This window comes from Osmerus mordax, chromosome 18 (genome assembly GCF_038355195.1).
Source record: "Osmerus mordax isolate fOsmMor3 chromosome 18, fOsmMor3.pri, whole genome shotgun sequence".
Lineage (NCBI taxonomy): Eukaryota > Metazoa > Chordata > Actinopteri > Osmeriformes > Osmeridae > Osmerus > Osmerus mordax.
This window is the reverse complement of record NC_090067.1, coordinates 6,693,551-6,763,156: the sequence shown is the minus strand read 5'-3', so window position 1 is coordinate 6,763,156 and position 69,606 is coordinate 6,693,551. Positions and strand designations below refer to the sequence as shown.

The window sequence follows — 69,606 nt, the reverse complement described above, 5'->3', positions numbered from 1 at the left end:
ACGGTAGCATTCTTATTCTCTCCCTGTAGCAGCTTGTCTGGCTGTCCCGGGTTTAATTTATTACCCCTTGAAGATGAGACAATGAAAAAGCAGTTCTCAGCGCCCTGTTTGCTCTGAGAGGCCCGTCGCTACAAAGCGGGCCGGAGAGCATCTCTTTGTTTGGGAGATCCACGGCGATGCGGGTCGCTTTAAAGATCACACTTTTTTTCGATGGTGGTGGGTGGTATGGGAGTGGAGGAGGGGTGGGTGGACTTGGAGGGGGGGAGGGGGAGGGGTTCCAGCCCAACCATGGGGGAAGATGGGGGTGTAGATTTCATCAGCGGGGGGGGAAGTGTGAGTAGCGAGAGATGGGGTGGAGCCACAGGCAGCGAGGGGGGGGGGAGAGAAGAGTCAAACACAGGACACGGTGAACTTGTGGTCCACGCCGCAGAGAATTGATTCTGTATCTTCTGTTTCCATTAACATGTCTGCGTCGTTCCTTTGTGGACGTGAGGCTCTTTGAACATTCTTTTGAAATATCCTGGCGGTTTGATTAGTAGCTGTCACACAGCTACCCTTCTCATCCCTATCCGGTGCTGTGTAAGTGGGTAAGAGTCACACAACCACGAATAGAACCTGGTCAATGTGAAGGAATGAAGGAAAGAAAAGCTTGGTTTAGAAGGAGGCTGTTTTCACACTCGCGTTTCCCCCCGCATTTGATCTAGCCTCGGAAAGGGAGAAAGAAAAAAGGGTGAGAAATGAGCGGCAGCCCCAAAGCTCCCTCACAAAGGAGATCCTGAATGCTGCACGGTGCGTTGAGACCTACAGTAATGTGTGGGACTGAGAGGAGAGCTCCCGCCTGCTCTCAGAGATAAGTAGGCAAGATCTCCAGCCTCAATTACAGAGAGGAAGAGGCATTCACTCTGCTTAATGTGTTGCGCGCAGTCATGCAAAACAGCCTGCACTCCAGAACACCGAACACACACTCTGTACCCAGATACAGCGTGCACACAGTAACCTTATGTGCTCGCTGCCGAATCTCCCACAAGTGGATCAGTCATATACCATCATCTGTCCCGTACGCAGGGTGTGTGAAAGAGGCCGGTTCCCACAGACAGCCTGAGCTTCTCTGTCTCTCCCGTGATCAGTCACGGCATGGCACACACACTGAGGCACTGTGTGTATGCGTGTGTGTGTACCCCAACTCTGGCCCATAGCTAGCATGCAATGCTGGGCCTTTTGTGTACCACCCAGTTATATATAGCCCCCAGCCACATCACGGCTCATCAATTAGATGCCTGTGTGTGCTCAGCAAGCATGTGGCTAGCGTGGTAGTGTGCTATGAAGGTAGAGGTTCTGATAGAGGTGGCTTTATCTCCTCTGCGGACAGAGCATAGAGGCTTCTTTCTTAGGGGCCTGTACTTCTGCTAGGAGCCTGGAGGGCCCACCATATCCACGAGCACGCACAAGCCATGAACAGATCCCTCTAATTGAGGGAGTTTTTCTTGGAGGCAGGCCAGCAGACTGGAGAGCTGTTTTAGTTTTGAGAGGCTTCAACAAAAGGTTATTTCTGCTCATGGCTCTTCTCTGGTGGAGGGGAAGGGGCCGCCGTGTTTCTGTGCGGCGATGCAGGGATGCGGGCCTTTGAAAAGGGCACCGCTGGCGAGGGTTGTGGAGTCCCGTGCTGCTCTGAGGTCAGATGATACAATGGCTACATGGATGCAGCAGCGCTGAATATAAACAAGAATGAAAGATACAGGGGAACGATGGATATCTCGATGACAGCGATTTCTGTGATTACACGTCAGGGATTTTGCTCTCCCTGCTCAGCCTTCATTGAAGCACTGGCAATGACGTATGTTATTCTATGCAGGGCTTTACAAGCAGGTTGGAGCTAATTGAGTTGGTTTCTGTTTTGAGTGCCAGGACAACTTAAAATGAAATTCTGAAGGAAAAACGAATACTTCACATTCACAAATGGATGCTTGGTGGGTTCAAGGTGTTTCTAGAGAGTTGAAGTGTATGGATCTGAAAGAATATAATAGCCACATTTTAAATGGCATATTTGAAAAGTTGTATGTTCCATTTAGTCTTTTTCCTCATCTTTGTGCTTCTCTTTACATCACTCTCTCTCTTTATCTCCCTCTCTCTATCTCCCTCTCTCTCTTTATTTCCCTCTCTCTCTTTATCTCCGTCTCTCTGGCCCCATCTCTGGCTAGAGTACTGTCAACCTCAGACAAAGACATGACCCAGTGCCCTAAACCAACTCTGCAGTGAGAAAGCACTAACGACACATTTACTGGGTCGATTGCTTAACCTGCAGAAGTCATGGGCGGAAGTTGAAAGCACGACCCTTTCACATCCAGGGTTCTGGGAGCAGAGTGATATCAACCAGCAGAGAGAGATGCAAGCACCAGAGCGTTTTAAGAGAGAGAGAGGAAAAGAACAATCAGTTGAAAGTGGAGGAGTACTGTAGGGATTGGGGGGTAAAAGAAACAGCCAGACCGAAGGCCTTTTTTTACACAGAGATCCCGCAATATAGCTGTTCAGAAGACCCCTCTTCGTGGTGGCTTTGTTTGTTTACACTGAACCAAACAAATGTGTCGTAATGCCGCCCCGTGTGGGGTTTTAGATAGCATGCCGGCGTTCTGGAATCCAAGGCGTGACGTCAGCATCGGCCTCTGGTGTGTGTAGTCCCACCATGCCGGCTCTCTCTTTACACCAACGTTGATTCAGCTCCTCTGCTGCCAGCTTAATGCCAATACAACAATGACCCCCCCCCCCACACACACACACACTCACACAATCCATGTTCGTACCTTTTATACAGAACTAGAAGGCGGCATAAAAGCGCAACTTTCCTTCCTTGAACAGGCTGTGCAAAAGGGGCTAGAGACTCCAGTTCTGGGATGTGAGTGGGTAGAGAGAGGACTAGGGGGGGTGGAGTGTTGAACAGAGACAAAGAGAGAGAGATAAAGACAGAGAGAGGAGACAAAAGAATACGGGAGAGTGAGAGGAGAGCAGATTCAGTGGGGGAAGAAGCGTTTTTTCCTTCCCTTCGCCTCCCCTACTCTGGTCTGGTCCGGGCACCGGGGTAGGGTCATAGTTGGCCCACAGGAAGGCCCTCCTGCATGCCTGTCCTCTGGGTGACCCCTCCTCCAGGCTCCTCAGAGGGGTGCAGGACTTATTGGGTAATCAGCTCCTGTCAGCACCTTGGTTATGCTGCATGAACTCAATCCAATGACTTGAATGGGACTTCTAATGGCACCTGATGAAAAGTAAGTTTGCTGTAAAAAAATAAATAAAAATTCATCCAGCTGAGATATTTGGGGGGCGTTTCCCAGTTCCAACTTCCTGGTACATATTTTGTTTAGGTTCAGCGTGTCGGAATAGTGGTTACCTTGCACAGCAGACTGTCTCCATCCGCTCTCTTTCTCTCTCTTTCTCACCATTCTCCTTCTCCTTCTATTTCTGTGTGTACACTCATTGTCCCGCCTGCGTGCCTGCAGTGTGTCAGAGGCTCTCCCCATTCCCTTCAGGACGGTGAGAGTCCTAGTGAGAGAAAACAGCCCAGGACGAGCACCAATGAAATGTATTGATTTTCTGGCACCAGCCTGCCTAGATTAAGAAATGCCAATAGCAGGATTCCACCCTGACTCTGGTTCATGTTAAGTTCACTTGTCATTTTCTATAATTCAGATAAAATCAAGATGGTTAACCATGATGTAGTTACACTGCCTAGGCTGCCCTGGGGCTTTGTGATTGAATTAGGCGTCTGTGTTCTGCCGTTATGTACTGTACTAACCAGGCTGAAGGATGCATAACACTTAATGGGAGAAAACGTAGTACTTTTCTCAAAGGGTAATTATTAAAAATCTACACCATCCCTGTTCACAAATTAAGCCATTAGAACTCTCTGAATGCTCTATAATAGCGGTTGTAATTTTTATTTGGGTGCTTGAACGATGTGATCGTTTATAGCCAACAGCAGAGGAGCTGCAGTGCGATATAATAAAAATAAATTGTACCGTTTTCTGTCAGAAAGTCTCTCTCTCTCCTTTGTGTGCTTGTGTGAGAGTGTTAATGTACACATTTACATGTGTGTGTGTGTGTGTGTACATGAGGGGCCAGGAGAGCACGTTTGAGATGGCCATCAATAGTAAGAGTGCGGAGGGAGAGATTATGGGACTTTGTGTTCTAATCTCTGTAAAATCACAGGCCTCTGGGGCGAGGTGGGGAGATAGCCGAGCGGCTCTGTGATCAGACAGGCTGCAGCTCACCATGTGAAACCGCCTGAACACCGGTAATCCCTCCTCGAGCCACGGAGAAGCCGGCCTAGCTGATGGGTAGCTCCCATCAGCCACGCAGCAACAGGGAGGGAGGGGCAGCCCGTCTTTTAAGGACAGGTCAGGACTGGTGTGTGTGAGTGAGGGCGGGCGGGCGAGTTTTGGGAGCGGCTGCTGTGGAAGGAATGTTGATCTTCGGATTTTTTTGTTGACACTTCCTGCTGACAGGAGAGTGATGATGTGGCTTTGCCCTCTGTCGTCTAGCTCCAGAACCAAAAGGTTTACTGTGTTATTCACAAAATAATAGACCTGTTAACTGCTTTGAACGACAGGCAAGGAAACAATATGGCAACACGATGGGTTTTATGTTCTGGGAGCTAAACACTTTGGTGAAAAACTAAACATGATTTCTACGCCCCCACCTTTCTCAACGCCTCATCCATCCTAAGACACACACACTAACTTACAAATGAGCCCAGACTACACGGCACACTTGGTACTGTAGGTGGGAGAAGAGTAAACAATAGGAGCAATCACATTAAAACACTTAGACTGGAGAGTAAGTACGGCATCTGCATCGACCCAGATTTCCAACAGGGGAGTCGTTGCTGTAGGTACTTAGGCTGTTAGCTGTAAATGAGCATCCATTATTGCCTGCTAGTTTGTAATGGTTCCCTCCTCCATAGCCCTGGCCAGCGCTACTGCACGTCTGGAACGAGTCAAGATCGCCCACATAGTCGATGTTCATTAGCTTTGGTCCTAAGACAAATGTTCACTGTAAATATCCTGATCATAACATGGGAAGGTCCATTGTCCTCGTGAACTCTTTGTTCACAATCACGTATCTATCTCTCCTCAGTCCAAGGAGTCCATTGTATAGCGGGACCAATAATGTAATTTGTGATGCAAGCATTATTAGTGGAATTCTATAGCTTTTGTCGGATTCGTTAATCCCATGTCAGTGAATGGTTCAGGAAGAAAGACTCAATTAGTAGTATAAGAAATGTTTATTGAGAATACACATGTTGGTCATGGCGTATATGGTTCCACTCGCACAGGGGGGGGGGGGGGGGGGGGGGGGGGGGGGGGGGCGCGCAACAGGAGAAACACGCAGCACATCCTGTGTCGCGCTGGGCAATGTCGCTGTGTGGGTGAGTACACCTGGTTTTAAGTAAACCGCCCTGCTGTAAGTAGGAGTGTCAAGCTATGTCATGTGACTACGGTGTTGAGCGACATCAGAAGGGTCTCTGACTTTTCTGTATGAACCTGCTTCGCCCAATTACCTCACCTTCCTTTATAAAACTAGTGTATACTAATCATTCACAGAATGAATCAAACTCCATATATTGAATTCTGTCCTGCATTGTGTAAAGGGTTGATGTTGTTTGGAATAGGGCTGTGGATATGTGAATATCCGTTCACTATGCCAAGGAAGGCCATCTAATATTGACCTGCTTTGAAAATATGTTATTGTGTAATACACTAATTGCAGATTCACACGTTAATATATAGATGTAGATAGACACAAACACCTTTACAAAGTTACCGTTAACGATCTCTGTTAACACGCTGCAAAAAAAAAAACTGTCAAGGAATGCTCCACACAGGGTGAAAAGGTCAACTAGAATTGCTAAATATAATTCTGAAAAAGGTGTTCAATTGTTCCCTTGGTGACTAAACTTAGCTCGAGAACATTCAAAGCTACTTGGAGCGCACACACACAAGCATTGGGGATACTTTTTTCAAAGGATGAATTTGGTTTGTGTTTTCTGCATGCAGGGTTTTTCTTGGTGTACTCAGCCAGTCACTCCCAACTTTGTTCACCTGGAACTCATTTAATACTGCCTAGTGAGTGAAGGGTTGTCTTCAGAGTATGTCAGAGAGTGGAGAAGAATGTGAATACATAAAGAAAAAATCCTCTACTTTTATGCAATGGGAACGCATTGCTGATAAAGACAAGCAATTGTACAACAACTTGGGTTTGGTTAGCTTTACTTTCTGTGTTTCCAAATCACACATTAGGTCAATTGTTTGAAAACATTCATTAAACAATAAATAATCAAATTCCCCTAAACATTCGCTCAGGCAATGAAGGGTGGGAAACAACGAGTCAGTCTATATTGAGTGGTGGCTTTGCTTTATATTAACTGTTGTTGATTGAGGTACAGGATTTGGTACAGGATTCTGGAAATGCATGAGCAAATTATGATTCCTATTGAAGACTGGGAGAATCTGGGTTCACTGCAAGTCCTTCTGAAAAATAATCCTAGCTTTTGTCATGCAAGCTCAATTAAATTACATGTGGACTGAGTGCATGTGCAGATAAGAAATTGTTGTTTAAACTATATAAAAACCATGGAGGAATTAACAAGTTCTATAAAACAGACTCTTCTTATTTATTTGTTACTGAAAGTAAAATAAAAAAATGATGTTAAAGATGCTTGAGGCTGCAGACTATACATTTGGAGTTGTATACACCTCCAAGCATTGACCATGCAAAACTAAATATAAAGATGGCCGAAAGCTGTCTGACCAGTGTGACGCTCTTTAAAAAAATTTAAAAAGTCAAGCTTTGTCCGGCCTTATTAAATGATCAGCTGTATACTCTTAGCATCACGGGCCGGTGCCTTTGGCCAGTGGCTGCCAAGAGCTGCGGGGCATCGATGCCAGAAAGCGGCTTATCTTGATGGACAGGTTCATTATCACCTTCTAATTACAGGTGTATTTCCAGGTGTATTCATTACCTGCATGGACTGGCTAATGGGGGGTGCGGGATGAGGAGGGGGGGGGGCTACTGTTACAGTGGGTGAGCAGCGGGGGTCAGGTGGTGTACGTGGGGGGGCTCGGGTACCTTTTCAGCTCGGTTTTCGGTCCTGCTGCAGTATTCATGAGCTCCGTGGGGATAGTTCTCCCCTCAGTGATCGAGCGCATCTCTCTCTCTCTCTCTCTCTCTCTCTGAAACATCATGTTCATACAAGGACCGTCATATCGTTCTATTGCAACAAGAGAGGAGTCCGAGAATTTGGACAGGTTGCAGAATAGCAGTTTGTCAGATTTGTTTAACGTGACGTGCACCTACCAGTATGACTGCTGTTACTGATAGTTTGGTATTGTAACTGGAGGCTCTGTATCAGTTTCCAGGAATTGACCCTCTTAACATGGCCTGCTGCTGACTTGACGTGTTTGTATCTTACAAGCAATAAACATGCTAAGTAGAACATATAATCAGTGCTAAAGTCCCCATGGAGTGCAGATCTTACATGCAAAGCATATATGAGCATTAACAAACAAAAAACAAAGGTGTTATTAATTTTCATTTAGTAATTTAGCAGAAGCGTTATTTTGAAGATGTCAAGATCAATTCACTATTGACATTTTCTACTTCTTGTTGAAGGACAGCTGTTAACAGCTGTTAATTAGTCTAGTTCAGAACGAGGCTTCCACATAAATAACTTATCTTCCTCCTCAATGTCAAATCAGCTTCTAAGTTGGGCTTAGTACAGTAACAATATTTACCTTAACGGAAGTATAGCTCAGCAATAACATGGCAAATTGTTCCTCCTGTCGTCCTGGTAACCAGGAAGTGATCTATTTTTTTTGAACATCAGCTGAAAGAACAGCCTGCGGTTGTGGCCTGGACAAGAGTTTGGAGCCCATGCAGGGCTGTAATAGGCTGTTTACTCAGTCGTGGTGAGGGGCAGACTCCTACTGCTCCTATCCTGTGACAGAGAGATGGAAAGAGAGAGTGAATGGTGGGAGGGAGTGAGTGTGTGTGTGCATGTGTATCTCTCTGTGTGTGTGTGTCTGTGTGTGTGAGAGAGAGAAAAAGAAAGAGAGGAATGTATGCAAATAGTGTATTTCAGGTAAAGTGTAAATATATTTGGGAATAATTGTTGTGACTGAATTATAGGCTACTGTCTGACTGGTGTGTGAAACCTGTGTTGCCCTTCTGCAGCAAGTTATTCAGTTGCTTGATACTGAAACGTAACGCATGCATTGTACCTGAAAGGGTAATAACATGGTAAGATGAGGATAATTAGTACGATAGTAACACATCTTAAAAAGGCTTAGGGCTATTTACGCGTGCTAATATCTATTAGCGTTCTGATAGAGAACTTGTCACAATTTAGAATACATTTCTTTTGTTGATTTCATGTAATAATCAACATTTTAATTAATTGACATATGTTCCAGTTCGTGATCAAATTATAAGGAAGCATTGAACATACCATAATATTCTACACTTTAAAGTCATGGAGTGCTGAGTTTAATGCGCACATTTTGACATCGAAAATGTGTATTCCTACGATGGAGAGGCATGCTCAAAATATGGGGAAAAAACGTTCGTTGTAACTGAATTCTTCTTTTGTTTAACTTTTTGAAATCTTTTTCATAATTGCAAGCGTACACTGCCGTAAGAAACACGGATCTAAAACTTCAATAAACTGCTGTCAACTGTAGGTAAAACGGGCAAGATCCCGCTTTGTGGGATAGGCTACATTAAAGATATTTCGAAATTGAGGAAAACTATGTTTTGCTGTAGGAAATGTGTTTCTTACTAAAGAAAAGGACGTTCTCAGAAGCGTTTCTCTTTTCTGCCGCTCCCGCTGCAGAAGTGCTGGTGGTTTTGAGGCTGTGTGAGAATCCTGGGACTTGGTGATGTCAGACTGGTTGGGTCATTTGAAGGTTAGCAGCCTCGGAAGGGTTCATAGAAAGTTCACTCGCATATATTAGGCAATTCAATCTTTCATTCTCTGTGACAAAACTAGTAGGAAATGAGCTGCGTGGAGGCAGGATAACCAATTCGTCATCGAAAGGGAGATGTGGTTTTAAACGCGATCTATGATATTTATAAAAGAATATTTCAATACCGCGGGCTCGAGCGAAGACTCTTGTTTGTAAACCCACGGTACGGCATGGACAACATTTCGCGATAAACGCGTTGGGATATTACTGAGGTGACTGACTAACACACCTATCATCGCAATAACTTGACAACGCAGTAAAATGGCAAATTACCATTTGGATCAATTTCAAGCTTTTAACAGGGGTGTCTGTCATTATTCATGATTCTACACAAGGAAGAATTGCCTACCAAGATATACGTGCCAAAAAGGGACAGACTTTGATGGAGTTCTGTGGACTTATGTTTGCAGTTCTTATTCATGCTAAAGGACAAAAAATATAATAGTATACAGTTGCGAAGCTCCATCATGTTTGACTGTATGGATGTTCTTGCCGTGAGTCCAGGACAAATGCTGGATTTCTACACTTCGGGTCCCTCTTCGTGTATGCTGCAGGAAAAGGCATTGAAAGCATGCTTCAGCGGACTGACTCAAAGAGATTGGCAGCATCGCCGGAGCGCTCAGTGTAGGTTCAGCCTTTACTTGTTCAATTGTTTTGAAAATGTAGCCTATAAGCTAAAGCGTTAATACCAGTGGTACAAAACTCCATTCGGAGTAGATATCGATAAATAACAGGTTACTATCCATGCCACAGGTGTTTCCCACACTTGTCTTAAACATTATCTCAACTATTATTCATCTAAATGTTTAGGCTGAATAAGTGTTTCTTAAAGTAGACTAGGATATTGCTTAATTTGCGATGTATAAAAATATTGCAATTTCTGACAAGCACACACAAGTTGAAGACTGGGGGCCCTTCCATCCTTTTTATTGCTCATTAAATCATGATCATGTGCTAGAAACGGTGTGACGGCAAGTTGCATGTCATGTCTGTCACACAGTGTAGTAGGCTAGTTAGTGTCACTCGTTTAGGTAAGCACCTGGCCTGCCAAGCATAATTATAATGTACACTGTACAGAGTCCAATTAAAAAAACTTGAAGGCTTGATCGGACCAACTGAAGCAGCTCACTTACAAGCAAACTAGATCATACTTTAAGAGTCCTTAACAGAGCCATATTTTATCCACCGGGTCATAAATTCTGGCCATGGAAGCAGCCTTAACTTGTTGATGTAGCCTATGTTCTTTATGTGATTCCATGTCCCACACCGGACTAAGGAATGCAAAGAGTAAACACAGGCAGGCGCTTTGACACCTTCACCCCAGCACGAGAGGTGACAGGGGGCGGCCAGTCACCTAGACCCCGGAGAAGTCCGCTAGGACGCTGATTTGGATAAATGTCCAGTCGACATTTCAACCGTTAGCTGGCTACAAATGTTCGACGTCAAATCAATCTCCGCATTTTGAACTAGCCTCATTAGACTGTCTCCTTTTTATGGGGAAGACTAATGGCTTCAATTCATATCCCCTCACAAGTTGCTAAACTGCAACTCATACCGTTTCATTTGGTTAATATGGAAATAGTTGGCTTATCTGTGTTCGTCTGAGCCTTCGATTATTGTGAAAGCGCGATCTCCAAGCACGTGAAGTGTTTGTTTAGCCCTATCCCCTCCTGTTCCGTGATTTATTTTGAAAATATAACGACGGAGTAAAGATAAGCTTAAGCGCTGTCTCACTGGCACTTCCCGGGACATGTTTGCTCGAGGGGCACACATTAGTCTTGAGGGTTTCTTATCAGTGAAGGTAAAGTGGAAAAGGTTGCTACTAGAAGTTCCTCAATCCATTTGCTCTTTACACAAGCAATTTGTTTGATCAAACTGTTTTTCTGGATCATTGTGTCAAAGCTTAGATTTTGTTAGGCCATTTATGTTTTTGTGATCATAAATGTAATGACAGAACTTGGTTTTAACCAATTAATAAAAAATAAATAATCAAATCGGTAACCCCACAGCAGGGGTGACAATGATTGGTATGATAAACGATATAATTATAGATGCTAAATATAATAACAATATAAAAATAGATCTAGTGATGAAAAGAATCACAAGGTTTGTTTTAGTTAAAGTTCATTATAGTTTCAAGTAGGATACAACAACAATGTCAAAACAATTGTTCATTGATTTGCTTTGGTTTCAGAAAAAATATGTAATAATCTTACAAATGGTGTCATTTCAGGCGTTAACATATTTATACAAGTACACTTTTGAGGTGACACAGTAATCCAAAGACTCGTGAGAATGGTGGTCTGAGTTCCTGCATATCTTTGCTGGGATCATATTAGAAAACACAGTTTCCCTGTTAACTCATTACAGCATGTGTGTTGCTTAAGCAACCATGAAATAATTAAATCATCTTCGGCATTAAAATAAATGATCACTGTAATTAAAAATGACACCTTTGATTTGCAATTCAGTGCAATTAGAAAATCACTGCCACAAGTCGAACGCAAATTAGGCTGATAAAAAGACTGAATTCATAAACCAGGCAGTGGATCAGAACAAGATAACGTTGATTGGAGTTTATCTCTGGATGCTGGTTCACACACATACACATTAGCCTTTTGTGCCATTGTGCTGGAAACCTTTCGCCCTCTCATGTTTGAAAAAAGCACAGTATGAATTAGACTTTGATTTGAAAAGCTTCCTGAGCAAGTTCATTGAAATGTTGCCTTATTAAATTATTTATTCAGGATAATGGAAAGCCCCTGGGAATTAATTAGCTACATTGTCAGTGAAAGCCTCTCCAACACACTTCTCCTTTTTAGTTGAGATGTTAATTTGGAATGATCAGGTCTACCATTGTACAAAATCGTAAGGTGTGTTTTTACTGAGAGAATAACCCTCTGTCCATTGTAACCTAATGATATAATTTGCTCTTGTCACCACCTCAAACATCATCCATGCAGGTTTGACAAAGCTGGGATGAAATCCTTTCTATGATGGGATGTTTTGTCACAAATATAATTGTTGTTATTGTTGTTTTTTCAAAGAGACATGGCACGTAAGACTCCTGTGTTTGTGTGTGTGTTTACTCAAGTGCGTAAAAAAGTGCAGTGTGTGGTCAGTATTGTGCCAGAGATAATTCCCTTTGATTATAATATGTATGCACACACTTGCTTAAAAAATGTGAGCTTAATATTGGCAGTTACACTGGCTGCCCATGAGACTGCAAGTCTTCTCACAGTCATTTCAGGTCCACTCTTTGTTACAAACAGATTGACAAGATTACAGCATAATATAGTGTTCAGTGTATGTTTGTGATATAGGCTAATTGGAGTGTCTCTGTCTTCAAGGCGTATGCGCCTCTGATAAGGACATGAAAGGCCATTGGCACAGCTTGCACACAAAGTTAATTTTGCGTGCCTGAAAAACGACAGCTTAGTGGGATAGGGGGGGGGGGGGGTGGTGGTGGTGGGTGGGGGTGTTAAAAGCTGTGTACAACTTTGAAACAAGAGGAAGCTGTCTGATGACAGGCCATGCTTCATCTGCATGATGTGGAGTTGTCTGGACTCCCACTCTTGTGTCAGGAATGTGCGGAGCGTTGGACCGGCTTCCCACAGCACCGGTGCAGTGCCACAGTACGACCACAACAGTCGTGTGAGTGGCGTTGTCTGGACATTCTCCTCGTGGCTTGAGTTGCGGCAAAACGGTGGTAAACCGTATGTCGAGGACTGAAAAAATCCTCCTTTTTTCATGATTCAGTTGATGGTGATGTTGTGTCTGATTTCTAGTGCTGATGAATAAGAAATATTTGAATGAATTTTCCAACCTTCAAACAATCCTTCTGCTGAAGTGTGTTATTGGTCCTCTGCAAGACACTCTCGTTTAGGCAGACTTTCCTTACACTGTTGGCTGACTCACCCAGTGTGGAGCTTAGGAAAGAGCAGACTTGACATGTTCTAACAACTTCAGAGCTTTCGTCAGGATCAAATTACCACTTAAAGTTCTGGCTTGGGAGCATAAAATCATAACACAGGCCGGCTTGTAAGGCAACAATTTCCAAGGATAAAAAAAAAAACCTAGCACATTTCCCTACTTCCCACAGGAACTCTCCATCCCCCTTCTTTCCCTCTCTTCTTCCCTCTTCCCTCTTCGCTCTCTCCTTCTTTTACGACTCATAGTTCCCCACTCTGTCTTTATTAGAGCTTTGAAGTAGGAGCGCACCTGTTGTGCTTGTGCTACATGGAGTTTGGAAGAGATGGGTGCCCTGCGACCCGCCCCCAGCGCAAGTTTGACCTCTCAGCAGAAGTTATATTGGGGTCACGGGGGTTGTAGAGTGGTCAAGGGAAGGGAGCAGTGCTGAGAGTGGTGCCATTCCTCTGAGGGACCCAGATTCATCCAGCTCTGGTACTCTGATTCAGGCTTTTGCCCCATGTCTTGATCAGTTGAAACATTTTACTTTGATGATATCTTTTGGTGATGTGGCCAGTTTTATGCACAACGTGTCCCCTGAAGCTGTTCAGAAGCCCCCCCCCCCCCCCCCCCCCACACACACACACACACTTCAACTCTCACCAACCCACCACCCTATAGATTTCACCAAGCCAGTTCCCTTCCTGAGAAGGGACTTTTTTAGGTGAAATCTTCGAAAACATTTTGTATGCTGGTTTGATGACTGTTTTTCATTGTCCTTTTTCTCTTTCTTTTTAAGTGTTTAAGGGGCTTATGTATATCCATCACAATCAAATGTGTAGAGTCTGCAAGTGCTGAGGAAAGCTGGTTCTAATTTGGTGTACTCTGGGTGAACTCTGACGTTTCCTCTGACTCGGGGCCTCGTGTATGTGAGCTATGTGCTCTCCGCTCCTGCAGAGAAGCCGGAGGAAGAGGGAGAAAAACACTTCCAGACTGGATAAACTGTCAGCTGAGTCCAGGAGGGGGACTGGATCCAATGATCCCAACGTTTCAGTGCAATAAACCCCTAATCCTCCAGTACTATGCCCACTGTTCCACACCCATATCACCACAGCCGCCCCTCAGACCAGACCAAATACACAAATAGCCTGGGGAATAGCAGAACATTTCTCTCTGCCCTCCTCTCTTTCTCTCCTCTTTCCTCCCTCTCTCCCTCTCACGCTCTTTCACTAACTCACACTTCACATGCACTCTATCCCTTCCTCTCCTGGTCTCTTACCTGCCTCCATGCTTGTCTTTGTCAGTTTTGGGGGTTTCTAAGCAGATTGTGGAATTCAGCGACAACTGCTCTTCTGTGATTAGTTGCTTAAAGCCGCTTTGACCTAATTCGGTGCCATTGCGATATCATTGTGTTCAATTGCGTGCGCTGTGTGGAACAGAGAACAGACCCTGCCTCAGGTCCCTTGCCATCTGTGTGTCCCGCAGACCATAAGGGATAAGGAGGACTGTGATCTTTTGCCATGTCACTGGCCATAAGTCAGAGTGGAAAAGGTGCGGTGGACAGGAGGTGCTTCCCCGCAGGACAGGGGCTGAACGGACCCCTACAGAGCCTGGCTGGGTTGCTTCTCCTTGCACAAGCATACACACACACACGTGCACACACACGCAGACATCACACACACACACGTCCGAGTTTTCATACCCCCTCAGTTATGCTGGACTTGACAAATCAGGAGTTTTGTTTTCACTCCCCACTTCCCCTCCCTGTAAATTCAGAAAACATGCTTCCAACAAGGTGTGTATGTTTTCCTGTTTGACCCCCCCTGGCAGGTTCAACTGGGGGCTAAGAGTTCAGGAGGAGAAACCATCAGACATTTTTCTCTGTCTCTTCTAACCCGCGTTGAGCCCTGCGCCTGTCTGTGGCTGGCCTTCATTCTTCTAGTGGTGCTGTGTGTGTGTATGTTAACATGCAGGGAAGTTGACTCCGTCACGTCCAGGTTTAATCGAAAAATGGAAAAAAGGTCCCCTGCGCCCAACAGGCTATACAGCACAGCCTCTCTCACTCACTCTCTCTCTCTCTCTCTCTCTCTCTCTCTCTCTCTCTCTCTCTCTCTCTCTCTCTCTCTCTCTGTCTCTCTCTCTCTCTGTCTGTCTCTCTCTCTCTCTCTCTCTCTCTCTCTCTCTCTCTCTCTCTCTCTGTGTCTCTCTCTGTCTGTCTCTCTCTCTCTCTGTCTCACTCTCTCTCTCTCTCTCTCTCTCTCTCTCTCTCTCTCTCTCTGTCTCTCTGTCTCTCTCACTCACACACACACTCAAAGTGGCGAGGGATGCATCGTCTGTGGCCCATCTGTCTGCAGGTGTCCACAGCGCCTCTTAGAAGCAGCCATGAGTTTCAAATAGGCAGCGGCCAAACGAACTGTACGCCTGCATGGTGAAATAGGCTGAAGGCAATACCCCTCTCGCCTCTGTGTAGCTATCCAGCCGTCACAAACGCTCCGAGGGTAGATCAGTTACATGAAGGTTTTTTTTTACCAGGCAGGTACAGGAGTATAGTGCTCCATGCCACCTGGGAAGTGTAATATACATTTGTGTTGTGGCTCAGTGGTTACGCCAGGAACCCTGTTACGTGAACACGGAACATCTTGTTTTACACACTACAGATGATTCCCATGCGTGGGTTTATAAAACTGGATGAAACCCCCTGTGGAGGGACAGTCTCTTCATATGATTCCAACGGGCTCCAAGCTCACTCTGCTCCCTGCTAGGCACATCAGAGGGAAACCATTTTTTTGGGGGCAATGATATGAACAGCTAACTGACCAGATATAAATGTCTGTTTCATTCAATTAAATCCGGTTCAAGTCAAGTCACTGGAAGTGTCTTTTCATTCTTTTTGCTTTAGAAATCATTAATTTTACCTTCAAATGACTGACTGGACAAGAATGCTTTTTATAATGGTTTGGTTTCATTTTAATGAACAAGCTATCCTGACCTTCGTCCAACAACAAAAACACTCAAACAAAGAGACATACACACTAACACTTCAATCTTCCCTCTCATCCATATGGCTCTCCACTGCATAACACAACATGTTTGTGGTCAAACCTTAATGTTTGGTTGAATCAACAGCCTTTGAGGTTCAATCTAGTAGCAGATGAGATGTAACCACCGGGGGAAGGGAAGGGGTTGCATGGAGTTGGCCTCTAATGATGTGTAACTAAGTTTGCTTTGATGAAGTACGGAAGAATGTAATCCAATGAGTCAACCTGCTGGAAGGACTGTGTGCAGATCGATGGAGGGGGGACAGGGATAGGACAGCACTCTAGGAAATTGAAAAGAGAACCCACAGTACCTTGTTTGACCCAGCCTTCCACTGTGGATTAAAGTGCACCCTAATAGGGCCACAGGTGGGCTTCCCAGAAATTCATTACAGTTTTTCTCGATTGGTTACACACATTTTCTGAATGCATACCTCATACTCTCAGAACTCTACACACAAATTTACACATAAATTTACATACTTACCTTTAACAGTCGTAGAATTGACTAAACAATAACGTTTTTAACCTAATTTTAAATGTCGAAACAGTATCAGACTCCTTAATTGAGACGGGTAATTTGTTCCAGAGAAGAGGTGCTCTATATGAGAACGCCCTACCTCCAGCTGTTTTTTTCTTAACTTTGGGAACCACCAGATAGCCGGCATCTTGAGATCTAAGTGTCCTTGCGGGGCAATAGGGTGCAAGGAGACCGGAGAGGTACAGTGGTGCCAATCCATGCAGAGATTTGTATGTTAGTAGTAGAACTTTGAAGTCAGCTCTGGCTTGGATAGGGAGCCAGTGTAGAGAGATAAGAGTAGATGTTATGTGATCAAACTTTCTTGATCTGGTCAATAGTCTAGCAGCAGCATTTTGCACCCGCTGTAAATTTTTTAGGTGGGTAATTGGGAGGCCAGAGAACAACACATTGCAATAGTCCAATCGGGACGTAACAAATGCATGTATTAGTTTTTCGGCATCATCCTTTGAGAGAAATTTTCGTATTTTGGCAATATTACGTAGATGGAAAAATGCAGTTCTGGTAATTTGCTTAATATGGTACTCAAACGAAAGGTCTGGGTCCATTGTGACTCCTAAATTTTTTACTAGCTGGCTTTGAGAGACTTTGACGCCATCTAGGTCTAAGGTCAGATTGGGAAAATTATTTCATGGTCATTGGTCCCATGGCCGCGCATGTACGCAAACCGGAAAAAATATATAGATTCTCAAAACCACAATTTGCCCATGGTCTATTGTCTCGGCAGCATGTCCTGACCTCTCCACTGTCCTCCGAACCTCGCTCACATCTCTCCTGCCTGCCTGTTTCCTCTGCAGCCATCGAGACCCAGAGCACCAGCTCTGAGGAGCTTGTCCCCAGCCCGCCATCTCCGCTGCCCCCACCACGAGTCTACAAGCCCTGCTTCGTGTGCCAGGACAAGTCCTCTGGGTACCACTATGGCGTCAGCGCCTGTGAGGGATGCAAGGTAAGCTTCCGGCTGGCCAACTGAACCAGCCTTTCTCTCAGCGCTTACATTTAGTCATTTAGCAGACACTCTTATCCAGAGCGACTTACAGTAAGTAAAGGGACATTCCCCCGAGGCAAGTTGGGTGAAGTGCCTTGCCCAAGGACAAACTGTGAGTGTCACAGTCAGGAATCGAACCAGCAACCTTCGGATTACTAGCCCAATTCCCTAACCGCTCAGCCACCTGACTCCCTTGGTGCTTGTTAGGAGGCCCCTTCAAAGACAGTCAGGTATCCATAATTACAGACACTGTATGATTAACAAGGAATCACTGAGATAATTCGAAATCATATCATCCACCGTATTATTTTATAGTGGCTAGTAAGATTTAAGGTGAAAACAAGAAAACAACAGATTCAAAAAGGAAGTATGTCCTAAGCATTTTAAATGTGTTGTTTCCCTGAATTCATGGCTTGATGGAGACGAAAGAAAACAAAGACAGAAATAACTTCTCTTATGAAGCACAGTATACAAATGTCCATCTCCTGTTGGACCGCTGTTTTGAGTAGTGGTCAAAACAGAGCACTTGAGGTGCTTGTGATGAACTCATTTATGTCGGTCACCCATTTAGAATCAATGCTTTCAAAGCTGATTCTGAGTAAACGGCAGCAGGCCATTAGGAAACTCGAAAATACAGTCTTTGTCAAAGACTGTATGCTGCGGGTACTATGGAAAGTGCACACAGAGACCAATGTTGTACTCTGCTCAGTATGGATGTAATAGTGTTCTGTAGTGCTCTCATTCACCTTTCCTTGTCTCTCTTTATCTCTGTGTCCCTCTCTCTCCATGTGTAATTGAAGAGAAGGAATTCCAGAAATCCTTTGGAGTTTTTAGTGAAGGTGGTGATCAGCTCACTCACAGGGGCTCGGGTCAAACTGAGTTCTCCCTGGACAACCAAGGTGGCCATGAATCCAATGATTTAAGCCTTGGCTTATGCCTGCCGTAACCCCTGACCTTTATCCCACAGCCAAACTCATAATAAGAACGACTTATAATATGAATACGTACACTGGAGGGGATTTTCAAGGCAAACCAACTGCAATTAAAACAGAAAACATTGAAACATCGCTTGTAAACACCTACTTTCACACACACATTCGCACACACACAGACACACTTTCCTAATGATCGTTCTCGTCCTATATCATAACGTCCGAACATTAAACCAACTCGTTTTACCCCCTCTTCCCTTCATGGCACATGCAGGGTCTACACAGACTTAAACGGCTCCCTGAGTGCTTGTAAGAACAGGGGGAACATGAGATGGTTTAATGGCACATATACCCCTTCTGTGGGAGGCACAGATGTAAAAATAGCCAAACTCATGGTAGAATAGCTTTTGATTTCTGTGACATCTTGACTAGGAAGGATTAGGCGACGGATTATAGCTTTGACTGTGTCGTGTTTCAGTCTCCATGGCAAAGGCATTGTAGTCCTGGGTGTAAGGGGCCGGGCCCTGCTATTGGACAGGCTCAACAGAGCATGCTCCCACAGCTGTAGGGTTTTACACACTCTCCTGAGTTTCACTGGAGAGCTCTGTGAATGATCGAATTACACTTGCAAACAAATAAAGCTTAAGTTAATGTGAATGTGTGTGTGTGTGTACGTGTGTGCGTGTGTGTATGTTTGAGCTTTTAGAGATGTTTTACCCTTGCTCCCAGGTCCCCTTCATTTCCATGATCTGACAGAAGAACACACTCTGTTTGATATGTGTGGAGGGCATGTGATTTGACTTGGTAAAACGGAGAGCAGACATATGGGTCTCCAGAAGCGCATGCATATGCAAAGACAGCCTGCTACCTCCTCGTTCTCAGTCAGGGAGGCTGCAAAGTCAAGATGGCTCTTTTTCAAGGGGCCCTCCAGTGTTCCTGTCCGCCAATGTCACACAGTGCGGGTGTCACCCTCCTTTATGTCCTAAAGTAAAAGTTAGTTTTACGCTACTGCCTCAGGGTAGTGGAAATATGCCTTGAATCTGGTTTCAATACCATACAATCCTGAAACAACTATCAAATGGGAAACACTGTGAAACTAACTTGATGATGCTGGGCAAGGAAAGATTGAGTGACAGTTAGTTAGAGAGGCAGGAGAGATAGGGAATCAACGCTTGAATGTTGCTTCTTTTCATACTTTTCAACAAGTGGAGGATTAGACCATTGTAGGTTTCAGAAGCTTAACTACAATGGAAGCCTATTATTACAGGTACATTTAAAAACTAGTAGGCCATAAATTATTTGAAATGAAATAGCTTGTCGCAGACGTGTAGCTGTTCTTTGGCTAAGGGAGTCAGGTGGCTGAGCGGTTAGAGAATCAGACTAGTAATCAGAAGGTCGCTGGTTCGATTCCCGGCCGTGTCAAATGACGTTGTGTCCTTGGGCAAGGCATTTCACCCTACTTGCCTCGGGGCAATGTCCCTGTACTTACTGTAAGTCGCTCTGGATAAGAGCGTCTGCTAAATGACTAAATGTAAATGTACCTATGGTCTGGTGGATGTACTTATCTATCTCTCTTCAGCTGTCAGAAGCAGAGTGGAGCTTTGTGGTGGGCTGGCTGGATGAAAGTCTAAGTGTTCAGGACACAGTATAGTCTTCAAGGCTGTCTCACCTTCATCACGCTCCTGTGTGTTCCAAGTGAGACTGCTTATGAGGGAACTTGGTTTGGCTGGTACAGTGTGCTCTTCAACATGTCTCCGTCGCTGCGGGCCGACTGTATCAGCCTGGGAACAGCTGGAGCTGAGGGGATTCACAGCAGTGTGAAGAAGGCACAACTGCCTGGTGTGAAACATGTGAAACGTGTGAAATGGTAAGGGGTTGTTTGAAAGGCCTGTCAAATCATGCATCATGTCTAGCCAACTAAGAGGTATGAATGGTTTTGAAAATGTTTCAAAAACCGACAAGGATGAAGTATTTTATTACCTTGTCCTTGCTGACAGTTTTTTGGCAAAAACGCATGGCCCTTCCCTCCCCTCTTTCTTTAGTACTGTGGCGTGGGTATAAAGGGATTTGTTTGACTGAACCAGGTTGACAAGCAGGTGGGAGGAAGGACACATCTTCTTTGAATCCATTTTAAGAAAATTAATATACGGATTTTGTGCTGCCTTCTACACACTTCCGCTATATCTACATCCATACGCCCCCCCCCCACACACACACACACACACACACATACACACACACACAGATGTGGCTCACCCAGAGCCGTTAAGCGTGCCCCAGTCTCCCAGGACCTTCTCTCCACACTCTCTCTGTTATTGTGTTTTTTCAAATACCTTACTTCCTGCTGTCTGATAGAGTTGTGGAATGAATGATTAAAAGCTTAGTTCTGATGACAGTTTGGAGCGGAAAGAGGAATAGGGAGAGAGAGAGAAAGAGGAAAAAGAGGGGAAAGCAAGAAGATAGGCCAGGAGAGAGGGAAATAGAGAACAGGGAGTGAGAGAGAAAGAGAGGAAAGAGAGAGAGAGAAAGAGAGAAAGAGAGAGAGAGAGAGAGAGAGAGAGAGAGAGAGAGAGAGAGAGAGAGAGAGAGAGAGAGAAGGGAGGTGTTTAGGATATGTTAGGGCCTCTCTGCGGCTCTGTTCTGCCTGTCATAATAACGTAGACCCCTCCCTCAGTGCAGGACGGAAGCTGCTAACACACAGTCCATAATGTGATTTGTCAACGTTCTACAACATGAAAGCGCCTGAGTTCTAATAGAGGGAGAAATCAAATGGAGAAGGTCAAGTACGCGCCCCACATAGACGGGTGTGATGGAAAGTGGATCTGATTATCCTAACTGGTCCTGCCTCCCTCTCCTTTGATGGCATTTTCTGCTCAACTGGTGAAATTGTTTTGTGTCCCTTCTCTTCATGGCCGTATTTGTATTCTTTTAGATGTTTTTCAGACTGTCTGAAGCGCGGTTGCCTGGGTATGCGAGTGTCTGAATCTCTGTGTGTGCAAACCGGTACATGGGTTAGAGAAATACTTGTATTAGTGTGCGTTTGGTTCTTTTTTCTGAGGTGGGAAAAGTGTGATTTGATCCACAGTGAGGTGTGAACTGTTTGCTTTTGTACTGAGAGGAGTTTGCCGTAGACTGGGTCCTGTTGTATGTGTGGAGAGAATGACTCTCAGACAGTCAAACAAGACTCTTTATCATGACACCCACTAGGCAAACAAATGTAAACAGTTGAGAGCGTGTTGAACTGGAACAAGTGAAATGGGTGTGAAAAATCTGTACCTTTTTAACACCAAAGAGGTCCTACACGGTGCAGTTAATTACTTTTACAGACGTTTACCACATAAGTGTGTTATCAAATCACAATTTTAACCTTATGAACTGTGAGTAATATTACAGGTATGTCCGATTAGTTATTTAAATAATTTCTGCTGTTGTCATCACAGTCACGCAAAGATAGTTTCAGCGTTACGCAGCGTAAACGATACTCGTGCAGGCATTTCATGTTCAGGAGCCGATCGCTGCCCAACACAGGGTCAGTGAACACGGGTGAAACCGCTGAGACCGACGCCAACAGCAGTGTTCTTCCCCGGTTAGTAGGCCGGTGTGAAAAGGGGTTCTAGAGGTGAAGACGTACACTCATATAAAGGATAATGTGTGCTTGGAGTGTGTCTGAATGTAGTACAGTAGTTGCAAACTGTCAGCTGTTATTGTCAGTGTTTGGCCTAGTTAATGTGTGAGGTGGGTCAGCCCATCGATCCGAGACTACCTTTCTGAGAGCGAGCTGTCAAAGCTGGCTGTTGAGAGACAACCCCCCCCCCCCCCTCGACCCCACCCTTTCCCCCAACCCCCCACCCGCAGGTCCCTGCGTGGCTGAGGTGAAAACTCGGAGCTCAACGGAGACAGACCGTCTGAAGAAGACTGGAGCTACAGTGGAGCGTTTGTGGGTCGGAGGGAGATCCGAAACCCATCGGGGGGGGGGGGCCCTCTTCATTCTCTCCACCATCCTGTCTTTCTTCTTTCTCTTTCAGTCTCTTTCCCTCGCTCTCGCTCGCTCTCTCTGTCTCTGATTCCATTCAGGACAGGCGAGGTGAGTCACCCGCTCCTTTGAAAAGCCCCTGACGGACTCTCGCTGTCCCTCGCCCTCTCCCTTTTCGTCCTTCCCACCGTATCCCTCATCCCTCCTTCTCTCTCGCTTCGCTTAGCCGGCCCATCTGTGGTCTTCAGGCTCTCCGATGTGCAGATAAGAACTGGTCGGGTTGCGGTGCTGTTTGTTTCCGGATTGGAGAGTCGAGAAAGAGAGAGAAAAATGTGGAGAAAGGAGGCGGGGGGTAGGGGGGGGCTGGCTGGATGGATGGCTCTTCTCATCCCTCTTGTTCACTGTTGTGCAGGGCCCATTTGACTGCAGCTCTCCAGGGCCTGTACCTCTTATGTGTGTGTGTTATCTGTTGGGGTTTCACGTTCACCACGGCAACAAAGCCGGTCTTTGTGTGGGATGGGCTCCTTTTTTGCTCTCTTATTTACTCTGTCTTTTCAATGGTACCCAGCCTCGGTCGTCACCTCTCCCATGTTCAACAGAGGAACACACAGCTCACACAAAAGGTGAACCGCAACCCTCTTCCCCTCCGCTCCCGTAACCCAACCTCCATCCTTCCCTCACTCTTTCCCTCTCGTACCGTTGCCCATGCCCCCCACCCTCTTTGATTGGTGTGTTTCACCTCTCCAGTGAACTGCAGGTGTAAGTAATAGCCTGGCTAAATTGCACCCCAGCCCAACCCCCTTCTCTTGCTCGTTTTTCTAGACCCCCCCCCACCTCCCCCCTCCCTCCCCCGGCTGGAGGGTCTCCAGTGTCCTCTCCACTTTCCACCACGGCGATAAGATGTCCGCGCGATTAAGAGCGAAAGCTAATCCGCTGCTCTGCCCCTCTGCCCGTACTGAATGCTCAGGCAACACAAAACGCCACAGTTGGCTGGGGGTGGGGGGCAGGGGATAGATGGAGGGGAGGGGGGCGGTGGAGCGTTGAGGGGGCGAGGACGAGGGGAGGGGAAGGTGGTTGGGTTGTGGCTGAATAATTGATGGGGAGCGGCACTTTCGTTTTTTAATCTGTAAACGAGAAGGCCTGAGATGCCCCGGTCGGCGCGGTGACACCCTATCCCTCCCCCATTAAGATAACAAGATGGTGGATAACGATCCCTGATAAGATGCAGTTTATCAGGCGTGGGGGGTGGGGATGGGTGGTGGTGGGGGGGGGGGGGGGTACGGGGAAGTGTCCGGGGGAAGTGACCCTGTCTGTCTCCCAGGTGGATCAGCCCATGTCCCAGGACACCAGGAGGCCTCGTAGGGCTGTGGGGGGTGGAGGCAGGTGGTGGAGGGTTGATGTCGATGGGGGGGGGGCAAGGGGGGACAAGGGGATTGAGATAGTAGGGTGTCAGGTGATCTTGCCCTGAACATTACATCTTGCCAGGGCCTTATGTGGCACACAGTTTCAGAGACAGATGAGATCTGTCCAGGTCGTGGCAGCGCTAGCCTTGGTAGGAGACAACCATGTGTGTCCCCACAGCCAACTGAGGATTCTATCCTCCATTTAACCCAACAGGCCCCAATCGCCAACGCTCAAGTACACACAGAGCTCCACTCAAGGGGGTCCTTTGATACTGTGTTCCAAGCTGGAAATTAGAAAACAAGCAGCTCACAAGCGGGAGAATATCACAGGAGGTCTGCAGTCTAGAGTATGGGGGAAGGAATAAAGAGAGGGAGAGAAGATGGTGAGAGCAGAGGAATGGAGATAGAGGAGGAGGAGGGGTGGCGAGAGAGAGAGAGAGAGAGAGAGAGAGCAGATGTGATAAAGGATCTGTGGCTCTATGTCATCACAGACAGTGATAGCTTTTCCTTAGAGGCCCCACATAGATGAAGGGTCTTAGAGTGGACTGCTGCTAAGAAATAGTTTCAGAAAGACTCAATCCTCTTTCGCTGTCTCTTTCTCACACTCTCTCCCTCTCTCTCTCTCTCTCTCTCTCTCTCTCATTTTATCACTCTCACTCTCTGTCTGTCTCTAATTCTCTCTCTTGTACTTTCCGTCTCTCTCTCCTTCTGTCTATCTGCTTCTTTATTGACAAGCAGTCTTTTGTGTCCCCACATACTTAATAAAAAATGGAACCTGGATGTATTTGATGCACATAATCACACGCTGCTTCTGGGCCAGCTGGTCTGAAATGAACAGGGTTAAACTACCACAGTGTCCTTGGATCCCTCATCCAACCTGAACACATCTCACGCACACACACACACACACACTCAACACACACACACACACTCAACACACACACAGCTCCAAGGGCGTCCGCCCTGTCCTCCAGATATTGGGCGTCTCTCCTGATTGGTCATCCAGGTTTGAGCAGGATAACGGCCTGCCTAGCCTTGGCTGCTGCAGCCATGCACCACGGCACCATGCACGGCAGCATGCAGAGATGCCCGGCAACGGCCGTCAATCACTGCTAAGAGGGGATGTATAAGAATTCGCTCAGCTTACATCAGCCAGGATAAAGGCCTCTATTAAGAATATGAGTGATGCCCAGCTGGGGGAGGTGACCTCGGAACGGTCACATGCTGTCAGGGCTGCGACGGGATTGGCTGGTGGATGTGTTGTCCGTGGCGCCGAGGGGGCGGTTCTGCGTTTGACGGATGCAAGAGGCAGGGCCCAGATGGGCTCCAGAGTCGGCCGTTTCAGCCCTGTGATCTAATCTGTTACCCATCATGCACTCTGCTCCTCTAATGAAAACGCAAGGTCCCATCAGTCACAGACGCATATGGGAAATGGAAATGTAAGCCCTCCCCCCCTTCACACACACACACACACACACAATAACCCTCTCCACAGATCTCCTCGGGCAGAGAGATGGACGTCTGTAAATATGTGCAAAGGGCCTGAATGATGGATGATCATAGCTCAGTACCCCAGAGCAAAATCTAATGAATCACAACTGAAACATCTTAAAAGAAGCTGCCTCTTTCTTTGCTAACCTAGCATCTTTCGTCCTTCTCAGTGTTGCTGAAACTTCACAGACAACCCCTGTTCAGTTTTTTTGTACTCCAAATCTGATCTGAAAAGCGTGCAGCATGCTGTGAATTCTGTATAATTCTTCTTCCGTACAGTCATAAATTATTGTACCGTGGAAAGTCACTTCATAATAGTAAATGAGATTACGGGCTGGTCTTGCCATCATTCTGAACATTCTATAAAAGATATTTACTCACTGTGTGTCTCTTGAGGGAAGTAGAATAAATGTGTAGTCATCATGTGTTTCACAATGGTTGAACCAACCACTACTCCTGAGTGATGAATGTTGAAATAATACAAAAGGTGCCTGTGGTAAAAGTTGGAAGTAGAAGAAAAAATATATATATAATACAAATTGAGAAAAGGAGTTATGGCTTTGGACGGCTTTGGTCCTCTAGTTCTGTGCGAGGGAGTTGTAAGAGGCTGAAAGTCACCTTGAGAGTACAGAGCCCTTATTCCCCACACTCACCAGAACCAAAGCACAGAAACTCATACTCCCATACTGCACCACTCTCTCTAGGTCCTGATCCACTTAGGTGTCCCTGTGTTCTGTGTTCCAGTCCATTCTCATGAGGACCCTGCATCGTAGCCTAACCCACCTTCCTTTGACGTTGTTCCTCCATGGAGAGCTGCTAGAACCCTCGCATACCCCCCCCCCCCCCCCCCCCGTCACCCAGGACACAAGGCAGAATACATCTAGCATAACACCTTCACATGCTGATAGAGGACGATTGAGTCTGACAAGCTTACTAGGACGGCATACACTAAATGAGCTTTTGAAGTGGTGTAGCTGCAGAAGATTCAGGCAAAGAGATCAGGACGTTGACGACCTAGGAAGAAAAAAAACGAAAATGATAACTCTTTCTCTCTCTTCCTGTTCAGCCTTTCCCCTTCCACCCCTCCCCGATGTCACTCTCCCTAACTCTCCCCTTTTCTCTCTCGTCCTCAAAGGGTTTTTTCCGCAGAAGCATCCAGAAGAACATGGTGTACACGTGTCACAGGGACAAGAACTGCATCATCAACAAGGTGACGAGGAACCGCTGTCAGTACTGCCGCCTGCAGAAGTGCTTCGCAGTGGGAATGTCCAAAGAGTGTGAGTCTCAATCCCTAATCCCACGCTAATCCCAGCCACACCGCTTCCTAGGCCCCCCGCTTTCCCAGTCACATGGGGCCTGTCTCCAGTGTGGCCAATCCACGCAGTTTGGGCTGTGGATTAAGTCATTTGCTTTTAATGATATGGCATGTACTTGGTGTGTCAACTGACTGTGTGTGTGTGTGTGTGTGTGTGTGTGTGTGTGTGTGTGTGTGTGTGGTTGTTTTTTATGCTCTACAGTCTCCATGTGGGATGACAGAATATTGCTCTTGCGACGCTGGCCCTCATCAGTTTCTCTGTGCTGGCCCTCAGAGACAAAGCCCATATAGACCCAACACAGTGTATATGATTATCCTCAGAGTAAACTCAGAACCGTTAATGAAGACCCTTTCTAGAGCTGACCTGGAGAGGAAAGGCTCCCAAGATGGGCCCTTAGGTTTCTTGAAATCTAATTAAAATGTGTCAAATGAGTTGAATACGTTTTAATTATATTTCTATTCTTTCTATTTTTTACACAAATGTACTGATTTTGTATATTAACATACTTCATGACAATGTAAGAACTTGTTTGTACTTATACTTTGCAAGTATACTTTAAGTATAATATTTGTTTTGCTTAGGGCAGCATTTTGAAAAATCTAATACAGTATCTTGCCATCATAGAACACAGTGGCCTCTTGTGTACAAACTGCAAGGGCTGTCCTCGAAACACAGCATTATGAGAATAGAATGTTCCATTTCTCTCCAGAGCAGGAGTCACTTGCTAATGTCAAAAATGCTCATGTTGCTCCATTCCATTGTTAGCCACAGGAACAGTTTGCATTTCACAGGTTATTGGCGCCTTTTGATTGCATCAGCAGTTATCGCCCAGGTCCACTTCACACTCCATTAGGCCCGAGGCCAGAAACCATTTATTTCCTTTTGTTGCTGTTCTTTTTCTTCTCCTCTCCCCCACTGGTAAAAGCAGAACATAGGAGGTGATGTCTTAATACCCCTCGACCCCCTCCCGACCCCCACTGGGCTGTGAGCTAGAGAGCCTCCCGTCACGGGTGGGGGGTCATTATGTTGTGTCCCTAACTTCTCCAACCTTCTGTAAGAAGAGGGAATGGAATGCTCTGGAGGGCTGCTGATGGGTTGTCATGTGCAGATATCTGCAGATAACTACTCCTGAAAACAAAGGAACGAACTGTGTGTTAGGTGTGTGTGTGTCTTAGGTGTGTGTGTGTTAGGTGTGTGTGTGTGTGTGTGTCCAGCTGCTCCATTATCTATTCCTATCATCTCTCTTATATGCGGCCATGAGGCCCTGAGCCTCATGAGATCTGATATGATCCAGAATGTATCTGCTGAAACTGTGAAGGAGGGTGGCTGTCTGTATGTGTCTGTGTGTGTGTGTGAGGAGGGGACTGTAAAGGCAAGACAAAGCTCCAGGCATCTGGCCTGACTCATCTGTGTGTCAGCTTCTGCTGTGCTCTGTGGACTGGCGCCAGCCCAGTGTGGGATGCCAGAGGGGGACAAGAGAGCTGTCATCACAGGCAGGACCCTGCTCTGCTGTACGCTGTTCTGCTCCGTCCCCTGCTCTCTGACATCACAGGCAGGACCCTGCTCTGCTGTACGCTGTTCTGCTCCATCCCCTGCTCTCTGACATCACAGGCAGGACCCTGCTCTGCTGTACGCTGTTCTGCTCCGTCCCCTGCTCTCTGACATCACAGGCAGGACCCTGCTCTGCTGTACGCTGTTCTGCTCCGTCCCCTGCTCTCTGACATCACAGGCAGGACCCTGCTCTGCTGTACGCTGTTCTGCTCCGTCCCCTGCTCTCTGACATCACAGGCAGGCCTCAGGAAGACCGAAGGACTGCTGATCTCTCGGCTCTCTGACTGGTGTCTGACACACACACACACGCACGCTCACATTCTCTCTCACTCTTTTTGTCACACACACACAATCTCACTTTCTCTCTCTTTCTAGCTCACACACACCCGCATGCATGCATTTACACACGCACACAAAAATATATGCATTTTCACCACACACACACACACACACACACACACACAAACAAACAAACAAACACACAAGCACGCATTTACACCACGCGCACCGCTGTCCTCTGACCAGAGCCAGTCGTCTGGTTGGGAGCCAGCTCCCCACGGCTAGTTGTATCAGTATCACTCTCCCGCCGCAAGGTCAACTTGTCAGAGTGCAGGTGTCCCGTCTGACAGCCATCCCGACAGGGCCATTAGGTTAAACCCTCTCCCCGGCCGGCACCAGAGAATTATGCGTCGTTTCACGAGACACACCTGGCAGTCACACAATGTGTTATGGACACTCGGCTTCTGCTGGAACGCACGCCATTCAGAAATATCGTGTTTATTTACTGGTGCATCTGTCGGAGAGCGCCGAGCACAGATGGCCGGCCCTCGCAGCCTCGGGGAAACGACGTCCGCCACCATCCACGCCGTCTGCTGCAGTGTTTCCCTTCCCGAGCATCCATCGTCATCCCCGCAATCGCCGGAGAATCAGCAGACCAGTAAAGTGTCTGGAGGATACTCCACAATGGCCAGGGAGAGAGAGGGGGAGGGAGAGTGCGTGGGGGGAGACGGGGGTTCTACATTTCTCAATAAAGAGTGTCCCTGAAATGCCTGCCGCTGAGAGCGGCGGCGACGGACTCGAGTGTCGTCTTTAAACGGCCACTCGGAGCAGAACTCGACGGCCCTCCACAGCAACACTTGACACCTCGAGGGTGTTTGTGTTCCGAATGGATTGATTCGCGTTTTTGTCGGTGAGAAAACCCCGTGCAAACACAAATCATTTTGTTCGAATTCAAATTGAGAAGAGAGGGTAAAGAAAAAGAAGCACAGCCTCTAATTAGGATGTTGGGAGCTGTTTTCCCGGGTAGAAAGTCATCAAGATAAGTTCCCCCCCCCTGTCCGTCTCTGGGAATTAAAACGCCATCTATTTTCATGGCCTCTTGTCCGATGCATCATTTAGATGTGTCTTCTGGCAGTGACACTCATTTTCTTGGAGTGCAGGGGTAATTGATCGCCCCGGGGGACGTGTGGCCATCACGTCCCTCTCTCTTCCTGAATCATGTCTCCCGGCTCACTAGCCTCCTGAGCCACCACCCAGCACCCAGCCTTCTATCCAGCTAGCCAGGCATAGTGTGTACCCCATCCTGACAGATGACCCCCCCCCTTCCCCAACACATGTACATCCCCCCCTTGCCATCTGTGTGAAGCTGTGTGTTTGTCTGTGTGCGTGTATGTTTATCTGTGTGTATGTGTGTTTGTCCTTTTGCGTGTGTTTTAGCTGTGTGTGTGTGTGTGTGTGTACAAGGCAAGGGGATCAGTCACAGTTTCCAGCTTAGCCCCCACACCGTGATCACCGGCCTTTAGTGCTGACGCCAGTGACCCACGTCCTCCAGCAGCTCATCCCTCCCAGCGAGCCCAGGAGAGGCTGGACGGAGGCCCGCTCTACCACCCAGAGGAAGTCTGCTTAGCCAGGCCTCCTCCCCCCAGCCTGGCAGCACTGGGCCATGCACTGTTCATTGGAAGGTGAACCCAGCCCTCCACATTCATCTGTGGCCCTGCAGGATCCCAAAATAAGGCTTATGCGTCCTTGTGTATTATTTCGCTATGGTTATCAACCTCTCTCAAACGAGGTCCACACAGGCCAAAACAGATGGCGTCCTCAAGAGATGTAAGTGGTTTGTACCCCCCCCCCCCCCCCCCAGAGGCCCGGAGCGGTCGTCCTTCAGTAGTTTACTGGCTCCGACGTGAATCACTCAGCGACCTTCTGCTGTGTCTCAGACGCTGCCGAGGCCGATCGGCGCGGCAGCCTGGGATTACGGAAGACGAGCACAAATAGAGCACAGCCATCAGCCCTGGCCTGTGTCTCATACCCTCGTACAGGACACACACACAGCTCCCTGTGGACTGTGCCCTCTTCCTCTGCTGTTTGTGTTGTGGTTCCTCTGTGCCGCACCGTAAGTGTGTGTGTCGGCGGTGCTTACACCTCCTCCTGTAAAGAGGTCAGAGTTGACATGCATTGTGCTGTTTGAGCCCCTCCCTGACAGTGCTCTCGAATCCCTCCCACCGCTTGGGTCCTGGCCGAGTCATTAGTTGAATCACTATCATCGGGGCTTCGTTTAAACGACCTTACGCACGGATCACAGCTTCTCATTCAGGGTCAGTTATTTACACAGGATCCACATATAGGCCTGACACATCTAGGTCAAGATACAATATGGATTGTTTAATCGCCAGAGTGGTGATGTCACTGCCCTTCCACAGTGACACTAATCCACGTGGAGGTACCCCACCCCCACACCCACCCTGTCAACCAAAACACACGCCTTCCTTGCCTTCCATAAAGACCCTATCCACCTAGCCATTAGGGTGATTGAGTTGACAGTTGCGGGGGATTAAATGCTTATAAAGGCTACTGACAGAACAGTGGACAGGATTCACTGTTCCGACTGTGGAGCCATATGCAGAGACAATAAACTCCTGGTGGCGCACCTAGGCTAAGTCCTCATGTGGATGTTGTGGTCTAGGAAGTCTGTGCACATTGTCAGTGGTATTGTATGTATATTGTGTTTATTTCTACAGTTTGACCTTCTCAGGCTTTTTATGGGAGGAGGTTATCCAAACGGGATTATCCCGGTTGTGCCTTCAAAGGCCTACTCCAGAGGCATCACACCCTTTTATAAAGTTCTTACATTTTTCCTATTCTGTATCTAGGCCAGTGCTTATAAAAGCGCTCATGAATATATTTCTCGATACGTAGTTTTATTTCATCTTCTTTTAAGGTTCTGCACGCCAGCTTTGTTCTGTGAATATGAAAGGGTTGTTCGTTGTAAACTAGGGCAGAGGAAGATGCGCTTGTTGTCTTGTGTACCCTGGCTGCGAGGAGCTCCCTTGGGGGGTCGTGGCACCGTCAGCGGCCCCCAGCGGATCTTACGGAGGTGACTGGGGCTGATCACAGGCCTTCAATGTAGCGATGGCACTCTGTCAGTTCGGGAGCCCAAAGGACCGGGTTACCCTCGGCCCGTCTCTGAACCCCCGGGGGGGGGGGGGGGGGGGAGTTCCTCTGAGGGGGGTTTCTGTGGAGTACCAGAGGACTTTTGGGTCTTTGGTTGTGCCCTGACCCATACCTCATTGCTTCGGGCTGTCCCACCATGGAATGTCTGCTGTGTGTGTTTGTCTGGGGCTGAATGTGTCCTTGGTTCTTTCATTCGCAGGTAGGAGATGAACATGTTTCGGAAGAGCAAAGTTAAAGTGTTCATTGGCCTTCAGATGGGTACGGGTCCCCCAACTTACTAACAAGGACTCTTGAAAATAATAAAAGTTTTATTTGTTGTCTCTAATTCAAGCCTGTAGTTGAGTTCTAATGTATCATTTGTCTGACGTGTTTGAACTGAGGATGTTTTCCCATGGCCTTCATGTGAATAGAATTGAATAGAGTATCTCATGATGTGAATCCTATTGAATAGACATTTAATAGACATACGCACTCAAGGTATCCTTGACAATGTACTTCAAGGGCAAGTCAGTGAAAGTTTGCAGACCACACAAGTGAAAAACAGTCTAAATTGTTCCAATGGCTGTCTGCAGACACTGATATTAGCCCTGACATGAGACCAGTCCATGTACCCATGTGAGATGGGTTTTTCCTTGAGAATTCTGAGACATTGTTGACATATAACACCCTCCTTTCTTCTTCTCTTCCTCCCCCAGCCGTTCGGAACGACAGGAACAAGAAGAAGAAGGAGAGCCCCAAGCCGGAGCTGGCAGAGAGCTACGAGATGACAGCCGAGCTGGAGACCATCATAGAGAAGATCCGCAAGGCTCACCAGGAGACCTTCCCTTCTCTCTGTCAGCTGGGCAAATACACCACGGTGAGACCTCGGCCATGGAACACACACTCTCACACACGCAAACACATGCATCTGTGCACGCACCTTGCAGGTACATACCCACACGTACCCACGTACATGCTAACACACGACACAACAGATTACCCTCCAGTAAACACCGTGGACACTGAGTGCTTTGTATGCAGGGATTCAGTTAATGAGCTTCAGACCTGATCGAATTATTGGCGTACGATCACGTGGAAGTCTCCTGATACCTGATCAGACCACTCAACCCAACTCAACGACCTCCTTTTGACCCCTCTGACCCCTCTGACGGCAGAATGTGTATTTGTTGGATTCCTGCCCGCTAGAGTAACTCTGACTGGAGACTGCACAGATAATCAATGTCATCTACTGTATTCCAAATCCCCCCTTAATACAGGTGGGGCACTCAATTATGAGACCGCATCGCAGCAAATCCTCAATATCGAACTCCACGTTTTCACTTCTTCACACCCCCATTCATGTGATCACCGATTTTGAGGGAAAACTGAAATCAGACATCCTAGCAAGCTGATCTGAACCATCCATATTTGAAACAGTGCCCCTACAGGCATTCAAGCAGCTTTTAGCACTGAGCTACTCCCCGAAACATCTACAGCGTGAACCTCGACAGGACCTCGGAATCAAACAGAGTCACGATGCACAGCATGTCCACCATGAGGATACAGACTCAGACAGTCTGCTAAAGATCACACTCTGGGCTGGCTCAGTTTGTTTACGCCTGCGTTTCACATGTTGCAACACATTAAGAAGAAGCGACATGAGAGGGCGACTGCGTGCGGGAGAGCAAAGACATCAAACATGAACCCCCGGGGAAGTGTCAGCGCCCGGGTGGGTGTGCCTTCACAGGAGCGCGGGCCATCACGCCAGCCCCAGAGACTCCTCCCATCCCGCCCGCCTCGGAAAAGTGGAATACTTGCAGGCTGATCCATCCAGCTTGCGTCATGATCTGCCTCCGCTGCGTCGGTATCAAAGGCGGTGGGAGTTGTTGACGGGAGCCGGGGCTTAGTTGATCACTGCAAACCCCTGTCGCTCTGAAGACTTTGTCCTCCTTCCCTTTTTCAGCAGGCGTCATCGTTGATTTGGAAATGACTGGCGTCAGGCAGGGTGCCCGTCAGGCAGGGTGCCCGTCAGGCAAGGTGCACGTCAGGCAGGGTGCCCGTCAGGCAGGGTGCCCGTCAGGCAAGGTGCACGTCAGGCAGGGTGCCCGTCAGGCAGGGTGCACGTCAGGCAGGGTGCCCGTCAGGCAGGGTGCCCGTCAGGCAGGGTGCCCGTCAGGCAAAGTGCACGTCAGGCAGGGTGCCCGTCAGGCAGGGTGCACGTCAGGCAGGGTTCCTGTCAGGCAGGGTGCCCGTCAGGCAGGGTGCCGTCAGGCAGGGTGCCCGTCAGGCAAGGTGCACGTCAGGCAAGGTGCACGTCAGGCAGGGTGCACGCATGTCTGTCTCTCCGACGTGGGATGGCCTCAGATCAGGTTGTCAACAGTGAGACAGCCTCAAACCAAGTTTTCTACAGGGACATGGCCTCAGACAAGGCCTGGCACCTCTGACTGATACCACTCTACATTCATATGGTCGAGCTGCCTTCCCTGGCTAACCTTGGTATCATTGGACAGGATGGGAAAGGACATGTAGCTGTAACAGTTTTCCTGCGCTGGGAGTGGTCCTTGACGATGTGATAGATCGACGAAAAAACACGAGCGAAAACCCTCTGGAGCAAATACCTGTGTCAGACATGTACTTGCCCACGGCAGGGTAGACTGACATGGAGATGGACTGCCATGCTGCATAACTTTGCGGGGCAGTGTTTTGGGAGGCTTTGACAGGTAAATAGTCAGGAAATGGAGTGTGATTGACAGCTTGATAGCAGGTGGAGATAGCAGACCTTGCGATTGACAGGTAGGCATGGCAGACTTGTGCAGAGCTGACAGTCTAATCTGTTTGTTTTTAGACTGACTTGCATATAGATAGCGCTCAACGTGAGGTAGCAGTGATTGACACAAAGAGTGTATTGTCGGGAATACTTTGGAGTATGGACGGGGAGATGTGTGTTAGTAATAATGTGGTACACACACGCAGGCACACACACACACACTCCACGAACCTCCCCTTGTCTGCAGGATTAAACAAGTCTCATGACAGATGTCAGGCATGTAGCCTTTGCAAGGGCTGTGTGCGGTTTTAAACAGTCCAACTGTATAAATAAGAAACCTCCCTGGAAATGTAGCTTTTTTTTGCTGTGATTTTCTCAGTTATTTTCTCAGTTCATTTATTTCAAGCTAGATAGCCAGATTGTATTGAAATTGAAGCGAAGCTAAATCGAGGTAGTAAATATTTGCACAATTCTAGGGGGGGTTTATCGTGTGTTCAGATAATAACATCTCCTTTTGGAATTTGATGTGAGCAACAAACAGCTTGTCTCACCTCACCACCATCTCACCAGTCAGACCCTCATTTCAACTAATAGAGTCTTTGAGTTGGAGATCGTAACCAAGAGGAAATATATTTGCACAAAGGAAGCCCCAGTCCTGACAGGAGCCAATGTGTGGTAGCAGCTAGACTGGCAGTAGTCCCCCCATGATAAAGCCTTAATCTGGATCAGTGGTAATTATGCTTGCTCACAGACTGTGAGAAGTTCCTCATTATTACAAGCAATTGGTTCCTGACTTGCCTTTTGAGTCCTCCGCACAGGAAACAGAAGAGGAGCGCACTCGCCCCTAGATTAGGTTAAAGCTCCAATTATGCGGTGAAATATTCAAATCCTAGTCTGCAGTGATTTAGGAGTTCATTGCTGGGTGAGGGGAGATAGGCGGGTGAGTGAGAGGGCTTAGTTTGACAATGAATAACGCTTCATTGACAGTGATGATGATGAAGAACGACCCTGGCAGTTTAAAAGACAAAATATAACATAAGGGATTTGTGGCCCTCGCCTCAAGGAGGTGTCTGCTGTGTGGATGAGCTGCTGGATATTAGCTATATTAGAGCCATACTCTGCTGTCATCATTCGTCACAGGTAGCATATTGGTGTGTTTGTTTTCTGTCTCTCTCTCTCTCTCTCTCTCTCTGTCTATCTCTCTGTATACCCTTCTATCTCTCTCTCTCTCTCTCTCTCTCTCTCTCTCTCTCTCTCACCCTTTCTCTCTCTCTGTCTATCTGTCTGTATACCCTTCTATCTCTGTCTCTCTCTCTCTTTCTCTGCATGTCCACACACCAAGCCATAGCACCCTGGTGATGAACTAAGCTGCTCTCGTTTCTACACTGGCAGCTTATTTTATAATGTTGCAACTTGTCTAATTTGTTTGGATAAATGCTCTTAAATGAAATTAGAATTCCCCGGCCACTTCCTTGTTTCACTCTATTGAATTATGGGACTCGGGTAATTGACTGAGATTGGAAGGTGGGGGTGGGTGGTAGGGTGGGGGAGGGAGGGATAACAGTGAAACTTCCCCCCTCCCTACCTCCTCCTCTCTCTCCTTCCCTCCCTCCGCCCAGGGGAGACACAAGACGAGTGACTTTAATATCACAGCCCCCCAACGCACGCACACCTCCCCTCCCCCTCCCCCTCCCCCTCCCTCTCCCCCTCCATCGCCACCTCTCCCCCATCACAGGAGGCGTCTGTCAGGAGAATGGGCGTCCGCAGCGGCGCAGTGGCTGCTGCTGCTCGTTGCCAGTGATTTAAGCTCAGCCCTAATGCGCCTCTCACTTAACCCCAGATCATATTTAGTGATCTCTCGCTCCGCGTCTCTGTCTATCTTCCAATCTCTGTCTCTCTCTACTTCTCTCTCTCTCTCTCTCTCTCTCTCTCTCTCTCTCTCTCTCTCTCTCTCTCTCTCTCTCTCTCGGCCAGACAATGGATTGTTTTCTCCAGTGTCCAGGCTCCCTGCTAACGGCTAACCGCTGGCGCTAACAGCCCCAGGGGATGGATGCTGCGCGGAGCACAATGGGCCGTCTATATGGGCGGCCATTACAATGAGCTGTGTTGTGCTTGAGGGAGATGCTCTCTTCAAGCTCTTCAGACTATAAAGAGCCGGTGACCGGGTGAATATGTCTCTGTTTGTCTGACTAGAGACAGTCAGCTGGAGAAGAAATGGCAGGGCTCACATCCAGGAATTTGTATTTGTCAGACGTCAAAGGGAAATGGTGTGCCTCCGTTTTCTTTGACCTGCAGCTGACGGTGCCCCGGCTGGGGGACAGAACAGAGAAACATATTTCAGCCTGCGTTGTCCTGTGGCCCTCGTTACCATATATGTCCCTGTTTAGCGGAGGCAATCCAGTATAAACCGTTATCAACCAAACACATGCAAACGCATACATATTTATTTCTGTTCCCCCATTGGGGCTAACAAGAGTAGCAGGTCTTAACACAGCCTGTGTGTGATTGCCTGTGTGCATGTTGTGGAGGGAAGGAGAGAGAGAGAGACAGGGAGAGAGAGACAGAGAGAGAGAGAGAGAGAGAGAGAGAGAGAGAGAGAGAGAGAGAGAGAGAGAGAAAGTGATAGAGAAAGAGAAAGAGAGAGTGATAGACAGAGGGAGAGGGAGAGAGCGAGGAATGGACAGAGGAAGAGAGGGAGAGAGAGAGAGTACGTGTGTGCCCTTGCTATGAACACATGGCGAGGCCCAGTCAGCCTGAACAGATGGGCCATTTCATGTAAACTAACGGAAAACAAACAAACGCTCATCAGCTGCTCCATCCACAGGCTTGCTGAGCCGACAGCCCCAGATCCAGAGCACCATGAGTCACACAGTCCCGGAATAATGGAGCCAGTTCCCCATATGATGCTCTCTCGCTCCCGCTCTCTCTTTTGCTTTCTCCCTTTGCCTCTTTTGTCTTTCCTCTCTTGTATTTCTTCTATTTCTCTCCTCTCCCTCCCTCCGTCCCTCCGTGTCTTTCTCTCCCCCCGACTGAATCTCTCGCTTATCTCTGACGCCAAGCCTCTCTCATCTCTCGTTCCCACATTCTGTCCATCCTCCCCTGGTTCCACAGATCTGCTCAGGGTTTTTTTTCATCTCGTCTGCTGAGTTTGGACTTTCCCTGGCCTTCTAATGCCGCTCGCTTTCACCAAAGACAAACTGCTGATGATGGTGGCCTGAAGAATAACTGTGAATATTAATACCGTATTTAGAGATGATCTGACTGTCAATACGTGGGAGAGACCGAAATCCTCCTGGAATGTAAAGTGGGAGTTGCTGTCACGTCCGGACGGCGGAACTTCTGGAGTCTTTTGAACAACTTTATAACAAGGGCATGGAGTGAGATGTTTACCCACCCACATTTCACCTCTCCTGAGACACACGCTATGGTATTTTTGGGCCTGTTGAGCCTTCTCTCTCTCTCTCACTCTCTCTCTCACTCTCTTCCTCCAACTTGGTCTTGCTTCTCTCATTCTCCACAGAGCCTCTTTCTCCTCCCCCTCCTCTCTTTCAATCATATATCTCTCCCCTCTCTCTGTTTATGTCTCCCTCTCATGCCCCCCCCCCCCCTCTCCCTCCATCTCTTCCTGTCTGAGTTTGCATAGGGTCTGGCCCATACAGAGAGTTTGGCTCTTTTAATGGTGCCTTTCACTTCAAAGCCCTCAGTGCTACCTGTCACAACTCCAGTGCTGATTCCTATCATGGCGGAGACATCCCACTCAAAATCACTCATTACCGCAGCCAGCCCCAGCCCAGCCTCACAGCCTCTTCTGCTGTGCTGTGCTCAGTGTATTTACACTAACTATTTCCACAGTGCTTCCCAGCTGCAGTCTTCTGGAGCTGGTATTCTTTATATAAGTTTGACACATATGGAGCAGGGGGATGGGGGAGTGTGTGGGTGAGGGGGATCATTAGCAGCTCTCAGTGTCTGATGCCACCACCCGCCCCTTCGCCTAACAAAATCTCTCTCCATTTTCTGTCTGTGTGTGCGAATGCATGCGTGTGTGTGTGTGTGTGTGTGTATGTGTCTGTTACAGAACTCGAGTGCAGACCACCGTGTGCGGCTGGACCTGGGCCTCTGGGACAAGTTCAGTGAGCTGGCCACCAAGTGCATTATCAAAATCGTGGAGTTTGCCAAACGAGTGCCTGGCTTCACCGGTCTGACCATCGCTGACCAGATCACGCTGCTCAAAGCTGCTTGCCTGGACATTCTGGTGGGTGGACAACACTTGATCACAATTATCTCTGTTGTAGATGACGTCTAATTCAGTACTCCGTCATGTTTAGTGTGTTCGAATCTCTTTTAAAAGCATTTGTGCACTTCAGCAGTTAGACAGTCAATAAGCTCAAACCTGACGGGAATTGGCTTCACCTCAGATCCACCTCTCTTGGATCTTATTGGACGTCTCTCTCAGCCAGCCAATGGGAGATTGGGTCAATTGATCCCTGCGGTCGATCCTTGTGTAGATTAATTGATCTTTACGTAGCCATCTGTGAACAGATCACTGACTCTGGGACATTTCTCAGCTTTTAACTTGGTTTGGGATGGACTGAGTATAGTTCTTCTTGTTTCTGTATAATTTCTGTCTGAAACAGGGTGTGTTTTGTTGGAGTAGGGAGTACAGTAGTTAATGAACTGCCGGCAGCTGAGCGTCTGTTTGTTTGTTTGTATGTTTGGGTGTTGTTGAGGAGCGAAGCAACTTACTAATGTAGTCCCGGTAATGAGACGGAAAAGAGAAGCGGCTGTTTCTCTTCCTCCACCCTCCCTCCTTTCCTACCTCCCCCTCTCCCCATGCCCACCATCTCTCTCCCTGCTTCTCTCTCTCCCTCTCTTTTTCCCCATCTCTCCTCTCTCTCTCTCTCTCTCTCTCTCTCTCTCTCTCTCTCTCTCTCTCTCTCTCTCTCTCTCTCTCTCTCTCTCTCTCTCTCTGGGATCTCATCCATGCAGAGCTGTAGCAAAGTTTCCAGACCCAGGAGAGGCATTGATTTGATTAGCCCTTCTCAGGGAGAGAGAGAGAGAAAGGGAGAGAGAGACACACCGAGAGAGACAGAGAGAGGGGTGGAGCAGGACCAGGATTGTCTCCACCTCCATGGGCGATCCCCCCAGTGCCCTGTCTCAAGCCCACATCATGTGCACTTATCTCCGGAGCCCAGTCGGTGTGTCCTGACCTGCTCCACTCCTCATAGCTGGGACCCCCGGCACTCTGGCTGACCTGAGAAGGCCCTTCCCTTATCTTGTTTTGTGTCCTATCTCTTTCTTTCTCTCCCCTTTCTCTATCTCTCTCTCTCTATATATATATATATATATAATCTCCCTCTCTTCTCGCTCTCACTCTCCCCTTCTTTTCTTGTCCCTCTCTCCGTTTCTAGGTATTTGTTTTGAGCTGCTGTGGTTTTGGGCTTTGTCCTCTGATGGTATCACTTTCCGGACTTATTAAAGCACACAGGCCTGGATGACAAAGCTATGAATCAGAGAAAACAGGGCCTGTTATTATCTCTCTCTGCGTGTGTGTGTGCATGTATGTGTATGCATGGACGATAATCTAGGTGTGCTCTATGATTAGATATGGGGATTTTCTGTAATAGTAGTTGTATTTGTAGTGCTGATGTGGTATTGTCAAAAGTGACAAGCCACTGGAATTGAACTCTCGGAAGCACCAAGGTGAGAAGTTGAAGACCTGCAGAGATGACTCTGACAGACACACACTGACAGAATTGTATAGTGAAGGGCATGGCCGGCCTATTGTGCTGCGGTGCTGGATTTAAGTTGTGAGAGGGAGGATCAAACGTGTGTATGTGTGTGTGTGCTAATGTGCTGTTGTGTGTGTGTGTGTGTGTGTGTGTGTGCTACGCCGGGCCTGGCCAGCCGGTGTGAGTCACCGCCAACAGTCATGTATTATTCTGTTTCATGTTGCGGACGCGCCTGCCACTCACTGTCAGCGCCAGCCCACTCAACTGGCTTCAAAGAGCGCTATAGGCATCACATCCACCCGTCTGCCTCTTCATTAGACTGTCTCTTTCTCCTTCTCACAGACACAAACTAGGAAACAAATGATAACTCAAAGGTGACTTGGACGTGTACCAGTGGGCAGCACTTCTCTTCAAACTTCCTCCACAGGTTGTTTTGTGTTCAGGATCCAGATTTGACAGTGGCAGCGTTTGTCTTCCACTTGCCTTCCCGAAAGACCCACTCTCAGCCCTCCTCCTTCTCCCACCTGGCAGATCCTGCGCATCTGCACGCGCTACACCCCGGACCAGGACACCATGACCTTCTCAGACGGGCTGACCCTCAACCGGACCCAGATGCACAACGCCGGCTTCGGCCCTCTCACAGACCTGGTGTTCACCTTCGCCAACCAGCTGCTGCCCATCGAGATGGACGACACGGAGACGGGCCTCCTCAGCGCCATCTGTCTCATCTCCGGAGGTGGGCACCGGCGGGCACTTTGCGGGGGGGTTAAAGAGAATAGAAGTAGAAGTTTGAATAGATGTTTGGAACAGCTGTGCCTGACAGTGAATATGAAGAGCAGTCTGCTGGTTCACTTCAACACTTCAGCTTTAAATGTACTCACACACACGAGAATCATGATTTTATTATACACACAGGGCTTATAGTAATACAGTCTTAAACAAGTGTATACCAAGGAGCTATTCAGTAAAGAAGGACTTGTAAGGAAAGAAGATAAGAACCATTGTGAAACCTGGAGGGAGGAGTCTGGATTCCGGTCAAACTAAGGTCACTCTCTATGAGACACGATTATACACAGTGTGTGTGACGTGTGGGAGCTGACAAGGTGTGTGTGAGACATGATCTGTGTGTGAGAAGGGGTGTGAGATGTGGTGTGTGAGAAGGTGGTGTGTGTGTGTGTGTATCTTAGCGTCCCTGCGTATAAAAGTATGTTGTTTTCCTGCTCCTCTCACAGGAAATGAATCTTTTTTTTTTTTTCTTCTTCTGAATGTTTCTCAAGGATACCCAAAGGCATAAGCAACTCATCAGAGCCAGTGCAGATTAATATAGCTCCCCCACCCTCCACCACCACCTCCATTCCTCTGTCTCTACGAGGCGTGTCACTGGTGCATCAGGGCTAAGTTTCCATTCCGAGGCGTGAATCCCCAGAGCCTTGCCAAATATTACATGCTCTTGCGTAATCCAGGAGAGCGTAGCTCTCTGACTCCCCCTGGAATCCCACTCTGTGGCTGGGAGGAGCCAGGGTCTGCAACAGCACCAGCTGATGAGTTGTACAGACACATAAATGTCCACACGTGCACACACCCACACGTACGTGCACATGCACGCACACACAGTGCCACCCTTTGGTCATGAGAGGCACTTCAGGCCTCAGGAATAAAACCACCCAGGTTATTAATAACGGGCTTGATTTTTTTTGTTTCTAACAAGCTCACATTCACAGTCAAAAAATTAATAAAAAGATCATGCAGTTATGATATATTTGTATCATAGTTTCTAATGATGTCTTCTATGATGTGTGTGTGTGTGTGTCTGTGTGTGTGTGGCCTCAGACCGACAGGACCTGGAGGAGCCCTCCAAGGTGGACCAGCTGCAGGAGCCTCTGCTGGAGGCCCTGAAGATCTACGTGAGGAAGAGGAGGCCCAGCAAGCCCCACATGTTCCCCAAGACCCTCATGAAGATCACCGACCTCCGCAGCATCAGCGCTAAAGGTAGCCCGCCCGCCGCCTCTCTGCACACACATGAACACGCACCTCCCTACCTACACACACAGTGCATATCCAGTAAGATCCAGTAATGCGTAAGAATGACCATTGAGCTGACTGTGGCCACCTGGACCCTTAGAGGATTGAGACTTGGTACCTACAGTAGACGTGTTTCCCATGTGTGCTCCGGCAGGCGCGGAGCGCGTCATCTCGCTGAAGATGGAGATCCCGGGCTCCATGCCACCGCTCATCCAGGAGATGCTGGAGAACTCCGAGGGCCAGGACGGCCAGAGCAGCACCAGCCCCGAGGACGGCAAGGACAGCCCCGGCAAGGACAGCCCCGACAAGGACAGCCCCGGCAAGGCCACCCCCAAGGAGGAGGCGGACGAGGAGGACGAGGAGGAAAAGGGGGCCAAGCCCTCCCCGAAGTCACCTGGGTCATCCGACAGCGAGGAGGCCACAGCCACCCCTAGTGAGGAACCCTAGGGACCCCCCCCCCCCCCCAGGGGCCTCCCAGACTCTCTGACATTCCTTTGCACAGAAAAGAAAGAGGTAGACAGACAGAAAAGGTGGACCCTCCTCCCTCTCTCCCTGTCCCTTGCCCTCGGAAACTCACCTTTGCTTACTCTTGCGTTATCCTCTCCCTCTTTCTCTTATTTTCCCTCTAAAAAAAAGACAACACAGAGGCCTAGAAGGACCAGTGCTTTGTGTATAAATCCTGAACTGAGCTCTTATTGACATTGTGTCTCTGGGACTGGGGGGTAGCGGGTTTGACCCTCACGTCCACCTGTACACAGTGATACTCCTCAGGTCTCCTATGTAAATGACTACCTGCATGATGGACTCGGGAGTTTGATAAGTGGATTTAATCTCTCTCTCTCTCTCTCTCTCTCTCATTCTTTCAATCTTTCATATTGTTGGCATACATTGTACATACCATTGTATGGTTAGACCTCTTTTTTTATGATGAATTTTGTGGTGCTTTTTTCATTGTCTTAAATATTATCGTTTGAGGCGATACATTGAGGTTTCAAGAGGGGCAATTGGAAGTCCTTTAAAAACTGTTAAAGAATGTTCTTGCATATAGACCGTATGGAAGTCTAATATTTTCTATATGTTCCTATATTTAAATCTTTTTTGTTTTTGTCTTTTATATATCTCTTCTGTTCATGTTTGTACATGAATGAGTCTACATTCACACGGCCAGAATGCAAGGCTTCCCTCCTGCATAAGCAGCAGAACCTTCTCTGCTGTTTCCTCAAAGAAGGGAAGCCCAACTGACAGCCATAGATACAACCTTGCAAAACTGAATCTGACCTTTTACAAATGTTCAGGCCTAAATAAACAGTAGTTCTTACAAAAATCCACCTCGCCGAAAATTACATCACCGGATTAAGAATGTTTTAATCCAAAGATTAAACTCGGTGGAGTCGGTTTAGGTGGAAATGACCGCAGCTTGCTCAGTGAGGTCTGCTAAGACTGAATTGATGTGGGGAAATGAATTCTCCACTATGTGCTACTTCAATAGGCCAGGCAGGTTCAGTGTAATGAAGGTGTATCTGTGGCTGAAAGCTTCTACAAGCAACTGGGTAACGCAAATCGCACATGGGCTCTAGGACATACCTTCAGACGGAGCTGTATGTCTAGAACTTCTATCCCTCCTTTACATAAGTGTCTTTTTATTTTTTACAGCTGAACGCGGGACATTGCAATCCTTAATACATATTCATGACCGAACCGCTTTGTCGGGAAGATTGTACACTAATGTTATCTCTCCCAGTAGATTGGGAAAGATCCACCAATCCACTACAAGCAGTGTGATATTTTTTGCCTTGCTTCTCAAGACTCACCACAGTGATGCTAAGGAGATTTCTGATATCCCTCCGCCTCTGAGCACAGTGCAGTATGGCAGGCACGCTGCCTCCCCTTAGGAAAGTAGATCCGACTGGGCCTTTTATCTCAGGGGTCGGGGGACTCCACTTAACGCCTCGCACTGACCACAATTGTCCTCTTGATAATGATATAATAGAAAAGCTGCTTTTCTCCAGAGACCAAGTCACAGATTATATTTAACACAAAGAGTTTTAAACCCCCAACTAGAAATCTCAATTTTTAGAAACAGAACCTCTTAAGCCTGTTAGTATCCCTTGTGGTCGGAAGACAAGGGCTGTTTTTCAAATGTTGACCAGTGGATCTGCTTTTGGGCACCATGGGGCGGAATTGTTATTGTAGCACTTATACTTTAAATGATGAACCTTATTTGCTATTAAGGCTGAATGATACCAACATGGTGATTTGAGGTAAAAATAAATAAATCTATAAGCTAGAGCCACAAACTTACCGCCCTACCACAGGGGAAATGAAGGCTACTACATTTCTGGACCCGTAGAAATGCCCCTCTACCTTCTGCTCACACTTCTCCATCTCCAACATGGAAATACATATCATAAGGGAAAATAAAACAGTTTAAGTTGTTTTTTTTGTTTTTTACCATGTTTGAATGTGAAGATGTTCAAGGAATTGCATAGAAATGATATGCTGTGTTTAAGGACCACATCTTTTGAAGCAGCTTTTTATCTGTAACTCATTACATCTCATAAAAAAAAGGAAAAAGCACTCTCTCTCTGTGTGGCCGTCTACCTGAGAGGCTGGGAGGAGAGCTGGAACAGTGTGTCTATGAAGCTGGAAAACCTTCATGGCCAATGAATGTCCACATCCACCCCCTCCGAGCATCCAGCCAGAAGGTTGCCTGGACTCAGAGGGAGAATTGATCCATTCCACGAGAGGGAAAAAAACAAAAACATGCTGAATTATTACTCAAGGTTTAATTTTATCTTCTGTTGAATGTCGTACCGATGTAACTGTAATATTGACTATCTTGCTGCGGACATGTTGTGCTGTTGCGTTCCGGTCTGCAGCTCCGTGGCTACGCTGCGCCAGCTGGCTCTTCAGAGTGTCATCTCATAGCCACACCCTCCGGCGGTGGAGTGGGCCGCCCAGGCGTCACGCCCAGGCGTCACGCCCCGGCGTCCCCTCCACGCGGGTCAGGACATGACGAACCAGCAGGGGCCACAGTCCCCCAGGTGGGGATGACCAGTCATCTCAGGCCCGAGCGCTGGCTTGTCAAGCTCCCCGCTGGGTCATCTCCCACCACAACAGAGCTGCTTTCCCTCTGGCGTCGGGAAGCCAAGACGCTGTCGCCATTCAATCAAACTCAATCAAAATGGCCGCAGTCTGGTTATGGCTAAGCAGAGTGACTCATGGAAACTAGAAGGCGCAGAATAGGAATGTCAACCTCGGACTTACTATCTCGAAAGCAGCTCTGTTGAAGGATCTGTTCCAAAGGTTTTGTCGGTCAGTAAACATCACAGGATCTCTCTGGTCGCCTTTCTTCACCAGTCTTGGTAAACCTCACCGTCATATGCAGTGTTGTAAAGTTGTTGTGTTATGAGACATGATCAAATATGGTTGAGTTTTTTTTCTTGTCTTATTGGACATGGAGGTTGTGGGGCAGTAGGCTCTATGGCAACTACTGTCCCAGAAGCCCCTTCTCTGCCCTGGAGGGAAGCGTCCTTAAAGATGGCGGTGGGGCTCTGCGGTGTGAGCTTCTATCCGTTCCATTCTACATTTTCAATATTGTCTTTGTTTGTGCATTAACAATGCTTTTTATGTTCATATAATGTTTAACTTTACCATGAACTGCCCTGGCAAAGTAATAAAAAAAATATATTTATTTTAAAATACAAAAGGTGTCGATCTGTTTTGAGTTGAGATGCCCAGACTGTACCGTTGCTGCGGTCCTATAATCCTGAGGGTGGACCTCAGCATCGTAGAGACAGCTGAATTTGAGGACATTCCGAGGACCCAAGGACAAGAAAGTAATTTACAATTAATTGTTTACTTCCAAGTTCATTGTCAAAAAGGTACATAGGTCTCTTACTTTTAACAGTTAAAATGTGCTAAAGCACAGCGATCTAAAGTTCTAAAAGCCGCTTAGGACAAATACATACCATTTCAATGAGAATAAAAAAAAAAAAAAACTGTATATGTATAATAAAAAGTGTAAAACAACTACACAGTATAAAGCATTGAACGTCACCAGTAAGGAAAAATAAAATGAAGGAAGTGTTGGTAATGTACAAAAGTCTGCAGAGAGGCAGGACGGGAGAGGGGACGACACAAACGGGAGTGTCTATGTGGCCGTGGACGTCTAGTCGAACATGTCGTACTGGTCCTCGTCCTCGTCCCCGGACTCGGCGAAGTACTTGACCTCCTTCTTGGCGCGGCCCGAGCGGTCTCTGGAGGCGGCGTCTGACAGGCTGAAGCTGTCCACGTCGTCCTCGTCCGACACGGCCGGCCGGGTCGGGGCTGCCTTCTTCGACTTCTACAGACAGACAGACAGACAGACAGACACGGGGCTTTCAGTAAGAAACAAACCCCTCCGGCTGGTAACTAGGCTCCCACAGGAAACAAACACTCACGCTGACTTTGCTGGTGGGGGCTTTTCCAGCCTTCTTCATCGGACTGTAGTCGTCCTCCCCTGAGCCAGACGGCTTCCTCTTCCTCCCCCTGCCTTTTCCTGCATGGGCCAACATTCACAGGTTACACTCAGTGCCTACACCAGGACCCCACCCCAGCACACCCCTGGCCCTGGCTGTACCTTTGAGTGCTGGTGCAGATTGCTTCTTGGAGCCTGTGTCTGAGTCAGAGTCCCACACAGACTTGTCGGGCTTCTTTGCTTTGGGCGCCGGTGCTTTCCTGGGTTTGGGAGCTGCCTCTGATGGCTTCTTGGCTGTGGCACAAATAACCAATAATAGTGAGCAACGTAGATTTCAGAACCTCTAAAAAGGCAGATTCCCACATTTCCTCTCAGGTTAAGAGACATACCCGTGAGCCATATCTACTATGTTCCATTTCTAGCCCTAGCGCTGCTTGGTGTGTGTTGGGCACCCCCTAGTGGTTCCTAGACATTACCTTTCTTAGCTGGGGCAGGTTTGTCGAAGGCGGAGCTGCTGGAGTAGGAGGAGAAGATGGGCCCGTCTCCATCCTCGTCGCTGTCAAACTTTGGGCCGTCTGGAAAACAAAGTCAACTGACCGTCATTCCCGGGACACCATCAGGTAACAGACTGAAATAAACGGGTTTCAATTTTGACCGGCCACAGTGCGCCGTCTGCCGAGACGGACCGTTAAAAACATCCTATTTTTATTCTACTTTTCTCATGGCGGCACAGTGAGTGACATCACCACCTCTAAAAATACACCAGTGTTTTTCCAGTCAAGGAAACGAGCGTCATACTAACCACTGTCATTGCTCTTTTCAGAGAACGCCGATTTGGCGGAGAAGATGTCTGCCTCCTTATTTTTCTTTGCAGAAGAAATAGACCTTGAGGGAGATAGGAACATAGCATGGTGAGTCAGACAGTTGCAAGTGCCATCTAATGGAGCCATAAACAAAATAATAACAGCAGCAGTAGCAAAGTGGTATTTCTGATGGTCTCTGTGGGACCCTTGGCCTAATGGGCTAGGTTTGGGCGCGGGTCTGGGCAGGGGGGGGGGTCGTCTTACGTCACGGTGGAGTGTTTGGGAGGCGGGTAGACGTCCTCCTCTTCGTCCTCGTCGTCATCGTCGTAGCGACTCTTTGTCCCCTCGGACGCGGCGAAGCTGTCCTTGAAGGACTGGACGGGCGAGGAGGCCGCCTCGTCCTCCCCATTCTCGTCCGCGTCTTCGTCCTCCTCCTCCGAGAAGTCGAAGGTGTACTTGGGCTTGGCGGCTGGTAAGGGGGGCACAAAGTTTACCATCAGATCGATTGGCTTTTCAGTCGGATCCGAGTGATCTGGGGCGGGATCACTCGGATTATCTCTCTTCTATTGCATGGGGCTTGCATCATGCCGCTGTATCCGCCCCCATCGAGCCAGAGCCAGCCTGGCTGTCAGACTGACAAAACCCAGAATAGGTTTTAAAGTTATTGAGACCCCAGGCGCTGAAGCAGAGAGGGCTGAGCAGAGTAGAATAACTCAATGATGCATCAGCGCTCTGGGAGGAGTTGTGTGTGGTGTATGGTAGTGGCGTGGCGTGGCGAAGAGTACCTGATGCCCTCTGGGACTTGGTGTCTCTGGGAATGACCACGGGCTCACTATCCTCTATGTCGCTGTCGGACTTGGACTCATCCTCGGACCAGGGGTTGCGCTTCTTCACCTTCTTGGCAGGGGTTCCTTTGGGGGTAGCTGGTTTCCTGGGAGCTCGGGGGGCACCTGCCAGAACAAGGAAACAAGCCGTCACTTCCTGCTCAGTCATAGTACGTATAGGTGAGAACGAACGATGGTATTAAACCTCAAATCAGAGACTGTGCAGTGCTTTCTTGTCCAAGCGTGTGTGTTCATCTAGTGGTGAGGTCATCTAGTAGTGAGTTCAGGTGGGACAATGATGTGGATACAGGAGGCTCTGGAGGTCAAACTGACCTGGCTCCTTCTTCTCCCTCTCCTTCTTGACTCGTGGGACCTTGGGCTTGGTGGGGCCGGTGGTGGAGTTGAGGCCGGTGGTGGAGTTGAGGCCGGTGGTGGAGTTGAGGCCGGTGGTGGAGTTGAGGGAGTTCTCCCCCGTCCCCCCCTCAGCTCCCAGGCCTGCCGTCTCATCATCAAACTCCATCTTCACCACCAGGTCAGAGTCGCCCTGGAACGCAGACCAAACACTGTTCACAACACATTCTTCACTTCCACAGTGAGGGGAGCAGTGTCTGGCCCCAGGGGGAGGTAAGAAGTCAGGGCCTAACTGGGGGTGGTGGAGATTGTGACTGATGCTCACATTGATTGATTTTTGAAGAAATGTACATTAATATTTAACAGATATCATTTAGGTTCAACTGCTGGGACAATTCTTATGTACTTTTTACAACAACAAAAAATCTACTTGAAATTTGCACTCGAACAATTCCGGTTTATCTGGTGCCAACCCATAACCCAGCCTAACCTTCTTCTTGCGGTTGGTCATCTTCTTGCAGGCGTCGGCCTTCATGGCCTGGGTGATGGTGGGCTCCACCCTGCGGCCGTAGGGCGAGGGCAGCGTCTCCTCCAGGTGCATCTTCTTCACCTTGGGCTTGCCCACCTTGCCCTTCACCAGCTTCACACCCTTCCCTGCGCTCTGGTCCTCTCGCTCCTGGGCCTCCACGCGCTGGCGAGGGAAACGGCACACGCACAGTCACGACCAACACATCCTTCTTTCTAACTTCCTCTTTGAGAAAAGAAGAACTTGGAGCCCTGATCAAACGGTTTTAACAGGGTGGGTTCTCTCTCCATGAGATGTAGAGGGGCAACACTCACGTCCAGCTCCTCCACGAACACAGCCAGGTCGCCCTTCCACAGGTCGTCCGGAGACTTCCTCTGCAGGTCACCCAGCTCCGATTTCTGGGGGAACAAACACACGCGCGAGCTCAGCGTCCGTGCCCGGGGGTCCTTGCCAGGTCAGGCGGCATCCTCATCTGTTGTCCCAACTGATAAAACGTCTCACTTAAAGTGACACTGCTGTTCATAACAACACCGTAGACGTTCCATCTAAGACACGTCACGCCGGGAGGCTGAAATGGCGTCCGTCTCTTTAAAAGGGAGACGTGGCGGTAGTACCTTGTGGTCCCTCTGCTTGAGGAGCTCGTCCACCTTCTCCTTGGACAGGCACCACAGGGGCATGTTGAGGATGTAGTTGAAGTTGGGTCCCGTCGTGGAGCCCGAGTCCACCGAGCTGTCGCTGTCGTTCCCGTCGCGCTCGTCCTCCTCCAGCGCCTGACGCGCACACACACGGAATATCACAGGGTCCAATCAGAACTCAGAACAGTCTCTACAAATCACTTAGCTGAATACTGGACTGGAGTAGCAGAGGGGTAACCTCAGATACCGGGGATGTATATTTCAATGTTTCATATCTGCTGGACCCCCTTGGACATTGTACCCTCCCCCATAGAAGCACCTTTTCCTGGGCCTTAGTCCAGGCAACCACCGGGTCCGACTCGTAGCCCTTCTGAACCAGCATTCTGATCAGCTCTCGTTTCGACTTGTTCTCTGCGGGTAAACAAAACGTTAACACGTCAGTTCCACGCCAATCTCGGGACACATCTGGAAAGTCTCAGCCGTCATTGACACACAGCCTCCAAATTGTCCTCACCAATTGAAATCCTTCCTTCGATCTTCTCCAGAACAAATCGTGCCTGATTGGACAGTTTGGCTGCTTCGGCCCCGAGGCTGCCGACCAGCCAGTCTTTTCTGAGTCTGTAGTACTGCAGCCGGAGCTCAAAGAACTCCTTCAGAATGTCCTGGACGGAGTCGTACCTCTTCAGACAGCCCATGTGGTCGAACAACACCTACAGGGAAAATAACAGCCTTCGTTAGGAATGTCTACATCTGCACTCCACTTAAACATGCCCATAAGAAAAACAGAGTCTTTTCACCAAGTCAGGCCGAAATTGAACAATAATAATCTCTGTGTGTGTGTGTCTGTGGCTTGAGTATCTTGAGAGCCGAGCAGCGTATGAAGTAGAGAATGTCCCAGATGCAGTGTGTGCGCGCATCCAAACAACTTCATAGCGGGAAATACAATCGATATGCTGCCACACTGAGCTGCACTGTGCATCTGGCACTACACTAGTATTAATAAATAGTCCGACTACACTCTACAGACCAAAGGACAGCCCTCCAGCTCTGAGGACACTGAGGTATGGCGTGTGGGCTTGAGGAGGTACGTGCCATGGAGTTGCAGGTGAGGCTGGACTGCAGCTTGAAGACCTTGTGGAGGCCGGCCGCCTCTGCCTGGGCCAGCTTCTCCTCAGACATGCGCACCACAAACTTGACTGTGGAGTCTGTGTGGTACTCCTTGTAGTCGGTGATGAGGGCTGGGGTCTTCTCTGTGCCCTGCAGCATGGGCTCCAGGACAGACTCCTTATAGGCCTACAGCCACGGGGTCACGATTGGAGGAGGGGGATGTTAGGGGTTAATATGGTTGATAAGACCGAAAAAAATAAACGAATGCATGTAATCTGCAGTGAAAGGTGGCGGGCTATCATACGGTAACCCTACCTGTGTCCAGGTGCGGACTGGGAGCTCGATGATCTCGATGGTGTTCTTGTCCAGGACCGACACCTCCCCACTGACCATGAACTGGTTCTGGCCCAACTCGTGAATAACCCCTTTGAAGTTCTTATAGCTAGGGAGCTTCATGGGAACAGAGACAATTAGAGGGAGTGAGGTGGGGGTTCCTACAGATTAGTCAACGCAGATTACTGCATTTCATGGGTCTTTAAATCAAAAGACGTGTTGATGGATGATGTGTACCATTGGCAGGGGGTCCTGGTGGCTGAGCATGCGGTAGATGTTGTTGACGATCTCGCGCACGTCGTAGTTTGGGATCTTACAGGCCCAGCCTGTCCCGATGCCCTCGGCTCCGTTCACCAGCACCATGGGGATGATGGGAATGTACCACTCTGGCTCCACCTTCTGGTTGTCATCGTACAGGAACTTCAGCAGGCTGGAGTCCAGAGGCGGGAACAGCAGCTTGGCCAAGGGACTGAAGGAGAAACGGAGAAAACAAGAGTAAGAAGAAAAAAAAAGATAGATAAGGATATACATGGGTATATAAAACAGGAGAAAAAAAAACAAACAACTTAACTCACCTGAGCATGGTGAAGATGTAACGAGGGCTGGCAGCGTCCTTGCCCCCGTTGATGCGGGTCCCAAACTGGCCCAGAGGCTGCAGGATGTTGGCGTTGTTACTGCCCACGAAGTTCTGCGCCAAGTTCACGATGGTCATCATCAGGGCTTGCTGATTGGACAACGACAGGCACAAGGGGATATCATGAGGTCCGTCGAGAGCTTTGAGGGACTCCCCACAGTCAACACCCGCACGGCGCTGTCAGCTCCCACACCACACAGTACTGAGGAGGTGAGCGTGTGGCAGGCGAGCGTACCTCTCCGTGGTGGTAGGCAGACATCTCAGCCACGGAGCCGGCCAGCTGGGCCACCTTCACCTCCCTCTTGTCGTTCCTCTTCAGGCAGGTGAAGAGCACCTTCCTCTGGCCCGGCTTCAGCCCTGCACGTACACCAACACACGCACAGTTCATACACGTCACATCCTCAACAGTGGACCGCAGCGCGCACACACACACACACATTGTACACACACAGCCATGGACGTCAAGGGTATAGTCGAGAGTTCAGTTCGCTGGGTTTTTTTCTAATTTTATTTGTGTTTTTTGTGTGTTTGTTTCCTATTACACTTCAAAAGGCACGTCTCAACAAACAAGCAGAACAAACTACAAAGAGCAGCGAGGCGTCGTGGGAGCTGGCGCAGGATACGCACCGTCGACTAAGGACGGGATGGATCTCTCGTTGTCGGAGTTGGAGAAGAGGATCAGCTCTTTGTTGATGAAGTCATTGTAGGATAGGTGCCTTGTTTGGGTCCCATAGAGGTATTGCTGGAATAAAAGATTAAAAAAAAAACATAACTTGAATCAGACACCGCTACAAAGGTGTTTTTATCAGTGGTTTGTCTGAACAGACTCACATGGGACAAACGTGTCTGCTTTATAGCAACAACAAACAGCACGGCGATGCTAAGAAAATGTCAACAATACTGGGGCGATTGGATTGTTATTTGGGTGATTAACATCTCAACGCTCGTATCTGGGGAAAGCTACACGCGTCATCAAATGCAAGCGGATCAAAAGGAAAAGGCCCCTCTCCTACGCCCTGAATGTGAGGTCCAAGAAACCCCCACAGCGAAGACAGCACAGGAACAGCTCAACAGAAGCATCTCAACACAAACGCCATCAGCCTTGTGTCATCCCAGCCCCAGCCCTACCCACCTCAGGCAGGCCGTGCAGCCTCCTCTGACGCCTGTCCTCCATGAAGTTGGTCAGCCACTCCTTCCTGTCGTCCGTCTTCTTCTTACTGAAGGCCTGCGGAGAGCCGCGGGAGACAACACAGGTCAGGGGAGCCGGACGTGTCGGGCTAATCTACACAGAACCCTGGCCCCAGAAATGGCCACACAGGTCTGGTTGTCGTGGAGGGAGAGGGAGGTCTCTCACCAGCGTGATGGCAGCATCGTCCTCGTTCCCCATGTATCTGAACATGATCCGATGCTTCTCCATGTCTGCAAAGTACTCTTTGGCCTCTTTGCTTGTGCTTGTACCCAAACCTGGAGCACAAGAAGAAACGCTTTAGGAGGTACACATCGAAACCCACACAAAAAAAAAAGACTAAATGTAAATGTAATAGCTCAGGGTCGGACATCTGGTGAGAACACAGGTTTGAACGTTTCCTGTATGGGCGGGGAACTAACCTTTGTAGTACTTTATATGCCAGGTTTTGAAGTTGTCTGTCTGTTTCTTCCACTCATCAAACTCAGGAATACTGTAGAAGGCGAACTCTTGCTTATTCTTGCTCACCTGCATGGGAAAAGGGATTTAGCGGAAACCTCGAGACGAGCCCAGAGACGCCCTTAAGGAACGACGCGCGCCTTGGAGGAAACCAGTGACCGTGTCTGTGATTTGGGTGTTACCTTGACGATGGGTGTGATGAACTCCTCCAAGAAGGTGTGCTTCAGCAGAGACGGCCAGTTGTGGTGGAAGAAGTTGATCAGCAGACCTTTGATATGGGAACCGTCTTGATCCTGTCAGGAGGGGTAAAAAAATGCCAAACGAAACAACATGATCCTTCTGGACGACAGACTGAGGAACTGAAAAGGAGAAGAGGAGTGTTTAAGTGATGGGGTGCTGGACCTGATCGGTCATGATCATGATCTTGCCGTAGCGTAGCGTCCTCAGGGACTCTGGGTCTTCGTAACTCTTCTTGTACTGGAGCCCCACGATCTTGATGATATTGTTGATCTCAGCGTTCTCCATGATCTGGGAATAGAAGGCCAAATATCAGATTAGAGAATGGATTGTTAGTGGGTGGGGGAGGGGGCTGGGATGGACGTTGTTCTTTACTCTAGTAAAGCATAACTTATCCCATCAATAAGACTGTGCCATCTAACTTGCACAACTTTCTTGACAGCACTGCCACACTGTGGACACAGTATGCTGCTGTTGTGGTGGGACATTACTGTATGCTGGTGTTGTGGTGGGACATTACTGTATGCTGCTGTTGTGGTGGGACATTACTGTATGGCGGTGTTGTGGTGGGACATTACTGTATGGCGGTGTTGTGGTGGGACATTACTGTATGGCGGTGTTGTGGTGGGACATTACTGTATGGCGCTGTTGTGGTGGGACATTACTGTATGCTGGTGTTGTGGTGGGACATTACTGTATGGCGCTGTTGTGGTGGGACATTACTGTATGCTGCTGTTGTGGTGGGACATTACTGTATGGCGGTGTTGTGGTGGGACATTACTGTATGCTGGTGTTGTGGTGGGACATTACTGTATGGCGGTGTTGTGGTGGGACATTACTGTATGCTGCTGTTGTGGTGGGACATTACTGTATGGCGGTGTTGTGGTGGGACATTACTGTATGCTGGTGTTGTGGTGGGACATTACTGTATGCTGCTGTTGTGGTGGGACATTACTGTATGGCGGTGTTGTGGTGGGACATTACTGTATGCTGCTGTTGTGGTGGGACATTACTGTATGCTGCTGTTGTGGTGGTCGCACACCTGCTTGTGGGTGGCCTCTCGGACGTTCAAGATCTTTCCTCTGAGGGGGAAGACTCCGTAGCGGTCTCGTCCAATCACGCCCAGGCCCGAGACGGCCAAAGACTTGGCTGAGTCCCCCTCTGTCAGGATCAGCGTGCACTCAGACGAGTGTTTACCACCTGGGCCACAAACACACACAACACTTTCAGATTTCACTGTTTGGAATCTTACCACACCGTAGCTTCTGTTTGTCCACAGGACGTTGCTTAATTGCTTGAAATAACCAGGTAGAAAAAGGCCAAGTCAGACCTCAAACTAACACATTGGATTATTTAAAGGAGAAGGAAGTTCACTATTACTTACCAGCATCATTGGCGTCATCCAGTTTGGGGATTCCTTTGATCTTGCTGTGCTTCACAGAGGAGCACTTCTTGTTCAGTTGAGTCTGGGCCTTAAACTTCACCCAGTTCAAGATACTCTCCACTATTCCACAGTTGGTAGCCTGGGGGAAACATGAAGGCTTAAATGACACTCCATTCGTTGTTTGGGTCAGGTTAAATAATTAACAGCTGAAGTAAAGAAGGTTGTGAAGGTCTGTGGGGGAAGATAGCCTTACCGCCCTAATGAACTTGTCGGACAGGGGACATTTGGAGCCAAAGCTCTTGGTCTGCAGGGTCATGTTCTCCTTGGTCTGGGAGTCGAAGGTGGGATTCTCGATCAGCGCGTTCACAAACACCCAGATGTGGTTCTTCACCTGAATGGGACAAAACAGGAGTGACTACAGCGCTGACAAACGAACGCAATCAAGCAGTTCTTGCAGTATAAGAAGTATAAAATGCTAGAGGACAATGTTTCCATCACATGCTAGAGGAGAGGCTTCACCTGGAAGGGTTTCACCGTAACTCCAGCTTTGTTCTTTTTCTTAACCACTTCAATCAGCTTGGCAACGATTTGGTCCACCACATAGTCAATGTGCCGGCCACCCTGAACAAACACAATATAACACAGGACGCAGGAGGACACAAACGATTTGACAAATGAAGTGACAACCATTGTAGCGCAGGAAAACATGTGCATTTGAACATGCAGGAAGGGTTTCCTGGCCAGTGGAGGGGGGGTGTCTACCTACCTTCGTGGTGGCGATGCTGTTGACGAAGCTGATCTGCTGGAAGCCCTTCTCGCTCATGGTGAGACACACCTCCCAGCGCTCGTTCACAGACTCGTTGACCACTTTCAGGGCCACGCCCGTCTCGTCCAGCTTGTCCTTCACATACAGGTCCACGTAGCTGCGGAACCCCGTCACCTGAGAGACACCCGGTGGGCCCGGTTAGCGTACGTCGAGCAAACCTGCGACTCCGAGTGGCCGAGAGGGGGTTACACTTACAGGCAGTTTCTTCCCATTGAGCATGACCTTGACGCCCTTGCAGGAGCCGGCGATGTCGTAGGCCCTCCGGGTGACCAGGGCCACTATGTCTTTGTCCAGCTTGTCCATCTTGAATTTGGACAGGTCCGGCTGGAACGTGACGCAAGTGAAATCCTCCCCGTCAAAGAACTTGATTTTGGGGTCGGCTGTCTTGGTCATGTTGTTCTGCCAAGTCTGGTGGAGAGAGAAGGAGAGAGAGAAAGAGAGACAGAGACAATGTGTTTATGTGACCATGACACACTCAGCATCTGGGGAATGCTAGGACAATTACATTAACTCTCGGATGCAAGAGGGAAATGATTACATGAACATTTGGGAGTGATTAATGACAGGTCACAGAAATAGCCAACATGCCCAGAGGAGATTCTTTCTGGCCAGGACACGACAGAGACCACACCCGACTGTGATAATCAATATGCTACTTACCTGGCTCCTACACTTCACAAATGACCCTACAAGACAGCAACTGATACTAAGCTGTTTGACAACACTACAAAGCATGCCAAAGAGTCACTGATTGAGATCAGATACCGTAACATATGTGCTAGGTGTTCATGTACCTGCTTGAAGCTGTGTTTGTACTCTTTACAGGCGGTTTCCACTGAAAACTTTGTGCTGAAGATGTTGCAGAGTTTAGCACCATACCCATTCCTCCCACCTGAAAGCAAAATCACGATGGGTCAAGTTTGAGTAGCTGTACTTTAGGTTTCAAACAGTGACATGCAGCAGAATAAAATCCTTCCTTCGAGGAAAAGCATCAACCGGAACACTAAATATCATTTCGTGAAATATGGCTCCTGGTTTAGCTGACCTGTGACCTTCTTCTCCTCGTCGTCGTAGTTGCTGGAGGTGAGGAGGTGTCCGAAGATGAGAGCGGGGACGTACATCTTCTCGTCCTTGTGTTCCACCACGGGGATTCCTTTTCCATTGTTCCAGATGGAGATGGTGTTGGACTCACTGAGGAGGACAAGGGGAACAGGATGGATGGATGCGAATACATGATGTACACCTCCACTTCGCTCACAATCGAAATAACCATACGCAAATTTGAACGTGGCACCACATACGTCGCACAGACACAGTGATATTGCGATGACAGGATTATAATTGAAACGCGTACGACTAATATGCTGAGCTTCTGATGAGTTCATCTGTGGAGAAGGCAGCCGTATTCCTAGGCAGCCGTGTTAATAGCAGCCCTTGGGGAGGTGGGGCTCAGTGATGTCACAGGCTGTGCAGAGCGACTGCAAGTCGGAACAGGCCTCCCGCAGAGAAGCCTGTGAAGGACGCTGGGGCGGCTTTAGCAGTCGGCTGTGGATGCAGCCAGCGTAGGTGAACAGCATGTGGAACGAGGACTGCATTCCAGAGCAGTCTCATTAAAGCCCTCCGAGACCCATCAGCTCTCCACGGCCTGTCTCCTCTCCCTCTCCCTCCTTCCCTCTGCCCCCCCCCTCTCTGCCTCCCTCTCCCTCCCCCCCTCTCTGCCTCCCTCTCACGCACAGTGTGCTCACCCTCCATCTCCTTCACAGTCTCCTCACTTTCTATCTTTCTCCACTTCTCTCTCTCTCTCTCTTTCTCCTCTGTATGTCCCCGGTATCTTTACTAAGCCTTCCACACACACCCCCCCCCCCCCCGCAACCCAGCAACTTACGGATCGATTGTAATCTTTATGGCAGACATGTTCTTGTCCCGCTGTTTGTTGTCTGCCGCGTTCACTGTGGGGGAGAAAAAACAGCAGTGTCAAAATAAGAAAGTGTGTGCTAACAGGACCCGTAATCAGGATCAGTTCTCAATGGTGTAGTTTGAGCCTGTCAGTAGTGGCTTTCTGTTTTAGTTGTGATCAGACCCTGTGTGGATCTACTTTATGAGTTTAGGCTCATCTCCTCTTTAATTACATGGACGTGGTCCATATATCTGGGCAGGAAGGAGAGTTTAATCACTACATTACTGCATTGAGAACACAAAGATATCCCAGAGGCATGTCGGACATAAATGTGTCTATTGTGTCTTTATTGACACCAACATCTTGGCCCATTATATTTTTTGCAATGGCAAGGGGCCAACCCAATATGAGTTGTTGTTTTGTAGAGTCATTTGTCAAGTATTAACAAGGCAGGTAAGTAGCATAATGATATTGGTCCCTAAATACTTCATCAGTGGACCATACAAACAAACATTTCCCAGGCCCTGCCAGAGACAGGGATGCTAGTATTAATCAGATCCAGTCACATCCCATAAGACTACACTGAGACAGCCCTCTATTCTATACAAATGACTGTGGAGCAGCTGCCAAAACCACACACAGGAGCAGGCTCATAAAGCAGGAGCCAATTGGCAATTTCACACACAGGCCCCCTTCGGAGCGTTCAACTGCATAAGTGCAAAAACAACAAACAGGTTGTACTCATTGACACACTTTATGAACTTTTAATGACCAAAATAAAACACTCACCCAGGATTTCATCAAAGATTTTGTATAATCCGGGCACATAAGTAATTTCCCGCTGGTTCATTCCAACGTCTTCATCGAAAACCCACATTTGCTGAAAAAAGCAGAGAACAGGCGACGCATATTCAGAGCAGGCTTATGTAAATCTTCCTGAATGTCATCTGGGAGGAAACCTGGGAGTCATGCAGCGACTGCATGCATGTGTCCAAGCCTACCTGAGTGACAGGTTCCACGGAGCCGATGTAGGTGTCTGGACGGAGCAGGATGTGCTCCAGCTGGGTCTTCTTCTGGTACACCCGTTCCACGGATATCTTCTTGGAACTGTCCTTCTTGCTGCTCTCACTCTTGCCACCCTCGCCCCTGCCGTTGGCCTCCTCTTTTTTGGCGGCATTGTTCTTTTCAAAGAGGGTCTGTTATTAGACACATGCGCACAACTTTTGTTAAAAAACACTAAAGGTGAATTTCTGAACTCTGTGGCAGTTGATAAGCAGAGCTACCAACAGGATTGACCTCCACTCCTCTCTATGGCTTGGTTTGCTGCCTGGTTGAGAGGATGAAACGTGTTTAGCGTTTTCAATGTACCAGCTCAGTTGTCGCCAAAGCTAGGTGTCTAATTTACAAAGACCCTGGTCAGGCTTTAATTTTTGAATGGTGCGACTTAAAAAATTATCAATTTTAGGCTTATGGTATAACTGTATTCAGTTAGGCTATCTGTTTTCAAGTTCACTAGTTCGGAGGAATGCACCTTATACCTACAGAAGCCACATTGCCTGAACCATGAGACTAAAAGCATTTCGTGTATCTGAATGGACAGAAAAATACATCCTTGATCCATTACGGTAGCAAGACAGAGCCTTGCAAAACCTATATATGCGTGGCCAGCTGGCCTATTGTTATCGGTTAGGAGAAAAGTGACAGAGACAGAGGGGCACTAAATAAATTGTGCTAACGCGGAGGACGCCTGAACTGCCACTGAGTGAAGTGAGTAGTTTCTTTGAACACTAATAATAACAAAGCTTTTTTTTTACCAAAAATGTCACTAGACCTTATCTATATTGTGAATTAGAGATGTTAAGACTCAGCTCGGCTATAGTTGCTTGATAGATAGTTCCCAGTAGCTATCTATATAACAAAGAACTTTTTGCAGCTTGCGGAATCTGAATTCGCTTCTGTCTAGCTACATTCCTCGCAGAAAAAGCAGTCACTATTTCTCAATACAAGATTAAATATGTGATCACATAATAGAGATTTGTGATCTAATAACTCGACATGATCACGACAGCTAGCTAGCTAATTGGCAAATGTTACGGTTATACTCAACCTGTACAACATCATAAATTAATCCCATTGGCTTGTAATGGCCCGTGTAGCGCAGGCTAGCGTTGAGCTAGCCAGGCTACGAAGCTAACAGACAACACTATTCATCCCACATTGTCTTGTGCATCTTTCTGACTGAAAATATCGGTTATTGATAAAGAGTCCGGTCCAATAACAATGCATTAAACATCGTAACTTACCACCCAAGTCAGACCCCCGCTTCCTGCTGCGCCGTTGGACATCGTCCTTTTGTGTCTCACTAGATTTTCGAGATGTACGCCTGTACCTTGCAAAAATTACTTCAGGTCCGGCGAAAAATGTGTCCATAAATTTTGCAATTGTCTCAAATACACAATCCCATTTAGATGTGTTTATTTGTTTATGTTCTTCATCGGTCCCTTAAAGAAATCTTCATATGGCATCAAAACACTGCCAACAAGCAGGGGAGTAGATGGCGGCTATTGTTAAAATCGACAAGCGGTGGCACACTGTAGGCCTAAACTTCTAACAAAGGCAAAGCTTGCATCCTATAAGTATTAAGTATAAATACTGTACAAAATTAAAACATTAAATACTTCATATTGTACAAAAACAAATACGCTACTGTACAAATAAATGCCCTAATAACGCACGTTCACTTCAGTAGTTATATTTTCATTCAGAAACAATACGCCGGTTCAAGCCTCCTTTTGGCTCCACCATCAGAAGTCCGCACGGTCGGCGACAATCCCCTTCGCCGAACGGACCAATCTCGAGCCTCATTTTGAGAGGCGCCGGTAGATAAGCCAATAGGAAAATAGATCTGTGGCTGTACTTGCAGTGTGTAAACTGTAGAGAGTCCTCAAGACACTGCAATCATTTGTTACTTTGTTTCGTCCCATCATGAAACGCTTTTAACTTGAACCCACTGAACTAGTAGCAAAAATGACCTTTATTGCACATTGGGTACACGAAGAGAAATGATATATTTTATGTCATGGATGGCGCAATTCGAAGTGAATTTGAGGTATCATGCACCACACATGCAAGGTCAACATTAGACACTGCTTAGTGGTGTATAATAACATGATAAAAGACACCATGAAAAATAACATGATAAAAGACAACATGAATTATAACAGCTGACGACCCCATATAATTTTGTTTCCTCATTATTGTCTTTTAACCTTTTTACTTGATTTTACAAGATGCGTTTGTCTGTGGCTTATAACATAAGTTAGGTATGACCCTGGGTCATGCCGTTTACCATTACTGGCATATATAAGTTAAAACCAAGCAGCATAATTTTTAATTGATCATACCTACTACTAATACATTCTACACAAAGACCACATAAATATTCTGGTGTAAGTGTTGAAAAATAACCTATACATCCACAAAAAAACAAAACAGTTTCAGACTATACACCAAGTCTCCACCATCAAGCATTCTCTAGGTCTATGAGGATTTCAAAAGAGGATTCCTCCAGTTCCTTCAAACTCCGTCTGAACAGCTGGGTGTGTTGCCATGACGACTCTCCTTCCCCGCCACTGAGCTCTGCTTCCACGACCAGTTCAGTAGAGCCGGAGAGACTTGCAACCGAAAGCATCTCACCGTCTGCGTGTTCAAATGAGTGAGTGAGAGAGTGAAAGAGATTCTGTCTCCTCTGACAATCCGACAGCACTTTTCCTTTGAACTATCGACTGGTAATGGCACCCCATTGAAGGCTGGGATTCCAGGCACCCTTCCCCCGAGACTCATCCTGTAGCTCTGTCATTCATCTGCCAATCACATTCTAAAAGCCCTCTCAGCTGGCAGGTATCCTGGCTTTAACACCCCTTACAAAAAACCCACAGTGATAGCGTACCTCCAGAGAACTCTGTGATGTTCTGGCCTGAGCGCAGGCTCCAGCAGACCCTCCCTGAGTGAAAGGTCTGGCTACACGCTCTGACAGAGACTGTCTTTATCTTCATCCCCACTGGGGCACAGTCAAGCTTCCAGCTCACGCTTCCTGAGGCAGAGCCCTCCGTTCTAGCGATGTAGACCTGAAAACACAGATCATGCTTACTGACAAAAGCAGAAGATTTTGGAGGGTACACAAAACTACACTCCAACTAATGTTAGTCAACATCAAAAGAAGATGTAAACACTTTATATTCAATGGGTGAAGTCAGACGACAAATAATAGATTGAAGATAGAACAAACCATTTGCCAGTCGTTCTCCACCTTCCTGAAAACAGACTCCTTCTTCCACACACCCTTTTCCCAGCCTGGTATGTCCTCGTCGCCATTGGACACCCGGCAGTACCGGTCCTTTGTTGCATTGTAGCGGAGGTGGAATATCCTCCCACTCTTCTCTCTCTCAGTGGGAACGAACACAAACCCTGGAGCCTTCGGGAAGACAAACATTTTGTAGTGACAAACCCGTTCATACAAGAGAATCTATGCCACAAGGAGAAGAAACAAGTGAATGCAAGCTCTTCATATCACAGTAACTGACCTGTGGGGGGGGCCGTGCTCCAACCTCTCCTCGGGCTAATCTCCAGGCCAGTGATCCAGAGTTGCGTCCCCCCAGATCTCCTGGTTTGGGGGTCTTAGGAGATATAAACTCCACCAGCTCCACTAGTAGCCTGTCTATCAGCTCCTTCTTCCTGTCTGGGCTAAGGGACTGCTGCTTCTACAGACAAGCACAGCCAAGTGAGAGAGATTGCAGACAGCGTGAGATGAGCTACAGCCATTTTTTTTAATTCTTCATCACCCTATATGCCAACACTGTCATGCCGCTAATTGGTGGGGCCGTTTCAATGGTCTCTTGACGCTGGTAGAGACACCAGACATAATTTATCTCCCTATATGTAGTGTTAAGATCTCTACTATATTTTACTCCAGAGTGCTGTGTCAGGATGTATCTCAGAGCAAATGTTTGCAGGTGCGGCAGACATACCACAGCATTGAGCCCATTTAAGGTGTGTAGCAGCCAGGGTTCCTGGACCTGAGTCCGCCTTGATAGGACTTCCCGATGCTTACAGGAATACCTCCAGGTCACGTCAACCACCTGCACCAGGCCAAAGGCAGCTATTTCAATAAACATCGACATGAACCATGAATGCTCTCTTCTCATAAAAAGGCCACATGCTTCACGCACCTGGTCCTTTGAGAAAGCAAGAACATAGGACAGTTTCTTCCCCCAGCCAATCTCATACAGCAGAGGCTTGTCGCAGGCATTCTCACAGGAGTCACAGTGGAGCCAGCGGTGCTGGGAGATAGAGTACACCTCTGTCCACACATGGTCTGGAATGAACAAAAAGAACATTCTAGGCACTCCACCAGACTTGCTCAGACAAACATGTACCTTTATGATGGAATGTACAGTACCTGTGCTGTCCCAAATATATCTGGCCTCCAGGCCTATGGCCCTGCAGCACAGGGTGAAACAGTTGGCCCACTCGCCACAGCGACCCCTCCTGGTCTCCAGCAGTTTCTCAGGATTATTATACCTGCAATGATAATGTTACCTGTAGCTCCCAGGCACTAAGACTATATGACACATATACAAATGCGCAGACTTGCTAAACTGACCTGGGGAACCTGGTGGACAGCTGGCAGGCAGGACAGAAGTGGTTCTCCACACGCTGAGCCCCCCAGCGCAGGTCATCAGCAGATGGGGCTAGAGCCCCAGAAGACTGGGTCTGACCTCCACATCGACTACAGGGAAGGCAGTCGACCCAGGTGAAAAACTCCTGTTTGAACCAGCGAAGCAGCTCCAGAGTCAGTAGGTCATCTTCTCTCAAATTGCACTCTAGAAAAAGGGAAAGGTAGGAATCCAGTCAACTTAAAACAAGAAGGAATATCATTGAAGTTCACATTGAAAAAAAGTTATATATATAGTGTTCAAATGGACTGTTAGATGGTTTTCAGTTATGTACTAAGCATAGCAACTACGTAAATCAGCTTTTTGTTTTCAGCCACTGTTCAGTAAAACTAGTTCTACTGGACTGAACAATGGTGGTGGATCTGTGAAGGTTTTACCTGGATCTTCCTGTATGGCCTGCTGTAACTTCTCCTTGGCAGTGGAAGACAGCTGCTGGTGTGGTATGCAGGTCCGGGCCTTGATCTGCAGCTCAGGGTTCTCATACAACATCACATGCTGGAAGTTAGCTTGAAGGGTTCTGAGGAAACTCATACTGTTCTCCTGGCAGAGAGAAAGAGAAGAAAAAAAATTAAGGAGAGAGAAACCGATTGGTCAATCCCACATCACAACAAGAAATGCTGGGACTGAATGAAATGTGTTCATTCTTGAGACATAAGCATTACCAAGGACTGTGCTTGTATTGGAACATGTGTAGATGGTTGACTGGGCGCCACAGGGCCACCCTGTGCAGAGGCAGGTGCACTGTTTGTCTGAGGAGACGGAGTGGGCTGCCTTGCTCTTAGTCTCTGGTCCCGCTCAGCGGCAATGGTTTCCCGTATTTGCTTTAACTGTTCCACTGACGCAGACTTGGGAAACACCAGGTGAGTTTCAGCCTTGTGAGAGAAGAGATATTGTAATAAATGCGTTAAAGATTTTAATGTTATTAATGGTAATTAATTTTAATATTATGTATTGTTAATCTGTCAACCCTATGTTTGACATTATGGGATATGGGAAGATGTATCTATTGGTAGCCTACTACAACACAGTTTATGACTACGCTACCTCTTCAAACCCCATTTCGAAAAGACATTCCACTGCACCTCTGATGGGCAAAAGTTTAGTGGAGAATGTACGATTTTCAATACGAATCGATCTGTATTTGTCTTCATCTGGATTTCTGCAACGACAGACAAGTGAAAGTTAACTTTATTGTTGTAAAGCCATATGATTTAATCATACATTGATTGACGTTTCTGTAGCAAGAGTCTCTTCTAGATAGCATGCAGGAAAAAAGGTTTGACGACAGTCATAAAAAAGGAAGAAGCCGAGAGTGGTAGCAAGTTTAGCCTGCTAGGTAGCTGTAAGCTAACTTTCGAATTTAGAAATAAATTACACAGATATTACCTAATTATGTTGTCAGCATACGTTATTAACAACTTGGCGACGTCCAAGAATACTTCGTTAGTATTTTCGCATAACGTGGAGACTCCTTGCGATCCAGCCATACTGTATCTGAGATATCTAGTCTAAACGAAAAAAAAGCACAGTTGAAAGTCCCCTCTGACTCAAGCTTCCTGATAAAATACGCAACCATACGTCACACAAGTCAAATTGTTTATGGTCTACCGGATCTGATGTGTCACATGGCATCGGCCCGATCTCGTGATCTGCGATGGGGCTCAGTGCACCGCGGGCCGGAAAATACAACCTAAACGAATGGCTTCAAACAAAGTGGGCTTAAAGCAACCGTGGTTTCAAAGCCTGAATATTTTTTACCATTTATGATACGACTGTCACTTATAATTTGTATTATATTAATCAATAGACAAGTAAAAAAAAAAACTGTTTAAAATTGTTTTTGTTTTGTATGAAAACTATTTAGAATGCACCTCTCATTTCAACGTGTTAAAACAGGCAATTCACATTACCAAGGTCTTGCATAATTAGGTCTAGTATGATCTGAACCTGAGTCAACACCAACCACCACAACGAGCGAAGTCAAAATCGACGATGTGAGTAGTTATTACAGAAACGTGAGACATCACAGACTTCACAACAAATGTCTTACGTAAGGAAATGTACTTTAAACATGGATCATGTCTTGAGGCCATGTTGTGCTGGTGTCACAGTGACTTTAAACAGTTCAATAAAATAGCTATCTTCAATATAGCTAGTTATATATTTGTTGCCCGCTGGCTACACATAAATTCACAACAGATATTTGTGTACTGTTGCAAGCTATTGACATCAGTTTATGACTCCTCGTCACCATAGGCTCGACTGAGGAAGCAAAAGACAGAAGATGTTTCTCTCATGTTGGACAAAGCTGCTGTTCACGTCACAGCACACCAGGAGGAAACTTCTGAACAACAGCACAAGCTCCTTACAACACTTGAGACAATACACATCTGGCAAGACTCGAAGAGTTGTAATCACTGGCATAGGCCTCGTGTGTCCTCTTGGAACAGGGACTGAAATCGTGTGGGAGCGTTTAATCAGTGGTGCAAGTGGCATTGTTGCTCTTCAATCGGAGGAGTACCGAACTGTCCCATGTAAAGTGGCAGCCATGGTACCCAAAGGAGATGAGGAGTGGCAGTTTAAAGGGGAGAGGTTTGCCACTCGTGGGGAGATCAACAGTATGTCGCCAGCCACTGTGATGGCACTTGGTGCTGCCCAGCTGGCACTGGAGGACTCTGGTTGGTATCCCAAGAGTCTAGAGGAGCAGCTGAACACAGGTGTAGCTGTGGGCATGGGCATGGTGTCTCTAGAAGAGATCGCCCGTACCTCTGCCACCTTCCAAGCTAAGGGCTACAGCAAAGTCAGTCCCTTCTTTGTCCCCCGCATCCTGGTCAACATGGCCGCCGGCCACATCAGTATCAAACACAAGTTGAAGGGTCCCAACCACGCTGTGTCCACAGCCTGCACCACAGGGGCACACGCTATCGGGGATGCCTCCAGGTTTATCGCCTATGGGGACGCCGTCGCCATGGTGGCTGGGGGCACAGAGGCCTGCGTCGGTCCCCTGGCGATTGCAGGCTTCGCCAGAGCACGGGCCCTGGCGACCAAGTGGAACGACAACCCCAGGTTGTCATCGCGGCCGTTTCACCCTGAGAGAGAGGGCTTTGTGATGGGGGAGGGGGCTTCAGTTGTCGTCCTGGAGGAGATGGACCATGCCAAGCAGAGGGGGGCCAGGATCTATGCCGAGGTGCTTGGGTACGGCCTTTCAGGGGACGCCAGCCACATCACTGCACCCACTGCAGATGGAGACGGGGCTTTTAGGTAGCCATTTTTTTTCACCACAGAAACACCAGAAGACGAATGCAATTGGTAGCTTATACATAGATATCCTTAACTACAAAAAAAAGACAATTGGCCTAACAGTCCATGCTAACACTCAGACGCACGGGATTCTTTTTTTCACGTGTGTGTTGTCTCCACAGGTGCATGTCCGCAGCCCTCCGCAACGCAGGCGTCGATCCTGCAGATGTGACGTACGTGAACGCACACGCTACCTCCACGCCACTGGGGGACGCTGCAGAGAACGCTGCCATCAAGAGACTCTTCCAGCAGCATAGCCACTCTCTGGCCGTCTCCTCCACCAAGGGAGCTACGGGGCATCTCCTAGGGGCGGCAGGTGCTCTGGAGGCATCCTTCACCGCCCTGGCATGCTACCATGGAGTTCTGCCACCCACGCTAAACCTGGATTACACAGATCCAGAGTTTGACCTGAATTATGTGCCCTGCACGGCTCAGCAGTGGGAGACGAAGGGGCGGCGGATTGCTCTCACAAACTCGTTTGGATTTGGTGGCACAAATGCCTCCCTTTGTCTTGCCAGTGTGTAGAAGAAGAAAGAAAAAGAGAGAAAAAACACATTTGAGCCCATCCCTTGAATGTTAATGCAAAATTGTTTTGTGACTTGTGGAGACCAGCAGATGGTGCTGGCTCACTGAGAGCTGCTGTTTCACTGTGATAAACTCTAGGTTGTAATGTGTCATCTCCACCTGGGGCATTCACATACACTGTAGTCAGATTAGGTCCTCTCACTCACACTGCAGCCTTGAGGCATAGGTATTATATGTGCTGCTTTAAAAGCAGTAAATGAGTTTGTTGTGATGATTCATTGGGTTTTGTGTGACATAGTAGTTTATTGTGAGTGACCTGTTGATTAAAAAAATAGTACAGATATTAAGTGAGATCTGAGCTATTGATCTGTGGAGTCAGGCCATTTAAGTTACCATGGTAATGACAACAAATGGTCAAAATAAAACAACACATTTCAGTGATGCAATTGGCAAGGTTAAATGGGGAGAAATAGTGACTCAGAATGGAAATGGAAGTCATAGAGAAACAATTTCCAAGGAGATGGAGAAGTTATCATAATCTTTCAGTATGGGTGACCAACAATCAGTGATTCTCTTTCAAAGAAAAACATCTAGGGCATTATCCATAGGGACACTTGTTTGCGATTGCTCACAGTAAATGTAATGTTATTTTGGGCACTATTATTATCCTTGTATTATTCCCCACAGGATGTTAGATGTTGAGTCATGTGGTCTAAGTCGTTGAGTATGTATATACTGTATGCGTGTGTTTGTCTTCCCTCTAAAACGACTGGTAAAGTGGTTGATGTGACAAATCTTTGCATGCATAGATTTATTTTCCATGCAGATTGCTGACGCATGTACGCCAGTTTAATGTAGGAACTCTTGAATACTTTTTCAGTCACGACTCAGAGGGATAGCAGATGCAATGTGACACAAGTATGATGAATTGAATGGGAAAGTCTTTTTCTAAAGGCCATTTTTAGGGATGGTGTTTTATTAACTCTTACGGATGTCCTATTCTGTTAATGAAGAAATGAATAATTCATTCTTTTTTTTAATTTGAAATTATTTGACAGGGACAAATGATAATGACATTTCAAGGGGGAGGCTGGGTGTGGAGGAGGGATTGAAAGAGGATAGCCCTGGATCTGCATATTGAAGCTGACCTGAAGCTTTAGGGACTTTTTTCTGAGATTTTTTATGGACCCAGACTGTAAACTTAAGCCATGTTTCAATGTTCGAAAGAATCTCTCTTAAACAAAGTCAACACCGAGCCTGTGTCTGCTCTTATATTTCAAGTTGTCTTCTGATGATTCTCGTACCATTGGGAAACCACATTAAATGGGGACAGACGGATCCTTTCAATATGTCCCATTGTTGCATATGGATTGTCTGTCCTTGGCAAATACAGTAGATGTGGCACTCTGCTTTTCTCAGAATTCCTCTGGCCTTTCTGCTCTGTGCCGTCGTCTAAGTGTATGGTACTTCATTGATCTGCAACCTTCCTGCACCTTCAGTAAAAACCTCCAATAATCCTCCCCTCTTCTCCCTGTATACAGTATCCATCATAACTGCCACGCCCAAACCTGGAGTTTTGATCTCCATTAATGATGATGACTTCGATTCATGTCATTTCCTCTTTTTTTTTTACATCCACGCTCTCCAATTAGGAGACATCCAAGCTGAATTATTCTCACCATGGCAACAGAGTCAGCATGTATTCCCTTTGATATGATCCTGTCCCACAGGGGAGCAGGGTTTATCAGCAGACTAAAATTAGAGTGTCTCTTTCCTTCACTGTCTTGGGCATAACTGCATGGCCCTCAATCCAATGGTCTAGTAATGGACTACACAGGAAGGTGTAGATGATCACCAAGAGACACAATAGCTATTGTCATTGACAACCATAACAGCATCGAGCCAATAGGGCTAGAAGGCACTGAGATTATACTAAACACATAAGCTACAGGGAGCCTGCATTTTTCAGAGGACATTGTTCAGATTGTTACTTCTGTGCTGGTCGTCTTTCCACCCAAAGAAACACACACTATCACAATATAAGGCAATTTCATTGTTAACTTAATGTTGGGTTGTTGACTTCACTCTAGTGTGAGCTACTGTCTTCAGAACCTTGGGCAATCTTAAGACAGGTGCTTTGATAGCCACAACCCCTGCCTCACAACTGCTTTTCATTCTTCTACATTAGCTTGAAAGCTAACATTCTCTTCATAAATGGTGATCATAAGTTCCTGTTTTGATGGGTCCCAATGAACACAATGAGTATTTACTATCTTTCTGACAGTATGCCAATA

The 69,606-nt window shown here is 47.6% G+C and overlaps 4 protein-coding genes across 7 annotated transcripts; 2 read left to right on the top strand and 2 right to left on the bottom strand.

The window, feature by feature from the left end:
* Positions 1 to 9,463: 9,463 nt before the first annotated feature.
* Positions 9,464 to 42,538, top strand: LOC136961751 (retinoic acid receptor beta-like). The gene is made up of 8 exons (XM_067255165.1): positions 9,464 to 9,635; positions 17,291 to 17,439; positions 26,413 to 26,554; positions 32,290 to 32,450; positions 38,416 to 38,592; positions 40,601 to 40,805; positions 41,900 to 42,058; positions 42,246 to 42,538. Exons 1-8 carry the CDS (start codon positions 9,479 to 9,481, stop codon positions 42,536 to 42,538), a joined length of 1,443 nt encoding a protein of 480 aa, XP_067111266.1. The 5' UTR covers positions 9,464 to 9,478.
* Positions 42,539 to 45,807: 3,269 nt separating this feature from the next.
* top2b (DNA topoisomerase II beta) lies at positions 45,808 to 60,531 on the bottom strand. 2 transcript variants are annotated; one of them, XM_067255159.1, is made up of 36 exons: positions 60,056 to 60,531; positions 58,754 to 58,948; positions 58,542 to 58,632; positions 57,741 to 57,804; positions 56,901 to 57,046; positions 56,650 to 56,747; positions 56,051 to 56,263; positions 55,796 to 55,969; positions 55,549 to 55,650; positions 55,283 to 55,420; positions 55,030 to 55,168; positions 54,688 to 54,845; positions 53,811 to 53,936; positions 53,591 to 53,701; positions 53,372 to 53,477; positions 53,118 to 53,227; positions 52,896 to 52,988; positions 52,391 to 52,505; positions 51,999 to 52,120; positions 51,705 to 51,853; positions 51,367 to 51,598; positions 51,112 to 51,246; positions 50,782 to 50,982; positions 50,204 to 50,399; positions 50,009 to 50,100; positions 49,669 to 49,824; positions 49,369 to 49,452; positions 49,019 to 49,219; positions 48,511 to 48,721; positions 48,139 to 48,303; positions 47,618 to 47,822; positions 47,353 to 47,435; positions 47,027 to 47,125; positions 46,713 to 46,844; positions 46,534 to 46,631; positions 45,808 to 46,436 (listed from the first exon to the last, which is right to left on the bottom strand). In XM_067255159.1, the coding sequence occupies exons 1-36, from the start codon at positions 60,095 to 60,097 to the stop codon at positions 46,263 to 46,265; spliced, it is 4,956 nt and encodes a 1,651-aa protein (XP_067111260.1). In that variant the 5' UTR covers positions 60,098 to 60,531; the 3' UTR covers positions 45,808 to 46,262. The 2 variants fall into 2 exon arrangements, with proteins under 2 accessions (XP_067111260.1, XP_067111261.1); XM_067255160.1 differs by having other exon boundaries at positions 58,754 to 58,933.
* On the top strand, positions 59,473 to 68,756 carry oxsm (3-oxoacyl-ACP synthase, mitochondrial). 3 transcript variants are annotated; one of them, XM_067255164.1, is made up of 3 exons: positions 59,473 to 59,519; positions 65,744 to 66,748; positions 66,910 to 68,756. In XM_067255164.1, the coding sequence occupies exons 2-3, from the start codon at positions 65,772 to 65,774 to the stop codon at positions 67,310 to 67,312; spliced, it is 1,380 nt and encodes a 459-aa protein (XP_067111265.1). In that variant the 5' UTR covers positions 59,473 to 59,519; positions 65,744 to 65,771; the 3' UTR covers positions 67,313 to 68,756. The 3 variants fall into 3 exon arrangements, with proteins under 3 accessions (XP_067111265.1, XP_067111263.1, XP_067111264.1); XM_067255162.1 differs by lacking the exon at positions 59,473 to 59,519 and adding an exon at positions 65,452 to 65,481; XM_067255163.1 differs by lacking the exon at positions 59,473 to 59,519 and adding an exon at positions 65,456 to 65,537.
* On the bottom strand, positions 60,769 to 64,995 carry ngly1 (N-glycanase 1). Its single transcript, XM_067255852.1, has 12 exons — positions 64,874 to 64,995; positions 64,532 to 64,646; positions 64,150 to 64,359; positions 63,865 to 64,027; positions 63,415 to 63,634; positions 63,211 to 63,332; positions 62,981 to 63,126; positions 62,780 to 62,890; positions 62,336 to 62,512; positions 62,041 to 62,226; positions 61,702 to 61,879; positions 60,769 to 61,451 (listed from the first exon to the last, which is right to left on the bottom strand). The coding sequence occupies exons 1-12, from the start codon at positions 64,972 to 64,974 to the stop codon at positions 61,276 to 61,278; spliced, it is 1,905 nt and encodes a 634-aa protein (XP_067111953.1). The 5' UTR covers positions 64,975 to 64,995; the 3' UTR covers positions 60,769 to 61,275.
* Positions 68,757 to 69,606: the final 850 nt, after the last annotated feature.

Bases quoted from the DNA above. Each gene is read 5' to 3' on its own strand.
- ngly1 (XM_067255852.1), bottom strand. From the start codon at position 64,974: ATGGCTGGATCGCAAGGAGTCTCCACGTTATGCGAAAATACTAACGAA. The intron at 62,227-62,335 runs GTCAGTTACTGT...GTCTTCCCGAAG, and splicing joins GAGCACGGCCCCCCCCACAG to GCTCCAGGGTTTGTGTTCGT. The intron at 61,452-61,701 runs GTACGCTATCAC...TTGAACACGCAG, and splicing joins CATCACAGAGTTCTCTGGAG to ACGGTGAGATGCTTTCGGTT.
- LOC136961751 (XM_067255165.1), top strand. From the start codon at position 9,479: ATGTTTGACTGTATGGATGTTCTTGCCGTGAGTCCAGGACAAATGCTG. The intron at 32,451-38,415 runs GTGAGACCTCGG...TGTCTGTTACAG, and splicing joins AGCTGGGCAAATACACCACG to AACTCGAGTGCAGACCACCG. The intron at 38,593-40,600 runs GTGGGTGGACAA...CCCACCTGGCAG, and splicing joins CTGCTTGCCTGGACATTCTG to ATCCTGCGCATCTGCACGCG.
- top2b (XM_067255159.1), bottom strand. From the start codon at position 60,097: ATGTCCAACGGCGCAGCAGGAAGCGGGGGTCTGACTTGGGTG. The intron at 52,506-52,895 runs GTGGGTAGGGCT...CTTTTATTCCAG, and splicing joins GGCTGCACGGCCTGCCTGAG to CAATACCTCTATGGGACCCA. The intron at 50,400-50,781 runs GCACGTACCTCC...TTTTCCCTGTAG, and splicing joins GCCTCACCTGCAACTCCATG to GTGTTGTTCGACCACATGGG.
- oxsm (XM_067255164.1), top strand. From the start codon at position 65,772: ATGTTTCTCTCATGTTGGACAAAGCTGCTGTTCACGTCACAGCACACC. The intron at 66,749-66,909 runs GTAGCCATTTTT...TTGTCTCCACAG, and splicing joins GATGGAGACGGGGCTTTTAG to GTGCATGTCCGCAGCCCTCC.